At 36.6% G+C, this 72089-nt stretch overlaps 2 protein-coding genes and 1 non-coding gene across 5 annotated transcripts; 1 reads left to right on the top strand and 2 right to left on the bottom strand.

Moving 5' to 3' along the window:
* Nucleotides 1–26215: 26215 nt before the first annotated feature.
* LOC117274309 (small nucleolar RNA R71) lies at nt 26216–26322 on the bottom strand. Its single transcript, XR_004504422.1, has one exon. It is a non-coding gene; the product is annotated as a small nucleolar RNA R71 (small nucleolar RNA).
* Nucleotides 26323–36941: 10619 nt separating this feature from the next.
* LOC104113009 (protein NRT1/ PTR FAMILY 1.2-like) lies at nt 36942–39589 on the bottom strand. 2 transcript variants are annotated; one of them, XM_009623074.4, is made up of 4 exons: nt 39343–39589; nt 39025–39242; nt 38268–38821; nt 36942–38010 (listed from the first exon to the last, which is right to left on the bottom strand). In XM_009623074.4, exons 1-4 carry the CDS (start codon nt 39431–39433, stop codon nt 37161–37163), a joined length of 1713 nt encoding a protein of 570 aa, XP_009621369.1. In that variant the 5' UTR covers nt 39434–39589; the 3' UTR covers nt 36942–37160. The 2 variants fall into 2 exon arrangements, with proteins under 2 accessions (XP_009621369.1, XP_009621370.1); XM_009623075.4 differs by having other exon boundaries at nt 39373–39589.
* Nucleotides 39590–52852: 13263 nt separating this feature from the next.
* Nucleotides 52853–65508, top strand: LOC104113010 (probable 1-deoxy-D-xylulose-5-phosphate synthase, chloroplastic). Of its 2 annotated transcripts, XM_009623076.4 has the most exons (10): nt 52855–53455; nt 54519–54638; nt 54720–54884; nt 55515–55665; nt 56170–56438; nt 57784–58066; nt 59201–59487; nt 64128–64406; nt 64691–64975; nt 65146–65508. In XM_009623076.4, the coding sequence occupies exons 1-10, from the start codon at nt 53312–53314 to the stop codon at nt 65293–65295; spliced, it is 2133 nt and encodes a 710-aa protein (XP_009621371.1). In that variant the 5' UTR covers nt 52855–53311; the 3' UTR covers nt 65296–65508. The 2 variants fall into 2 exon arrangements, with proteins under 2 accessions (XP_009621373.1, XP_009621371.1); XM_009623078.4 differs by lacking the exons at nt 55515–55665; nt 56170–56438 and having other exon boundaries at nt 52853–53455.
* Nucleotides 65509–72089: the final 6581 nt, after the last annotated feature.

Below are 72089 nucleotides of genomic sequence, written 5' to 3'. Positions count from 1 at the left end.
AACAACTTGTTAAAAATTGATTATCGTTGAACACTTCAATTCACCAACTTCATGTTTCACAAATTATAACAATAAAGTAAGCAATAGTAGCAATTATAGAAGAAAATTAGAGAGAGATTGTGATAGATTGATGATTTTGTAAGAAAAAAATAAAAGAATGATGGGGTATTTATAGTTGAAAATAGGAAAAAAAGTATAATTATAAAAAGCTTAGGATTAAAACAAAGTGGGGACAAAGTTGGGGAGGGTTAAATGACTATTTTATAAATAGCCAACGGCTATTTTTGACAGCCCAACGACTATATATTTTTTTTTAAAAATAGCCGTTGGGACCGTTTGGCCCGCTAAAGGACCGATCCGGTCCCGGACTCTGACGGGCTAAATGGTCCCGAGCCTGGCGGGCCCAAATCATAGGACCGGCCCATAAGACCGGCCCAGGCCCACTAAAACCGGGCAAAACGGTCCTGGCTCGTTTGACCCACAATCCCGGACCGATCCCGGGCCTGGACCGGCCCACTTGCCACCCTTACTCTTACTTTTTGAAAACTGAATATTTTTTTCTTAATTCTAGTTTCTCATAAATTTTTAGTATTCTTAATTATAGCACTTTTCATGTACTTCTCAACATGTAAACTTTATTTATAGAAAATGAGAAATCTGACTAGAAAGTTGAATAGTATGACTATCGTACTTTCAACTCTTGCATCTTTTTCTACACAAATGAAATATATAATACGATATGTATTATATATTCCTTTTTCTAGTCAGAATATATAAATTATATTAATTATACATGATTATACATATATTATATACTATCAGTTATTTTTAATTTAATCAATTTGGTAAACAACTATTTAGACTAATTCTTCAATTATTTATAGAAACCCTGATCATGAAGGTTTCAGGAGCTAAGAGTGATGACTTTCACGTGAGAAAGTTGACGGTAACACGTCCTCTTCAGGACCCATTTGGAAATAATTGGAGGTAGTAATTGTTGGTAAACTATGTTCGAAATTTCTGAAAATTTTGTAAAGTAAAAGAGAAACATAAATGAATAGGAAGAACAAAATTAAATCCGAGCCTACTGAATTCACAGTGTATCTTTAAGGAATTTAATTCTCTCTTAGTACCCGAGGTTTAGGATTATTTCCTCTCAGGATAGAACGGATTATCCACACTGGTGTAACGGTACCTCAAACCCCAGTGTTTCAGCGAGCGCAATAAGGCGGAGCAAATCACACATAACACTTATATTTTGTTTTGGAAAAATAATGCAAAGAAAATGGGAGAATTTCAGAATTTTTCCATATATGAAAATGAGGCTAAGCCTCTAAAATTTATAGACAATGAAAGGGTGAGATGAAGAGGTGTAATTCAAAAGGTGCTTCTTCCATTTCCCGATCACGAAACCTAACAATCCCCCACATAAATGGGAATTGCAATATGTTTAAAAAAACATGCAAAAAAACTTGTGTGATAAGTAAGGATTAATTGCATCTGGATAAGTAGATTTCCCTTTGAATTTTCCGTAGTGAACATATGTCGGATATACTCGGTCAATCGGTAGATTTGATATCTTTGAACCGTCGAGCTTTGATCTATACCTAGACAGCCATAAGTCATACAACAACCCTTAACCGTCTTTGGTTCTCATTGTTGTGTTCGTTTCAGCCATGAACATAGCCTGGTTTCATAAGTGCATAGAGAATTGGCCTTATAGAATTCTTTTTGAAGCGGCTAACACTTCACACTTACGTATGTGATTCCTTAACATGTTATCCCGTAGATACACGATTTGATATACCCCGTATCAAACTTAGAAACCATTAAAAACCCTAACATTTTATCCTTGGTACTGAACATTATCTCATCACGAGAATGGGCCAAACTTTTATTTGACAATGTTGAACCGTCACAAATGACTTTGTTTGATCTCCTTGAACCTAGATCTTGGGATCTCCAGTCTTCTAGGTAGAGTTACCGCCACAGTGACTTGTCCTCGGCCATAGTCCCATTTCCCTCAATGACCTTTCAACTACCTCTCTAGTTAGGCCTTTTGTAAGTGGATTGACACATTATCGCTTGACTTTACAAAGTCAATTATGATAATTCCCTTAGAGAGTAGTTTCCTAACAATTTTATGTCTTCGTTGTATATAACAAAATTTTTCGTTATACATAATGCTCTCAGCCCTTCCTATTGCCGCTTGACCATTGGAATGTATGCATATTTGTGCAAATATTTTGGGCTAAGATGGAATTTCTTCAAGAAACTTCGGAGTCATCCAGCTTCTTCACCGGCCTTGTCTAAGGCTATAAACCCAGCCTTCATTGTAGAGCGGCAATGCACGTTTGTTTGGACGATTTCCAGGACACTGCTCCTCCACAGATTGTAAAAATATATCCAATTGTGGATTTAGTTTAGTTTTATCCGGTAATTCCATTTGCATCACTATACCCTTCCATACCCGCAGCATAGTTATGATAGTGCAATGCATAGTTATGGGTATATTTTAAATATCCCAAAACTCATTTTATTGTCCCGACAGTTCAATGCGAACTTCCTTATATCGTAGACTAAGACGTCTCGACATTCCATTGCATATCAAATTATTGACTACACTTAATGTATCAATAATGTATTATAACTACAACAGGAATGATTGGCATCAGTTGTAGCCACAACCTTTTAATATATAACACATTTCGCAATCACTACGTCATTTTCAAGCATTTGTATGCTATTTATTCATATGTCTATATGATATGCAAATTATACCACCTTCATTCATGAAACAAATCCAACTTGCAATGGATTTTGGTCATATTTATCAGTTGGTTCGCCTCATTATGGATCAACGTATTAATACATTCTTTCATGAACGGTCATATTTATACAAAATATACAAACATACTTTTCATAAAAAGTCACAGCCTTCCAGGTGACACCCTTTCATAAAAGAGTAAACATTATAAATGTTCAAGAAAGAATAAATCTTTTCTGGAAAGGCACGTAAACAACTTTCGAATTTGTAGTTTCATCACCAGTCATCATTAAGACTGAACAAGTAATGAATTCACCGACTATCGTATCAATATCCACTAAGGATTGGTGGGGTTCAAAATTTATATCATTTAGACATTGCGTCTAACATTGGCTTTTTGTCATGTATAAGCTAAAAGCCCCCATATTTTAAATATTTGATCAACATATCATCCACATATAATCAAATAATGACTATATGATTTGAAGTATTCTTAACGTAAATATATTTTTTTACACTCATTAATTTTGAAACCATTTGACAATATTATTTGGTCAAATCTCGCATGTCATTGTTTGAGTGCTTATTTTAGTCCGTAAAGTGACTTAACAAGTCGACACACCTTCTTTTCTTTTTCAAGAACTACGAACCCTTCAGGTTGTTCCATATAAATTTCTTCCTCCAAATCCCCATTTAAGAAGGTTGTCTTTACGCCCATTTGATGGATTTCAAGGCCATACACGACGGCTAACACTATTAACACCCGAGTAGATATAATCCTTGTTACCGGCGAGTATGTATCATAAGAATCAAGACCTTCTCGTTATCTATATGGAATGGATTGTGTCTTGATATGAGGAACGCGAATGAGTATTCGGTTAGCTGTAAGCATAGATCCCCCAGAGGTTTTGGGTAAACCAGAACTAATCAACTAGGCATTCATCGTCTCTTTTAACTTCTATTCTTTCTTTCCGCAATTCCATTAGATTGCGGTGGCTAAGGGACGGTCGTTTGGTGAATAATTTCATATTCCAAACATATTTCTTCAAAAGGAGATTCATATTTGACACCCGTATTACGTTGTTCAGCAATCCACAAGAACTATTGTTTGTGTCACGATAGAGCCAAAATTAATAAATGGTAAAGATTTTAATCTTTAAATCAAACTAACATATTCAGAATTAATAAACGGTGAAGTTTTTAATCTTCAAACCGAGTAACATCTGATACAACTAGATCTAATAAACGGTAAAGTATTTAATCTTCAAACCGAATAATATGTGAAACAATCAAATTTAATAAACGGTGAAATTTTAATCTTCAAACCGAATAATAAATTGGAGTAGAAAATCACTAAGATTTTAATCTCCAAAACGAGTATAAAGTTACTTAGACTTTAATTTCCGACAAATGAGTAGAAAGTCACGAAGACTTTAATCTCAACGAACGAGTAAAAATCACGCAGAATTTGATCTCGAAGCAGGAATAGAAAATCACGAAAATTTTATTCTCCATAACGGGTGTAGAAAATCATGAGAATTTTAATTCCCTTTCCAAATAGTTTTTCAACTAAACCATTATAACACTTTAAACACTTTGATCTCTTTCTCTAATCAAACACATATATATTCATCTTTACATATATTATATTCACGATCTCAAGATACTTCAAGTATTACTGTAAGCCTAATTCATGTCTCACAACCTTGAAATATAATTTCATGCATATTAACCAACTATATACCAACAAATCAATTTTATTTGGTAAATAGAATAACAATTTTCCTTCAACAATATGTTATTCTTAATCCCAACATGCAAATAAGATATATTTTAAGATCGTCACATAATAAACATCTACCCTAACATTTACAAAATTAAATTTTATAAATCATATGGGGTAGAAGATTAATTGAAAAAGAGTAGAGTAAACAAAGTAGAACCCGATTTTTATCAATTTATAAATTAATCGTGGTCTGCAAAGAGGAATTCCTCAACTTTACTTTCTACCACCCACATGCGCTTCAGAAAAATTCCAATAGCTTTGAGATTTTGTCTACTTTTAATTTTACCACGGTTGAACACTCTAAATTGACATGAGTGCTCAATGATAATATCTTTCCAACTGTATGCTAAAGAAGTCCTCTAATTGCATTTAGTAGAGGGAACCAAGCCTTTCTTAAAACTTAAAAGTATCACACTGTCTCTTGAAAGTGTCAAGTCCTCTTGTTGGTAAATTGTGTTCGAAACCAGAAAATTTTATAAAGTAAAAGAGAAACAGAAATGCATAAAAAGAACAAAATTAAATCTGAGCCCACTAAATTCACAATGTATCCTTAAGGAACTTAATCCCCTCCTAGTACCCGAGGTTTAAGATTAATTCCTCCCGAGATAGAACGAATTATCCATACTGGTGTAGCGGTACCTCAAACCCCAATGTTTCAGCGAATGCAATAAGGCGGAGCAAATCACACATGACACTTATATTTTGTTTTGGAAAAATAATGCAAAGAAAATGGGAGAATTTCATAATTTTTTCCATATATCAAAATGAGTCTAAGCCTCTAAAATTTATAGACAATGAAATGGTGAGATAAAGAGGTGAAATTCAAAAGGTGCCTCTTCCATTTTCCATTCACACCCATTCATGAAACCTAACAGTAATTAATCAATATATGAGATTTATTGAGGAGAACTTTAGTTTACAATATAATACTTGTATTGGTGGAAAAAAGACATGACACGTGGACTGTCAGCAATCTGACGGGGCATGACACGTGGAGTATTGATGTAATGACAAATGGCATTCTCAATTAGATGAATTAAGAATGCAGGAAAGACATAGGAGAAACACCCACGGGGTTACGTAGAGAAAAGAACCGAACTGACAGCTGTTAAAGAAGAAACAAGAATGAAATGAATAAAGGCTGTAAAAAAGGGAAGGTACACAAACCAGAAATAAATAAGGAAGAGGAATCGATACAGTTACAAGGAATCTTTAGTCATAAATGTATCAGTTAAGGTTACACATGGTAACATACACTCAATACAATTAATACCATATGAGCCCAAATTAAGTATGGGAACCGTTATAATTGTACGCTCCTATATAAGGACAAAAATATAATTTTAAAAGCAGGTTACAATTATTATTGAAATACATATTATAATTCTTTGCTTTTTTCTTCAAGCTCTAAGTCTTAATTTTGGGGAGTGATTATCAGTTTATTTCTTATTTTCCTTTGTCAATCATTTTCATTCTTTGATTTATTCTTCCAAAATTATTGGAAAAGTGAAGTAAATCTTGGTTATCAGTAACCCGATTACTTCTAGATATTGGCTTTGACCGAGAAATCTATTTTTGGTTAAACAAATTAGTTCCGTTGCCACGAATCTGATAATCTGTTCAATTTTCAATCTCTAACAATCAAATATGTCTGTCGTTAACGACAACAATCAGCTAAACCAACAAGGTGCAACTTCACCACACTACATACCAATGGGATCCCCTCAACAGTCATGTGGAAGTTCGCCTGCAAGGTCCACTTCTCATGCTGACGATCAACAAGGAAACGACCAAACTGTGGAGCAAGACGCTCTAAAACTTTAGGTTGCAGAGCATGTGAATAATGCGCTGCAAGCTTTTGTCAGTGGATTACCTAATGAGGTACAAACTCCTCCACCAGTTAACACAATAACTCTGGAGAATCCACGTTCAGGGCTTGATAATTCAGGAAGTGGAGAAAATCCTAATGAATCCCGTGATAGAGGGTCAAGTACTCCAAATAATTCTAATTACAAAGTTTAGTGCTAACTTTGCAGAAACAGTTGAAGGATCAGAACAATCGTATAGAGCAGATACCAGGCGTACCACCCGTAGTCAAAGGGGTAGATATTGACAAGTATTCACAACAACCCTCGAAGCCAAGTGCAACACCTTTACCAATTACTAAAAAGTTTGAAATATCTGATATTCCCAAATACGATAGAACAACTGACCCTCAGGATTATGTAACTGCGTTCACTACGGGCGCGAACGGCAAAGATTTAACCAAACAAGAAATCGAATCGATTTTGGTCAAAATGTTTGGTGAAATACTCACGAAGGTAGTATTAATATGGTATTCTCTTTTACCTAAAAATTCTATTGATTCTTTTGTTGAGCTTGCAGATTCATTTATAAAAGCACATTCGGGAGGTCAAAAAGTTGAGAAGAGGATGGAAGACATCTTTAAGGTTAAGCAGGGGAATACAGAATTTCTCAGAAAATTCGTAGACAGATTCCAACGGGAGAGGATGATGTTACCTCGAGTACCTGATAACTAGGCAGCTATGGCTTTCGCGAGCAAATTGAACGAGAAAAGTTCAGAAGCCACGAGAAGGCTGAAAGAAAGTTTGCGAGAATTTCCAGCAACAACTTGGAGCTATGTGTACAACAGGTACAATACGAAGTTGCGGATAGAAGAAGATACGGTTGCACAGCCAAGGGCCGATGAAAGAGCAGGATCGAGACGTGTAGAATCATAAAAAATATTCGGTAAAAATAGGTACGAGCTGTACATGGAACTTGCTGGGCGAGACTCTCGATATAAATAGGAAAGCGCATGATTCGACTCAAGATCAAGGCAAAAAGACACGAGTTCTTCATCGAGGTTCAGAATGGAACGCGATGCCCGAAGCAATGATTCCAATACGCAAGCGAGGATAGGAGATTACAACTTTAATATGAACACCTCCGAGTTAGTATCTGTTTTAAGAAGTATGTGGGATAAGGTGCGGTGGTCTAAACAAATAAGATCAGATCAAAGCAGAAGAAATCCAGATTTCTGGTGCAAGTTTCATAACGATCATGGCCATAGAACATCATATTGTAGACTTCTGCAAGGAGAAGTCGAGCATCTATTGAAGCAAGGTTATCTTACTGATTTGTTTAGTGAGAAAGGAAGACAATCATATATGAAGAACAGACAAGAGCCCCCAAAACCTCCATCACCAAAAAGAACAGTCAACGTAATAACTGGAGGAGATGAGGTCAATGAAGTAACATATACAGCTGTAAAAAAGATGTCAAAAGTCAATGTTACTCACGAGAAGCGAGTTCGTCAGGTCTTGGATGGTGACAGTATAACATTCAATGATGAGGATGCAAATGGCTTGATAATTCCTCACAACGATGCATTAGTAATATCTTTACTTGTACATGATACTAACATAAAACGAGTTTTAGTTGATCCAAGTAGCTCAGTGAACATCATTTTACTGAGGGTGGTGAATGAAATGCAAGCTAATGATAAGGTGATACCAAGGCGCGGTCCTTGTCCTGATTTGATAATTCAAGCATTATTACAAAAGGGGAAGTAGTACACACCACATTTGCAGAAGGAGTTGTCAAGCATACAAAGTTTCAGGTGATAGGCGCGGACATGGCCTACAATATAATTCTGGGAAGATCGAGGATTCACGATATGGACGTTGTCCCATCCACATTACATCAAGTTATCAACTTTCCTTCATAGTGGGGAATTCGTCAAATCCTTAGAGATCAGCAAGCTTCAAGAAGTATCAACTCAGTAGTGATTGCAAGCACACTAACCAATGATGCAGACGTGAAATAGCAACTACAGAATTCGGTTGAGGACGTTGCTACAAAGACCTCAACTGAAGATACACCAAGATAGACTGATGTTGATTCGAGACCTGATGTTATTCAAGAGCCAGAAGAAAATGAAAATATTAAGACAACTACTGAAGAGCTCAAAGTTGTAATGTTATTTGTACACTGGCCAGACAGAAAAGTTTACATCAGAGAAAATTTAAGCCCAGAAATGAAAGGTAAGTTAATTGAATTTTTACGAGCTAACGCGGATGTTTCTTTGCTTGGTCGCACTCAGATATGATAGGTATACCACCGGAAGTGATGACCCACAAGCTATATGAGGATCCATTATACCCACATGTCAGGCAGAAGAAAAGGAATCAAGGATCCTTCAAAAATCAAGTGGTCCATGATGAGGTACAAAAGCTTTTAAAAATTGGGTCAATACGAGAGGTAAAGTACCTTGATTGGTTAGCTAATACCATGGTAATTCCCAAAAAGAATGGAAAATGGCGAGTTTGTGTAGATTATACTGATTTAAATACGGCGTGTCCTAAAGATTCATTTCTTTTACCGCATATAGATCAACTAATTGATTCTACCGCAGGACATGAACTTTTGAGTTTTTTTAGATGCGTATTCTGGGTATAACAAAATAAAAATGGACCCTCTAGATGAGGAAAAAACTTCGTTTATCACAGACAAGGGACTTAATGTTATAAAGTCATGCCATTTTACTTGAAAAATACTGGAGCCACGTATCAAAGATTGGTGACCACAATGTTTCAAGAACATTTGGTAAAAAATATGGAAGTCTACATAGACGATATTTTAGTCAAGTCAACACAGGAGGGAGATCATTTTCAATACTTGTCTAGACACTTTTGAGATTCTCCGCAAGTATATATGAAGGTAAATCAGGAAAAATGTGCTTTTGGCATGGCTTCAGGTAAGTTTTTAGGTTTTCTTGTTTCTAATAGGGGTATTGAAGTGAATCCTGTGCAGATCAAAGCTATCGAGGAAATACCAGATATACTCTCAATCAAGAAAGAAGTTCAGAGATTAACAGGCAGGATAGCAGCCCTGGGGAGGTTCATATCAAAGTCATCGGAAAAAGGTTTTAAATTATTTTCAGTATTGAAAAGGCGAAATCAGTTTGAATGGACTGATGAGTGCCAACAAGCTCTCAAAGACCTAAAGTTGGTATGAGAAGATAAAGGTAAACAATCCCCAATTTATTATGTTAGTAAATTTTTACTAGATGCTGAGACACGATATTCGCACTTGGAAAGCTTGCTTTAGCATTAATTATGGAATCTAGGAAGTTAAGACCTTATTTTCAATGTCATCCTATTTCTGTTATAACTGCTTTCCCCCTGAGGAACATACTGCATAAACAAGAATTATCAGGTAGATTAGCTAAATGGGCAATAGAACTTAGTGAGTATGATATCATATATCAGCCTAGAACTACAATAAAATCACAGATTTTAGCACAAATTTAGTTCCTAAAGAAGAAAATGAACTACAGGTGTTTACCGGAGCTAATCCTGGGATTTGGATCCTATTTACCGATGGTTTTTCAAACGTTAAAGGACCAGGTTTAGGAATTGTTCTGATTCCACCTTCAGGTGAACTCATAAAACAAGCAATAAAATGTTATCCAATTACTAACAACGAGGCAGAGTATGAAGTTGTGATTGCAGGATTGGAATTGGCATGAGAACTTGGTATAGAACGTGTTATGATCAAAAGTGACTCGCAGTTGGTGGTTAACCAGATACAGGGGACTTACGTGGCAAGAGAAACGCAAATGCAGCAATACCTAGAAAAGGTACGAGAATTGCTTAGACAATTTCAGACATGGAAGGTCGTGCAGATACCCAGGGAAGAGAATGCAGAAGCAGACACGTTAGCGAATCTCGTGTTTGTCATGGATGTAACAAATGCAGAAAATGCTATTGTGATACATTTGTTTAATTCGGCACTCGACCAAGACAAGAGTGAGGTAAATTTTAGTAATCTAACATGGGATTGGAGAAACGAATTTGTGAACTTTTTGCAGTATGATATCTTGCCTGAGGACAAGAAGAAGTCACAATTGCTTCGACAAAAAGCCGCTTGGTAATGTTTAATTCATGGAAATTTATATCAAAAGATGTTTGGCGGACCTTTAGTACGGTGTCTCAGTCCATCACAAACGGAGTATGTGATGAGAGAAGTACATGAGGGGTATTGCGGCAATCACATCGGGGGAAGATCATTGGTGTCACGACCCAAAACCAACCCATCGTGATGGCGCCTATCGTGGTACTAGGTAAACCGACTATTCAGATATTTCCAACACTTTAAATCTTTGAAAGATATTAAAATAGTATATATAAGGAAAATCTCTTAAAGCAGGATAGAAAATCATAACTCAATACATAAATTCTTCCCAAAATCGGGTGTCACTGAGTACATGAGCATCTACGAAATGACAAAGTCTAGTACACTATCTAGAAGTAAAACTGAATGTATAAACTGAAAGATATGGGAAGAGAGTCAAGGTCTGCGAACGCCAAGCAGCTACCTCGATGATCTCCGAAGGTCTGGCCTCTGCGAATCAATAATCACTGTAACCGGAAGCACCCGGATTTGCACATGAGGTGCAAGGTATAGCGTGAGTACAACTAACTCAATAAGTAACAAAATATAACCTTTAGACTGAAAGTAGTGACAAGTCCAATTATTACGGTCCACTTTCAACATTTAATAGTACGAAAAGTTACAGAAAATATGACTATGATATCTTAAATATTTATATTCTACAAGTGAAGGTACAAGAATTTAGATATGCTTTCAACAAGAACTTAGACATGCTTTCAGATTTCACAACAAAACTTAACACATAACAGGGCAGATCCAGCCCACATGTCATAACTGCTAGCATTGCGCCCACTATGGGTGTGCAGACTCTGGAGGGGCCGATCCAGCCATAATAAGCCAAATCCTAGCATGAATCAATAAACATGTGGAGATCCCATACATACCACTCACAATAGGCCCCTAGGCTCACTCAGCCAATAATTTCTCCAGTCTCTCGCGCTCACCAAAATCATGATATTCAACCCACGAATGATGATATGATATAACAAGTAAAGACAATAGAGACTGAGACATTATATGCAAGCAATAACTGTGACTGAGTAAAAATTGACAGATTAGGCAATTAGTTCAACAGTAAAGTACGATCACTGTGGGTCTCAATAGTACCAGCATACAACCTAAACATGATTTCTAGCATGAATTATAGCTCAAGTACCCTAACACATAGAGTACAATAAAGATGTTCAGATAAGACAGCTACACAGTTCCTTGGAATCAACTAAATCACAATTCACATGGTGTACACCTACATGCCCGTCACCTAGCACATGCGTCACCTCACAACATTCACATAATCACAGAATTCAGGGCTTCATACCCTCATAACCAAGTTTAGAAGTATTACTTACCTCAAACTATGCAAATTCCTACTCCGACTAGCCCTTGCCTCGCGAAACGGTCTCCAAATGCCTCGAATCTAGCCACAAATAGTTCGATACAATCAACACGAGCTAAAGGAATCAATTCTATAAGAAAATACTAAGCTCTTAATCAAAAGTCAAAAAGTCCACTCAAAAGTCGGCCCCGGGGCCCACGTCTTAGAATTCAATAAAAGTCACAAAATCCGAAAACCCATTCAACCACGAGTCCACCCATAACAAAATTACTCAAATCCAATACCAAAATCTTGATCAAATCCTCCAAATTCAGTCTAAGAACTTTCCTCCATTTCCCCCCAATTTTCCACCCCAAATCACTAATTAAATGATGAAATCAAAGACATAAACATGAAATTTAACCAAAAATAAGTAAGAATCATTGACCTCCAATAACCCACTTGAAAGTCTCTCTATGAATCACCTCCCACCGAGCTCCCAAAATCAAATTGTGAAAATGAGCTCAAACCCTCGTTTTGAAATTTTTAAGTCTCTACCCATATATCTTTTATCGCGATCGCGGCAAAACCCTCGCGATCGCGAAGCACAACAAATGTTGCCCCACTAAATAACCTTGCGCGAACGTGAAGACCTTCATGTGAACCACTGCTTCCTCATACCCACGCGATTGCGTCCACCCTCACGCAATCGCGAAGCACAAATATGTGTGAACTAGCTGCCTCTTTTCCTCTTCGCGAACGAGGCTATGCCCACGCGTTCGCGATGCTCTGCCTGGCCAACCTACGCGATCGCATACCCAATTTCGCGAACACATAAAGTAAAAGTCAGCACTGCCCCAAATAAACCTACGCGATCACAGACCTATCCACGCGATCGCGGACCTGTCCACACGATCGCGTATAAGGAAACCAAACACAGACACCAGAAAAACTTCAGCCATAATACCAAGTCCAAAATTGATCTGTTAACCATCTGAACTCCACCTGAGGCCCACAGGAACTCAACCAATTATACCAACAAGTCTAAAACATGATATGAACTTAGTCGAGCCTTCAAATCACATCAAACAATGCTAAAACCACGAATCGCGCATCGATTCAAGCCTAATAAACTTTTGAACTTCTAACTTCTACATTCGATGTCGAAACCTATCAAATCACATCCGATTGACCCCAAATTTTGCACACAAGTCACAAATGACACAACAAACCTAATCAAACTCTAGAACCCCAATCCGAGTCCGGTAACCACAAATTCAACTCTCAGTCAAACTTTTAAATTTTCAATTTTCGCCATTTCAAGTCTAATTCAACTACAGACCTCCAAATCACAATCCGGACACACTCATAATTCCAAAATCATCTATCGGAGCTAACGGAACCATCAAAACTCCATTTCTGATCCATTTACACACAAGTCAATATTGATTCAATCATTTTAACTTAAGTGTTTAGCCTTGAGAATAAGTGCTTCAATTCATTTCGAAACCTCTCCAGATCCGAATCAATTACCCCAGCAAGTCACATAATAATAATTAAGCAGGGAATGAATAGTAAATGGGGGAACGGAGCTACAACTCTCAAAACGACCGGTCGGGTCGTTACAATTGGTAAAGACATTAATAAGAGCAGGATATTATTGGCCAAAAATGGAAGAAGAAGCAGAAAACTTTGTAGCCATGTGTGATAAATGTCAATGATATGCCAATAACATGCATCGCCCAGCAGAACTATTGCATTCAGTTATTTCACCATGGCCCTTCATGAAATGGGGCATGGACATTGTGGGGTCATTGCCTCAAGCTAAAGGAAAGGTACGGTTTCTGTTAGTTTTGACAAATTATTTTTCGAAATGGGTAGAAGTAAGTTCTTTCAAACAGGTGCAAGAAAAAGAAGTCAGGATTTTATTTAGCGAAATATTATATATCGATTTGGAGTTCCAAAAAAAATCGTATGTGACAATGACCCGCAGTTCATAGGCACGAAAATCATAGAATTCTTTCAAAGTTGGAAGATTAAACGGATTACATCAGCACCGTACCACCATGTGGCCAACGGACAAGCTGAATCGACATATAAAGTTATTATCAATAACTTGAAGAAGAGATTAGAAGAATCAAAAGGCAAATGGCCAGAAGTATTTTTGGGGGTGTTATGGGCTTATCGAATGACAGGAAAAATAAGTACGGGTGAGACTCTATTTTTGCTTATATGTAGTGCAGAAACTTTGATTCCGGTAGAGATAGGTGAACCAAGTATGACATACACACATTCTACTGAGGAAGCAAATAAGGAGAAGATGCGAGTAAATTTTGATTTATTATAAGAAAGGAGAGAAGCAGTATTAGATCGAATGGCAGCTCAAAAACAGATGATTAAATGATATTACAACAGGAAAGCTAATTTAAGATACTTCAAGATTGGGGAATTCGTCCTCAAATTTCGATCAACAAAAATAGCCAATGTAGGAAAGTTGAGCCCAAATTGGGAAGGCCCATATAGAATTCGAGGCATCTCTAGAAAAGGGGCATACGAGTTGGAAACCATGGATGGCAAGGTGCTACCATCGAACTGAAATGCATTTCATTTGAAGAAGTATTACTTCTAGACGAGGGAAGCACCCACGATCAGGTATCACGCAAGTTCAATTTTATTTTGTTCTTTTGAATTTTACTAACCATTTTAGATAATAGGAAAAAAGTTGGCCCGTACAAAATGATGATATTAGACCCGAAAGACACGCGGAATACTGAGTTGTTCCCGATCTAGGTTGCAACTTTTCTAATGGAAAAAGGTTTATGTAGTCAAACTTTTCTAATGGAAATCCCGTTCGTATTTTCCTTTTCAGGGAATGGACCAAAAGAAATGAGTGATCCAGTGTTCGAGATTTCATACTTCAAAGCTCCAACACTGGGGGAACTATGCATATAGAAGGAAGCAAAGAACCAAAAAGGCATAGTTCAAGCCTGAATCGAAAACCTTGAACATTTTTCAAAGGGGTTCGAACTCGCGAAAAGGATGCAAGATATTCCATATTCCCACGAGTTTTAGGTTATGGCCAAAAATTTAGTTACGGGATAGTAAACCCGAATTTGTATTTAAAAATCTGCTACAATGAAAGCAATTATGAAAGTGATATATGAACAGTTATGAAAATGATGTACGGAATTTATTTGAAAGTTCAAAACATAAAACTTTATCAAATTATTTCTCTTTTCATGTCTACTTCATGTTTTATATATTTGTACCAATATGAAGATGAGACGTCATCTTCATCAGCATCGTTAACATAAAAGGGCTCTCTTTTATAAAAACTCGTGTTTATCAAAGTCACGGACTATTAAGGTATTTTCAAATGCAAGAAAAAGCTCAAATATTAAAAGGGAAAAGAGCATAATATGCGACAAAAGCAACCGGAGCATTCGTATATATTGACTTTAAAGAACAAAGTTAATAACTTATCATCATCAAACCCCAAAAAAGACAGGGGCAACCAAAATAAACTTTCCAAAAAAGTTGTTAAACTAAGGGAAAAACAACATAGGGGAGTTCAAATAAAAGCCAATAAAAGAGTAAGGAAAAGAAGAAAAGCTAAGGTACATCGTCAACAGGTGAAAAAGGATCAACTTGGGAAGAAGAGGCTTGAACATCAGCTCTGCCGAGAACAAGTCCATCTCCATCACCTTTAGAACATTCGTCTTCAGGTGTGGAAAAGCATTGACGTTGCTGAGTTTTATCAATTCCTTCCTTAGCCCTAGTAATCTCAACATTAATGTCAAAACCTTCCTGGTTGGCTTCAATTAAAGTCTAGGCGAGTGTTCAGAAAAGACCAGCTAATATCCAGCTATGACTTATCCTCGAGGGCCTCATAATCCTTCTCCCACTGATCAATCTCAGCTCTCAGCTCTTCTTTTTCTGCTTCTGAGGCTTCATAGGCTGTCTTCAAAGGGGCAAGAGAACTTTCCAAGAGCTGAATTTTGTTTGTAGAGGTATGAAGATCTTCCTGAGCTTGGATGAGTGTCTGAACTAATTCACCCGCGTAAACCACTTTTTGATTAAGGAATTCTTTCAAACCCCTTTATCTCTTCAGTAGCCTTGGAGAGTTATTCAGCCAAAGAGGATTCCGGTCTATCCTTATCCTTCCCGACTTGATTGGAAGTAGCTTTTTCAACAGCTAACTCAGCGGAAACCATTCTTATTTGTTGCTGCAAAGCACTCTTCTCTTCTGTAAGAACTTCCATTTCCAGTTAAAAACCTTCAAATATGTCTTTCCAGTTGTTAGCCTCGGTACTCAATTCAATAATTTGTTGATCAGTCTGGGAAACGCTTTTCATAAGCTATGTGCCAATTAAATTAATCTCCAAAAATGGAAGGGGAGGAAGAGTTATGTATGAGGAAAAAGAAGAAATGAAATGTAATTAAACTTATACCTTCAAAGAAGAATGAACAATGTAATTCATTAAGGTCAGTGAACTATGGCTTTCTAACTTCTTCTTCTCCACGGGGCTTAGCAATGGCTTCAACCACACATTGGCATGACCAGACTTCCTCAATAAGTTCCCGTCCTCAGGGACCTCAATTACAACTCTTTTCATCTCTCTTCTGCTGCTAGAAGGCTCAGCTTCTACATGAGAAGCAGTAACGGGAGCGACAACTGGAGTAAAATCAGGTAAAGACACATGGGGGATTAATGGTAGATGGAACTGGAAGGGAAGCGAGAGGTAATTCTGGAGAAACAGGCCCGAAATCTTCTTCACCCTCGAAGCCTTAGGCGAGCAACCTATTAACAGGACTGGATGGAGGATTATCAGTAGGGCTGGGCAAATGTCGGGTATAACCGATAGCGCGAACCGATAAAATACTATTGGGTTATCAATATCGGGTTATTGGATAATTAGTTCAATAACAGTTTAATATTATGTGACTATTGGGTTATCGGTTCGGATCTCGGTTTGCCCAATTTTATTAACGGTTTAACCGATAGCCCAATAAGCTTTAACAAAATTATAATTTTACCTACTAAGTATATAAAGCCACCTTATGGATCCATTCATTCGGCAGTTACTCTTCATCTTCATACCATAATCTTTAGAGTAAGTTTTAAACTTTTCTGAATTTTTCATCTTAATTCTCCAGTTAAAATTTTCAGTTTTAAACTTTAAAGAATTAATTGTTCAGATTTTTAGTTTTTCTATTTATTTCTTTTGTTGCACTGATTCTTTTGTATTTACAAGATTATGATTTTATTATTTTCCTGTGAATTATGCCCTCTCACAGTGAGGTAGTTAGTAAAATTAGTTTATTGAATGTCTTATTTCTTACTCCTACTAACTTATACCTTTAAAATTTTAGATCATTCATTGGGATTTCCAAATGCAAAGAAAGTTTTCTTTTCTAAAGTCAAAATTTACTCCCTCTTTTCTTAAGAGTAAAAATTCAGTTCCTTTCTCGTATGATCACGATAAGGATCGATAACCAACTAACTGATACCCAATAACTGACATCTTATCGGTTCGGTTATCGGTTTAGCATATTAATAAACAGATAACTAATATGTCAAACCGATAACATTCACAATCGAACCGAACCGACCGATGCCCACCCCTAATTAGCAGTGTCTTCATCAGAAATCACTTAAGGAGCATCTTCTGGTCATCTATTAGTCTGAAAGGAATCAAACTCGATGGAAGTTCATGAGAAGCAGGAGTTTCATCATCAGAAACCACGCGTCTCCTGACGCGCGCTTTCCTCATCAAAGACCTTCTTCTACCTCCTCTTCATCGTCAGAGCCACGAGCTTCATCAGTTTTCCTCTTGGAGGAAGAGGCACTCAAAATCCGTTCCTGGATGAGACTCAGAGAAAGCCTGGTTGATGGAACAGACGCGGGATTAATGCCATGAATAGAAAACCCTAATAAAAAAGGGGGGGATGAAAATTTTTCATATGAACAAGTAAAAGAAGAAGAAGAATTATGAAGGGAAAAACTACCGTGCGTTTTCACTTTCCAACCGAATTTTTGAGAAAGAAACTTCCAAGATCTTTTGTCCATAGGAGCAGCAGTCAATATATTTTCTACCCAAGCACGGAAGTCGGGAATCTCATCAAAGACTTCCATGGTTGCTGAAAAAATGGGTATGTAATTACATGAAGTAATTCAAGACATATAAAAAGAAAAAGAGAAGAAAACTTATGTGCAAAGTTTTACTTTTCTAGAAAAGGCATGTTTTCTTCACCCACTAACTTGCTAGTGGGGGCAGCAACAAAGCAGGCGTACCAGCTACGGTCTCGGTCATCCTCGGGGCTAACTAATACTTTTTTACATCTAGCCACGAGGGAAAAACTCTTTCACGGAACAACTTGGGGTAATAGAGATGAAGTAAGTGTCGAAAGGTAAAAGGAACGGAAACCAAATTTGACAAATAACGAAGGCATGCAACATCCCTACACATGATGGGGCCAATCTGGCCAAGGCACACATTAAAGTAGCGACAAAACTCTATAATCACCGGATCAATAAGAGGCTTAAACTCTAAAGTAAAGGGGTAGGTATAAACAAAAGAAAAAACGGCATGGTAAGAGGTGATTCTTTGGTTGGCACCACGGATTAAAACTGGGAAATCTGGTTTCCAATAACATTCTCGTCGAACTAAGGAAAGAAGATCGGCAGTGATCAAACTTGGGTAAAGCTCAGCAGGGTTAAGGGAAGCTATAGAAGAGACTTGATTTCTCATAATCTCACGATCTGTTACAAAAGAAAACTTTTGAGAAACAATCTCTACAACTGTGGGTTCACGCACAGGTTCATTCAGGTCTCTATTTCTAGAAGAAGATCTAGGGTTTGGAGGAGCCCTAGGTCTAGAAGAAGATGACCTGGAAAAACTACTTTGAAAAGAGGAACCACGATTAGATAATGAACCAAGGCTACGAAGTCTACCACATCTCCAACTTCCGGTGGAAGGAGCAAGTTCGTCAACAATCACAACTTTGCGAGGGTCTGGTATTGACGAAGACATGTTTAACAAAGGAAATATAGAAGAAAGGGTATAGAGATACGAAGAAGGATTAAGGTAATGGATGCTGAAGGAAGAAGGCTTCAAGAAATAAAAAAGAATGAAGTATTTATAAGAAGATACAACCGTCATTAAAAATTGGTCATTATGAAGCGTCATAATGGAACCATCATTTTGTGACTGACGCAGCCGCAGAAAAAAAAACCTAAAAAGCATTGAGAATCTGCAGATCCAATCGTAAGAAACCACGTGGCATGGGCATTAAATGAATGTGACATACGTCGCATCTATTCTGAAGGAGACATAATGATACTCGACAAACAACGATAAGGAATTCCCGCCATAAAAACTTACCATTTCCCGAATATTCAGTTGAGAATATTCAGAAAGTGGGGGGACTATCTGTATTGGTGAAAAAAGACATGACACGTGGATTGTCAGCAAGATGACGGGGGCATGACACGTGGAGCATCGATGTAACGACTGTGAGCACCCAATTTTGACTATATTTGAATTTTTATCACCTTCTACTATGTAAATATTTTCAGAATTTAATATATATTTTTAGCTTTGTTACACTTATATATATATATATATATATATATATATATATATATATATATATATATATATATATATATATATATATATAGAGAGAGAGAGAGAGAGAGAGAAATTATTAATAATTTAAAAGGTCAATTATTACTACTAGTATTATTTTTATTATTATTTTTATCTTTATTTTTTAAATAAAATGAATTAAAAACCGAAAATAAATAAAAATTAAATATTATTATTTTATTTTTTAAAAAAACAAATTTCGGATGGTAATTAAAAATAGGAAAAGTAGAAATATAAAATTGAAAAGTAAAAGTAAAAGTAGGTAGAAATTGTTTAATAAAAAAAAGTAAAAGAAAGTGGGAAATTAAAAATTAAAAGTAAAAGAATGTGAAAATTTAAAAAATAAAAAGTAAAATAAAGTTGGAATTAAAAAATAAAAGTAAGGGTATCTGATTTTTTTTTAAAAAAATGTAAAAGAAAGTGGGAAATAAAAAAAGAAAAGTAAAATAAGTGGGAAATAAAAAAAGAAAAGTAAAAAAGTGGAATTTTAAATATATTAAAAGTAAAAAAAAAGTGATAAATTAAAAAATAAAAGTGGGGAATTATTTTTTTTAAAAAAAGAAAAATGGGAAGTGAAAATTCTTTTTAATTAAAAATAAAACAATAAATTAAAAATCTAAAAATTCCGAAAATATTTTCTATAAATAGAAGAGAAATGTGATGAAAAAAAAGAGGAGGAGAGAAAGGAAAAAATAGGGAGGAAGGAATTGAGAAAATTTTATTTTTCTTCTTCTAGGATAAGGAAATTTCTACTCGTTTCATTCTTTCTTCGGCTTTCTTTCAAAAAATTCAGCAGCTTCACCACCCCAAAACCACCAGCCCTTGACCACTTTTGAGCCATAATTAACCTCCCGCCCCAAAAAAAAAAATAAAGCTCCAAAAATAGCCACTAAATCGTCAATTTTGCAAGGTCGATTGAGGTTGCAAGTTGAGATTTGCCGCTCGAGTTTTCTATGGTCCGAAGGGTCCAGTTGAGAGTTATCCGATCATTGAGTGGTTGTAATTTAAATCCACAATCATCAATACAAAGGTTCACTTCTTTTTCTATTTTGTTTTTCTCATTAATATTTTGGGTCCTCTTTTAATTTAACTTTGAGTATGATATGATCGAGTTCGCATCTGAGTGTGCTAAGATTAATTTGTTCTCATGTTGAGTATTTGTTATGATTAATTTATTGTCCTTTTTAGTAGTTCATATGGTTAATTTTATTGATGAATATGTATTAATTCGTTACTTTTCTTGTTTATTCAATGAAGTAATGGCTTTCCATTTTAGCATGCTTTAGTTTCATTTTGATCTCCTATCTTAGTGACTAAATTGGTCCTGCCTGTATCTATCTCTTCCTGCCATAAATTTAGTCTAGTTTTAAATATTGGTTAGCAGTAAAATTATAAGAGATTAGGTTGAGTCATGATTGGTGTAAGACTTTAATTGGACTTCCCTAACGTATTTATTGGCTAATTATTGCACATGACCAAAAACAAATAAGCATTCACAAGCTAGCCAACTTTTTCCATAATTAATTTACTTCATTTCCTCCATAATAATATACATACCTCATGACCTTATAATAATATCAAAATTAGTAATTGAATAATATTCGAACACCGTAGCTTGATTTAGGCGCGATTAATAATAAATCATCGTGATTATGGGTACGGTTCCTGTGGCATAGTCATGATACGTAAACCTCAATTCAAGTGCGCGTTTCACGCGACTTGACCATAACTTCAAATAATAATAAAAATAAATATTTTATATATCGCGGGTGCATTTCACGTGGCGCGGTTCGCAATGTGTACCAAAACGATAAGTGTGCGACATCGCGACTTGTTCAAATAAATTCCATAAATATTAAAAAGCGATAAAAGAAAAAATGCACAATGGGTTTAAAACATGTAATAAATCAGATAATTACGCCAAGTATTAATTGTTAAGCGACCGTGCTAAAACCACGAAACTCGGGAGTGCCTCACACCTTCTCCCAAGTTAACAGAATTCCTTACCCGATCTTTTGTGTTCGCGGACCAAAAATAAGAATCAAATTTCCTCGATTTGGGATTCTAAAATAAATCGGTGACTTGGGACACCACAAATTATTCTAAGTGGCGACTCTGAATAAATATATAATCTCATTTCGAATAATGTCACTTAAATTGGAAACACTCCCCTATCCCCTCGGGAAAAATGAGGTGTGATAGCTCTGGCGACTCCGCTGGGGAATAAGAACCTAGAATCTCTAGTTCAGGGTTCAGAATTCGAGCTTAGAATAGCTGTTATACTTGAATTTTATTTATTATCTGATTTTTACATGTTTGAACCTAATGTGCTAAATGCCGCTTTTTACCACTTTGATATTGCTTGAACTGTATATAAACTGTTACGAAACCCTCTTCTCTCTGAGTCTTCTAAATCTTTTTGGAAGCGTGCGCTTCGCGTGGCTTTTTTTCTGTTAGAGTTATACCCTAATTTTAGAATGAGGTTCGGACAAGTTGCAAAACCGGTAAAGCTTCTGTATTCCCGGTACGCTGCCCTCCCCCCCTCCTCCCCCCCCGGCTCGAGTTGTCTGCTCGGGTAAGTCAGGTCTAGAACAATACACCTAGGATCTAAACCTAGAATAACATAGCATCATGTCGAATCCCTAGTAGGAACGTTTATTTGCATCACGTGCATTCAACTTTGGGGACTCAACATAGGGGTTGGGTCCGTCTAGGATAGGTGTACCCAATATATTGGACCATCTTGATGCATTTTACGTGCGATTTGTGCATATGTTTGTTTCGGCTTGCATGTTGACCGACTTCTAGAATAGGGAAAGGGAACCAAGAAAAAACAAAGAGTGAGGTAAAAAAAAAAAGAAAAAAAAATTTACCCAGTTTTGAAAATCCAGGTATTTGAAAAGTACTGAAACTCTGTCGAAATTTTGAAAAAAAAAAAAGTCATTTTCAAATTAAGTCGTGTTTTCCTATTGCGCCAAAACCGACAGAACTACGCGGGTTTGAGTCTCACCGGATGTGAGATACGTAGGCAAATCTTATCGGTTCCGGCCCCAATTTTCAAAAATTCAAAAATATTTTCCTTTAATTCCTTCTTTATAAGTTTTTCTTTGACATAAAATCCAAAAATTTTTCTTCTTTTGTAGAAGTTTTTCTTTTGGAAATTATAAAAAAAAAAAGAAGTCAAAATCCAAAAATATTTTTCTTTAATTCATTCTTTAGAAGTTTTTCCTTAGAAAATGCCAAATTAAAAAAAAATTAAAACCAAAAAAAAAAAATTCTTTATAGAAGTCTTTTATTTGAAAAAAGAAACAAATCAATTCAAAATCCAAAAATATTTTTTACCTTTGTTTTAGAAGTCTTTCTCCAAAATATTAAAAAATTAAATCCAAAATAATATTTTCTTTCTTTTCAAAAATTCTAAAAAAAAAAACAAAGAAATTGAAATCAAAAAAAAATCTTTTTTCTTTATAAGTCTTTCGAAAATTAAAATTAAAAGAAAAAATTCAAAATCTAGAAAAAAAGAGTTTGTTTGTTTACTTTATTCCTGATCTTTCCCGAACTACGCGAGATCTGATTCATGCGGCGTCATGATACGTAGGCAATCCCCATCGGATTCGATCATAGCCATAAACAAATTGAGTGAAAAAATAAACCGAAAAAAAAAATTGAGTGAAAAAGAAAGAAAAGTGTGACAAAAAAATAACAGAAAAAAAAGAAATCAAGATATGAAAAATTCAAAAAAAAAAAAAAAAGGAGAGTCTCCCGAGATGGAATCAGTTCACCCATGTTGGTGAATCATTATCGAGCTTATTCTAAAAGCTAGTCAGGCTAGGTCTACTGCAGCCATTAGCCCCGAACAGGCCAAACCCCGAGTCCCCCTTGCACCGAGCTGATGCTAGATATAAATACCACTCCGGAGTAGTGAGACATAATATTGAAGATTGTTGGACTCTCAAAAGAGCAGTGGAAGAAAAGGACCCTAATATGATGAACAATCCTCTGTTTACTCACACCAATGTGCCATTAGTCGGAATGATTTGTGAAGATGAAGAATTTGATCCGGCACGGAAGGCCATTGCATCCATTACCGAGACAGAAGAAAAGCTAAAAAACGGTCGCCAAGCCTCAAAGTTCTCCATCAGACGGGAGTCTTGGTAGCTAGTCTTGCTATCCTTTCTGCATCCGGATTATCTCAGGGTGTGATCCGGATGTTTTACTTTATTTTCTTACTTTTCGATGTAAACCCTTATATCTTCAAAATTCAAAAAAAAAAAGAATTAAAAAAAATCAAATGAAATTAATATTTCATTGTCTAGTAATGTTTAATTTTTTTTTTTTAATCTTGTCACTTTTCTTATTCTCTTTTCAGTTTTTATTCATGCAAATTTTAATAACATGACATGCTTGCGGACTTCATGACTAGATCCTAAAACTCTGTCAGACTTCGAAATAATGAATCAAGAAGCAAAATGCAATGAAAATGAGGTTAAGGAAATAAAACAAAAAATCGAAACAGTATGAGAATAAGCCTATGCCTAGCCCGATTGAAACCTGCAGAAGTTGAAATTCCCTCTCTCCGAGTTATTGTCGAAGCCGAGATTGAGGATAATGATTGGGTCACGAATCGATTGGAACAATTGACACTAATTGATAAAAAATGATTGGCCACAATTTACCACAGGCAGTTGTACCAACAAAAAATAGCCCATGTCTATAACATGAAAGTGAGGCCCATGAAATTTAAAATAGAACAACTTATTGTGAGACGTATCCTCCCACCTTATGAAGAAGCTAAAGGAAAATTGGCTCCAAATTGGAAAGCTCCATACATTGTAACGAGAGTACTGTAAAAGAGAGTGTTGTACCTGGGAAGCAACAAAGGAAATATCCCTGAAACAACTGTCAACGCGGATGTAGTCAAAAGGTATTATGTTTGACCCTCTATGTGGTATTAATGTTCTCTAATTGGGATGAAGAAGGCTTTCATTATCGCTATCCAAACATCATTAACCATTTTGCTAACCATTTTGAGTCGGTTACCTTTCTTTGATTACCCTCTTTGGAACCTGAAGATGTTATTTAAAAAAAAAAAAAAAACAAGAAAGAAAAAAGAGAAGAAAAACAAAACAAAGAAAAAAAAGAGAAAGAAGAAGAAAAAGAAAAGAAAACAAAAATCCAAATAAGTTCATGTTCCTTGAACTACGTTCGATTGATGATTGTTTGTGGATTATAACTCTAGTTTTATGTATTGAATCGTTTTTGGATGAATTAATTATTGCATCTATATTCACTTGTTCATGTAATCGAGAGAGGCATAACTTGTGATATCTTTGCATTATATTGTTGGTTGAGTTTATTAATTCTTCTATGTAATCGGAAGAGGCTAGTTGAATTATTGATTAAACCTAGTTGAGAGAATATTCGAAAGAGGTCTTTCTAAAGACCAATCCACTACGCATTCTTGCATATCTTCACGTGCTTAAATTAGTTCATCTTGTGAGGTTAAGACTTAATCGATAGAGGAGTTTTTGCTGAATGTTGAACTAATAATTGAGTGAATTCGAGAGACTCACTTGAACATTAGAAGTGAACTATCTATAGTTAGATCCCAAACAATTATCTTGCATCTATCCTATCAAAACCCTATCTTCTCCCATTGATAACCTTCTTTGCTTATACCTTATTTTGATTGTCATTAGTCAATAGCTATAGATTGTTAGTTAATTTCAGTTAAACATCTCATAAATCTCAATTGTTGATCATCTTGGATAGCAATCAAGCTAGAAACTACGAAAATACTGTTTAAATCCAATCCCTGTGGATACCATATTATACTATACTATATTTGATTAGCGAGTAGAATTTAAGTGTGTATTTTGCACTCGTCAAATTTTAGCGTCGTTGCTGAGGATTGGCAATCAACAGTGTTTGAAATAGTTTGTAGTGCTAATTAAGGAATTATTTTCTTTTTCTTTTTCTTTTTCTCTTTTTACGGTTGGTGTTCTTTGACTGTGCGCAGGTTACAGGTTTAGATTGGTGCATGACTCGAGCTTCTTCTAAAGAAGTGCTATCATACGAGCTAGAGATAGAAAAAATAACTGCAACAGCTGAGGAAGGAAAGAAATCTCACCGAGACGGTAGAAAAGGTTGGGCAATCCTGAACTAAAGAACTTATGGCTGGAGACGGTGATCATAATGTAGATTTGGCTGCGAGAGAAGCAACCCAACACTGAGAACGAGTTGCAAGGAATGCTGAGGAAGCAGTTATGATAGATGCATAGATTATCTATGAAGAAGAGAAGGGTCAGAGAATTGCTCAAAATCAACCCTTGGCTGCGGACCAGTTCGAAAATATAGCTCCCGGACCTGGGAAACCACTTGGTGATTATGCTAGACCGATCTACAATCAAGGTTTATCAAGTGGTAGACCACCCCCAATGGCAGCAAACAATTTTGAATTGAAGCAAGGGTTGTTTCAAACTCTTCAGAATTCATGTGTCTTCATAGGGAAGCTAAACGAAGATCCAAACACACATCTAATGGGCTTCGAGGAGATTATGAATACCTTTCAATACAACGGTGTGTCACAAGATGCAGTGTATTTAAGGGCATTCCCCTTTTCTCTTAAAGATGATGCAAAGCAGTGGCTTCGAATTTTTCCCACGGGATCAATTAGAACTTTGGAGGAGATGACCAAAAAATTCCTTGATAAATATTTCTCCTCAGCTAAGACGGGCAAGTTTAGAAGAGAAATCCATAACTTCTGCTAGAAAGATACTGAAACTGTTTTTGAAGCATGGGAGATGTTTAAGGAGATTGTTCGAAAATGTCAACATAGTGGAATTGAAATCTGGATGCAACTCCAAGACTTTTGGGATGGATTGACACCAGCCTCGCATAGAACTAGTTGGAGGCATGTTGATGACGAAGACTCCAGAGGAGATAGTTACAATTCTTGATGAGTTATCTGAAGATGCAAATCAGTGGGCCTCTGAGAGTGCTGAAAGAAGAAATTGACTGGTGTTCACCAGGTTAATGCTAACACATCTGTACAGGTACAACTTGATGCTATGGCTAAATAAATATGAAAGGTGACCTTAGCCTCGATATACAATGAGCCTCACGCAGCTTGTGATATATGTGGAAGAGAACACCCTACTCATGAGTGTCAAGCCTCAACTGAGGAAGTTAATGTTATGGGGAACTATAATTTTAATGCAATGGGTCAGAAGCACCCCCAAACTTTCATGGAGTTCATCTGGGGGTACTGCAAATGCGTGGCAACAAAACAACCCCAGTTTTCAGGGACAAGGAGCTCCTGGTTTTATGAATTAGTCGAGGTAGAAGTTTCAGCCTAATCAGCCTGGTCTAGAAGATCTCATGAAGGCTTTCATTGTGAAAACTGATGAAAGATTTGAAATACAAGGGGTAGCAATTCAAAATTTAGAAAAGCAAGTGGGACAGATTGTAACAATATTATCTTAGAGGGTTCCAGACACTCTCCCCGCTAATACTAAAAAGAATCCCAAAGAAACGGTGAATGTTGTGACCTTGAGAAGTGGGCAAGTGTTGAAAGATCCCACCCCAATCCAGAAAGATGTGATACTTAAAAAAGGAAAGTGGGGAGAAATTGGAAGGTGATGATGACAAGAAGAAAAAATGCCTGATGAAAGCTGAGAAAAAGAAGAAGGAAGAAAAATCGAGAAGGGAGGAACATGAGGAGAGAAAGCATATGCCTGCGCTACCTTTCCCTCAAAAGCTATGTAAGAAAAAGTTGGACAAGCAGTGTAACACCCCGTACATTCGGACTAGGTGTGGATATGTTAAATGGGTATTAATTTGATATTTTAGACATATGAAGTCCTAAAGGGATGAGTATGGGTGAAAATAGTTGTTTCAGAATCAAGATGGAGAGTGAGGCGCATAAGATTCGACAAAATCGACTAAGTTTACAAAAGGTCCATCTTCCAGTAAGATTTAGTGATAATGTGTAAGGAATTTGGGAAGAATCAAAGGATATAAGATGTATCCCTTTGAAATAGCTTTCCAATGATATATTGTAGAGCCCGAACGGATCTCTGTGCAAAAGGTTATGTGCGTTTTACAGAGCAGTATGCAATATACGCGCCCGGGTGTACGCCCAAGGGTTCACGTGCACGGCCGCGCACTTGTGGCAGTGCTACTTCCATTTTGCGCGGTCAGGCGCAGCCTTCAGGTGCGTGGGGGCGCACCTGGGGGTCATTTTTAAAGCCCTACTTCGTCCCCCAAAACACAAAAACTTGCTCTAGAAAGGGAAGCTCTCAAGAACCTAACTCCTCAAAGGTCCCTCCACCATCCAAGGTAAGTTCTAATGGTGATTCTAAGTTGATTTCAATTCCCCAACACCTTATTAACATGGGTAAACCCTCCAAATCATTAGATATTCGATTGGGACATCATTATTGAGAGAAGAAACCCTAGAACTCGAATTCAAGAGGATTGAACTTCAAAAAGGTAATGTCTTCACCCTCTAATTGATTATATCATTGGATTAATGATTATAGACTCTATGTTCATGAGATATGAGTTGATGGGTTTGATAGAAAAGCATGAAATATTATAGGTTTGGTTTGTTGATTGTTGATTATTGGTTAAGGGTGTTGTTTATCTTATTGGTGAAGAAGAATGATTTTGATTATAAGAAATTCGAGATTTTAGAATTTATCTAGGAGCAAGAGAATCGCTTGTTGGAAAGGATACGTAGACAGCCTCTCTCTGGGGTTCAGTCACACCAAAATAAAAACCCAAATTCTCCTAAAAGTGAAACTGGGGCAGATATTATAATGGTTTGGCGATGGTTTTGTCTGAAAGGTTCCAAAGTTGTAATTCAATCCAAATCCTTTTTACCCAAATCCTTTTCAAGTCCTTCCGATTAATCGGCAAAGAGATTCAAAATGGGAGGATACAGTTACTCGGATCTGATACAACAAAATGAGAGAAATAAAATGAGAGAGTCTTATTGGTGAAAATCTCACGGGCACCATAAGGCTATGGTAAGCAGTGAAATTCGAAAATAAGAGAGTCTTGTTAGTGAAAACTCACAAAGAGCACTATAAGGCGATGGTGAGAAGAGAAATGAGAGAGGCTAGCTGGTGAAAACCCACAAAGGGCGCCACTGATCGAAAAGAGGATCCTCACAGTCACTGGCATCGATACAGTCCTAGGCAAAGTTTCTCAGTCACAAAGCAAGAGTTGTGATGGATTTCTGAGAGTTGGACGGTTTACACATATCAGGCATCTAGTCCAAGAGGCATGTCATGTTCATTGAAGTCTGTATACACTCCAGATAAATCCTTCTTTCTTTACCCCGAAAGGGATACCTCTTGTCTAAATTCATTTGTCCATTCCATTATTTGCTTTTATTTGAATCCTTTTCGGTTTAACTCTATTCTGAAACTAAGACAAAGAAGGGAAGGCAAGACTGATTTACAGGGTTCTCACTTGATACAAGCCAATATGCAAAAGAAAAGGCACCCAATCTCGGCAAGGGCATCAAGCTGACTCCAACTGGCCATGTTGGCCGATGTTTCGAAATCAAAAACTATTGAAAGAGGAAATTCAAAGTCAAATGCCCACAAGGGCAAAATAAAAGTTGAAAAGGTTAAGTCCCACGTGACTAACCATCATGGCAAAGTCCGGAAAAGCCAGAGGTTCTCCGAGGCTAGAAATGCAATCGATATTCAAGAAACAACCAGTTGCAACTGAAAAGACCGAGACCAATTGACTGAAACAATCAAGGCCACAAAACCAACCACCGTTTCAAACTGACAAATTGTTCTTTATTTGAAAATAATCATAATAATAGGGAAACAGGTGCAATCCAAAAGCAACCTTGCAAGAAGCAGGTGCAACCAAAACGAAATTACGCAAAGGCTAGAAACAGTTTTGCAGCAACTACTGCAAAAGGGAAGTCTTCTCCAAACTCTTTCCCGCATTTTACTCATTATTTTAAAAAAATATATAAAATTAAAAAGAAAGAAAAAAATCATGGTAGTATAGGGTCTCCAATACCTAGTTGTGTTTTTCAACATAGGGTCTCCACTCCCTAGTTGATGATTTTTAGACATAGGGTCTACACTCCCTAGTCGCTTTTCCAACATAGGGTCTCCACTCCCTAGTTGATTTTATTTTAGACATAAGGTATCCACTCCCTAGTCGTTTTCCAACATAGGGTCTCCACTCCCTAGTTGATTTTATTTTAGACATAGGGTCTCCACTCCCTAGTCTCTTTTCCAACATAGGGTCTCCACTCCCTAGTTGATATTTTTAGACATAGGGTCTCCACTCCCTAGTTGATGTTTTTAGACATAGGGTCTCCACTCCCTAGTTGATGATTATCCAACATAGAGTCTCCACTCCCTAGTTGATGTTTTTAGATATAGGGTCTCCACTCCCTAGTCTCTTTTCCAACATAGGGTCTCCACTCCCTAGATGATGATTTTCCAACATAGGATCTCCACTCCCTAGTTGATTTTATTTTTAGACATAGGGTCTCCACTCCCTAGTCTCTTTTCCAACATATGGTCTCCATTACCTAGTTGATGTTTTTAGACATATGGTCTCCATTCCCTAGTCTGCTTTTCTAACATAGGGTCTCCACTCCCTAGTTGATATTTTTAGACATAGGGTCTCCACTCCCTAGTCGCTTTTCCAACATAGGGTCTCCACTCCCTAGTTGATGTTTTTAGACATAGGGTCTTCACTCCCTAGTCGCTTTTCCAATATAGGGTCTCCACTCCCTAGTTGATTTTATTTTTAGACATAGGGTCTCCACTCCCTAGTCGCCTTTTCCAACATAGGATCTCCACTCCCTAGTTGATTTTATTTTAGACATAGGGTCTCCACTCCCTAGTCTCTTTTTCAACATAGGGTATCCACTTCCTAGTTGATTAATATTTTGGACATAGGGTCTATACTCCCTAGTCTCTTTTCCAACATAGGGTCTCCACTCCCTAGTTGATGATTTTCCAACATAGGGTATCCACTCCCTAGTTGATGATATTTTAGACATAGGGTCTCTACTCCCTAGTCTCTTTTCAAACATAGGGTCTCCACTCCCTAGTTGATGATTTTCCAACATAGGGTCCCCACTCCCTAGTTGATGATTTTTAGACATAGGATCTCCACTCCCTAGTTTCTTTTCCAACATAGGGTCTCCACTCCCTAGTTGATATTTTTAGACATAGGGTCTCCACTCCCTAGTCGCTTTTGCAACATAGGGTTTCCACTCCCTAGTTGATGTTATTGTAGACATAGGGTCTCCACTCCCTAGTCGTCTTTTCCAACATAGGGTCTCCACTCCTTAGTTGATTTTATTTTAGACATAGGGTCTCCACTCCCTAGTCTCTTTTTCAACATAGGGTATCCACTTCCTAGTTGATTAATATTTTGGACATAGGGTCTATACTCCCTAGTCTCTTTTCCAACATAGGGTTTCCACTCCCTAGTTGATGATTTTCCAACATAGGGTATCCACTCCCTAGTTGATGATATTTTAGACATAGGGTCTCTACTCCCTAGTCTCTTTTCAAACATAGGGTCTCCACTCCCTAGTTGATGATTTTCCAACATAGGGTCCCCACTCCCTAGTTGATGATTTTTAGACATAGGATCTCCACTCCCTAGTTTCTTTTCCAACATAGGGTCTCTACTCCCTAGTTGATATTTTTAGACATAGGGTCTCCACTCCCTAGTCGCTTTTGCAACATAGGGTTTCCACTCCCTAGTTGATGTTATTGTAGACATAGGGTCTCCACTCCCTAGTCGTCTTTTCCAACATAGGGTCTCCACTCCCTAGTTGATTTTATTTTTGACATAGGGTCTCCACTACCTAGTCGCTTTTTCCAACATAGGGTCTCCACTCCCTAGTTGATTTGATCTTAAATGCAGGGTACACCATTCCCCGATATCTTTGCCAATATAGGGTATCCCATTCCCTGGCCACATTTTCCCAACATAAGGTACACCAATCCTTAGTTGAGACATCCTTTTGACAATAAAAGAACACAATCCAAAAAAAATGACATTTTCAGGGTACACCACTCCCGACCTTTTATTGCTTTCAATAAAGAAGTAGTTTAGAATTTTCTTACAATAACTCACGAAATTTTTCTAGTGCAAACTGGGGCAGAAAAATTTCGTTCGATTGTTTGTTTTGGTGTCTGAGTAGGTTTTACCTCGAGGCACAGGGTTCGAGATGACCAAAAGAAGAAGTCTCAATTCAGAATAAAAGAAAAGAAAAAAATAAGTGAATCTAAAATGTAAAAGCAATTGAAAAGATGTGGAATGCTAAGACATGACTGAAGCCACGAGCATTGGAGTCCCGTTTTGATTAGAAGAAGCTATAGAATAATGAACTAGAACCTACAGCTAGCGAGCATCAAGGTTTAGATCAGAGTCTGCATGAAGAACCAGTCAAGACTCAAGATCAAGTTTCTGAAGACTCATAGATAGGAATCTTGTAACTCATAACTGATAGGCTTGTTTAGTTTCTTTTTTATATTTATTTTGATATAATGGCAGGACCGCGGACCGGATCCTCGACGGAACCTCACTCGACTCCTCAACTCATCATTCCACCATTCTCCTTGAACTACACGCGACCTGATTCTCCTATAACTCGGGATATGGAGGCTGTCCAAAACCAGGACTCGGTTGCACCCTATCTTTTATTTCTTTTCCTTTTGAATAATGATTTGGTCAAAAATTAGTCACGTGGCTCACCAAGTCTTTGCCTGAAAACTCTTCATGTTTCCAAGCAAAGAGGGAAAGCTCTGAGCACCTAATTTTTGACTATATTTAAATTTTTATCACCTTCTACTATGTAAATATTTACAGAATTTAATATATATTTTTAGCTTTGTTACACTTTTATATATATGTGTGTGTGTATATATATATATATATATATATATATATATATATATATATATATATATATATATATAGAAAAATTATTAATAATTTAAAAGGTCAATTATTACTATTAGTATTATTTTTATTATTATTTTTATCTTTATTTTTTAAATAAAATGAATTAAAAAGCGTAAATAAATAAAAATTGATTATTATTATTATTATTATTTTAAAAAAAAAACAAATTTCGGATGGGAATTAAAAAAATAAGAAAAGTAAAAATATAAAATTGAAAAGTAAAAGTAAAAGTAGGTAGAAATTGTTTAATAAAAAAAAGTAAAAGAAAGTGGAAAATTAAAAATTAAAAGTAAAAGAATGTGAAAATTTAAAAAATAAAAAGTAAAATAAATTTGGAATTAAAAAATAAAAGTAAGGGTATCTGATTTTTTTTTTAAAAAGTAAAAGTAAGTGGGAAATAAAAAAGAAAAGTAAAATAAGTGGAAAATAAAAAAAGAATAGTAAAAAAGTGGGATTTTAAATATATTAAAATTAAAAAAAAGTGAGAAATTAAAAAATAAAAGTAAAGGAAAGTGGGGAATTATTTGTTTTAAAAAAATAAGAAAAATGGGAAGTGAAAATTCTTTTTAATTAAAAATAAAAAAATAAATAAAAAATAAAAAATAAAAATCTGAAAATTCCGAAAATATTTTCTATAAATAGAAGAGAAATGTGATGAAAAAAAGAGGAGGAGAGAAAGGAAAAAATAGGGAGGAAGGAATTGAGAAAATTTTATTTTTCTTCTTCTAGGATAAGAAAATTTCTACTCGTTTCATTCTTTCTTCGGCTTTCTTTTAAAATATCCAGCAGGTTCACCACCCCAAAACCACCAGCCCTTGACCACTTTTGAGCCATAATTAACCCCCTTCCCCCTCCCCCCTAAAAAAAGCTCCAAAAATAGCCACCAAATCGTCAATTTTTCAAGGTCGATTGAGGTTGCAAGTTGAGGTTTGACGCTCGAGTTTTCCGTAGTCCGAAGGGTCCAGTTGAGAGCTATCCGATCATTGAGTGGTTGTAGTTTAAATCCACAATCATCAATACAAAGGTTCACTTCTCTTTCTATTTTATTTTTCTCATTATTGTTTTGGGTCACTCTATTTTAATTTAACTTTGAGTATGATATGATCGAGTTCGCATCTGAGTGTGCTAAGATTAATTTGTTCTCATGTTGAGTATTTGTTACGATTAATTTATTGTCCTTTTTAGTAGTTCATATGGTTAATTTTATTGATGAATATGTATTAATTCATTACTTTTCTTGTTTATTCAATGAAGTAATGGCTTTCCATTTTAGCATGATTTAGTTTCATTTTGATCTCTTATCTTAGTGACTAAATTGGTCCTGCCTGTATCTATCTATTCCTGCCATAAATTCAGTTTAGTTTCAAATATTGGTTAGCAGTAAAATTATAAGAGATTAGGTTGAGCCATGATTGGTGTAAGACTTTAATTGGACTTTCCTAACGTATTTATGGGCTAATTATTGCACATGACCAAAAACAAATAAACATTCACAAGCTAGCCAACTTTTTCTATAATTAATTTACTTCATTTCCTCCATAACAATATACATACCTCATGACCTTATAATAATGTCAAAATTAGTAATTGAATAATATTCGAACATCGTAGCTTGATTTAGGCGCAATTAATAATAAATTATCGTGACTATGGGTACGGTTCCTGTGGCATAGTCATGATACATAAACCCCAATTCAAGTGCGCGTTTCACGCGACTTGACCATAACTTCAAATAATAATAAAAATAAACATGTTGTAAATCGCGGGTGCGTTTCACGTGGCGCGGTTCGCAATGCGTACCAAAACGATAAGTGTGCGACATCGCAACTTGTTCAAATAAATTTCATAAATATTAAAAAGCGGTAAAAGACAAAAATACACAATGGGTTTAAAACATGTAATAAATCAGATAATTACGTCAAGTATTAATTGTTAAGCGACCGTGCTAAAATCACGGAACTCGGGAGTGCCTCACACCTTCTCCCAGGTTAACAGAATTCCTTACCCGGTCTTTTGTGTTCGCGGACTAAAAATAAGAGTCAAATTTTCTCGATTTGGGATTCTAAAATAAATCGGTGACTTGGGACACCATAAATTATTCCAAGTGGCGACTCTGAATAAATAAATAATCTCATTTCGAATAATGTCACTTAAATTGGAAAAACTCCCCTATCCCCTATTCCCTCGGGAAAAAGGAGGTGTGACAACGACAAGTGGCATTCTCAATTACATGAATTAAGAATACAGGAAAGACACGGGAGAAATACCCACAGGGTTACGTAGAGAAAAGAACCGGACCTGACAGCTGTTAAAGAAGAAACATGAACGAAATGAATAAAGGCTGTAAAGAAGGGAAGGTACACGAACCAGAAGTAAATAAGGAAGGGGAATCGGTACAGTTACAAATAATCTTTAGTCATAAATGTATTAGTTATAGTTACATATGGTAACGTGCAATCAATACAATTGATATCATTATGGTAACGTGCAATCAATACAATTAATATCATTAGTGAGCCCAAATTAAGTATGAGAACCATTATAATTGTATGCTCCTATATAAGGACATAAATCTCATTTGTAAAAGCAGGTCACAATTATTATTGAAATACATACTACTATTCTTTGCTTTATTCTCCAAGCTCTAAGCCTTAATTTTGGGGAGTGATTATTAGTTTATTTTTTATTTTCCTTTGTCAATCATTTCCATTCTTTGATCTATTCTTCCAAAATTGTTGTAAAAGTGAAGTAAATCTTGGTTATCAGTAACCCAATTTCTTCTAGATATTGGCTTTGACCGAGAAATCTATTTTTGGTTAAACAATACTCTAAGATGAAAGAAGTAGTAAATATTAAACTTTTATAATGCTGTTACCGTTTGTTTTTTGGGTACGTTGGAAAAGACTAAAAGGTATTAAATTCATTCATAAGCGATGCAGCTTAAATTTATCTCTATTCCCTGGATTGCCTCTTCCCATGCTAGCAAATTTTCTTCATGTCTGTAACCTTCATTTGCTAAAAGATCTACACACTGGTTCGCCTCTCTTTAAATGTAGACAATATTCGCCTTGTTGACTTCCATTAGATATCCGCAATCTTCAATTATAGTCCTTCGACGATGAAACTGTATATTGTGTCTTATAGAAATTAAATTTTTTATTTACAATTAAAAGTTCAGCTAAACTTTTTTTGTGTACTAGGAGTATATTGTTTGTGTAGAGATTTAAGTGACAGTAAAAGATATGAAACACATCTGGTTGTATTAGAGAACTCTAAATAAATATAAACCATTGGAATGAAATGGATCTAAATGGAGCGAATTGAATATTGAAGATTCAAATAGCCGACCCTAATTAGCTTGCTTTAACAATTCAGATTGTTAGTGATATTATCCATTTTAGGACTAGCCTGCACAGCTCTAAAATACGTTACTAGAATCTAATGTTTCTTATCTTATAAAACTAATATTTCCCCTATACTTTTGACGATATAGATGTTACATACACCTCTCTTTAATGTTATAGCTGTAGCTGTAAACATGATATGAACTTGTTTCCATCCATAGGATTCCCAATTGAGGAGCTTCGAAGAAATCCAACCTCTTTGGAAAAAAAAAAACGGAAATCCAATCTCCATTCCAAGAATCCTAAGTGAGATCAGTTAGTGTGGAGACTTTACTGTCGTAGTTGATATAACTTAGTGACTTTACTGTTGTAAATTTAGTTGCTAAATAATTTTATGACTTAACTATCAAAATGAATAAAATTCAATGATCATAGGTGAAAATTGAAATCAATTCTTAAATGAAACTTATGCTTCTTTTCAAAGGCCAATATATTACCTGCTGTCACAATTTTGGGGCAAGTGCGCATATAACCATTCTCAGGGATACTATTTACTATTTAGCGATTAGCCTGTACTTATTTTGTCCTGAAATTTAAACTAAAAATCTTAACTTCAGCACAACTCGAGACATTTTTGTCTTGAAAATTTGAACTGAAAAACTGAAATTTAAAATACACTGGCTAATTCCTAAATAACAGCCAATTAAAGTGGCTATCTGATATCATTTCTACCACAATTTCCCACCACGGAAGACGTTTTTACCCCTTAATGAATAAAGGAATGATAGTAAATATTTTTACAAAACCATAGCTCGAGGAATGCAAGAAGACCACAAATTTGTAGGAGTGTTATGAAAGTTTCTATTCTAGGTGTATTTGTTACGAATGAAAACGTTTTCCAAGGAAAATAATTTTTATATTTTCTGGTATTAGGTGATAATACAATTTAAATTAACAAAATCATTTCGGGTTGAGTACCTTTACAGCAAAACTAAAAGAGCATGCACTTTATATATATATTTTATATATACATATATATATATATATATATATATATATATATATATATATATATATATATATATATATATATATATATATATAGACACACAATTGGTTTACAATAACAAATATCATCAGATACATATCAAACTATCAATCTCCCGAAGCATATGTATTATCTTTCTTCAACTTCCTGGAAAGGTGGAAATATAATTTGAAGTATATACGTTTAGGATTCTAATCTTTTTAAACTATTGGGTTCTAAATTAATAATTTGTACATATACAATGAATTTTTTAGGACAAATAAAGTATTTGAATCAAAGTTACTGGATTCAGCCGAACACATAGCCGACAGTGACACTCTAGCTCGGCCCCTGAGGACGATTATATCGACAAATGAGAAGAATATAAAGGAAGTTGAGAATATTGAAGAAAGCAAGTAACCAGTAGTAATAATCTAGATGACCCTTGTTAATATTACTTGACAACCAGCTAATTTCACCTCCATATGAAGTAACACTATCCAAAACATTCACTATAAGACTCCCAAAAAAGCCAGAAACAGCCATCCCAAGTGTGAAAATAGCCACAACAAAACTAGACATGCTTTTAGGAAGCTCAGAATAAAGGAACTCAACCAATCCAATTGCATTGAAAGCATCAGCTAGTCCAAGAAGCACATACTGTGGCACGAACCACATAGCGGACATGTCTACTGATGCAATATTTGGACCATCTTGAGGATATATATCTTTTTGATCAATTGCTATACGCCGCCTTATGCCTTCTGTTATCGCTGAAAGTGCCATCGCTGCAGAAGAGAGTACTAAACCAATTCCCATACGAAGAACGGGGCTTAAGCCTCCTTGCTGTCGTGTATACCTTTCCATTAGTGGCACGAAAGCACGATCATACAATGCAATCCAAAGTATTAGAGTGATTACCATAAAGACAGAAAAAGATCCAGCTGGTATTTCAAAATCAGAGAAGAATATATGTCTATCCATTGTCTGTGTTTGAAGTGTGGAAAATGAGAATTGATTTAAGCTCAACTGAACCATTATGTTGCTGGACCATATAGGAACAACTCTAACAAGAGATTTCAAAGATTCTACTTGTTCTACACTACGGAGTCTCCACGGATTTGAAGCGGATCCATCGCGATTTATGTCTATTTGAGGATCTTCAATTATGCAAGCTTTATCTAAACACCTATAGAAACATCAGTCAAAAAGTTATAGTTTTAGCTAATGTAGCTAATACAATCAAACATCTCTATAACAATAGAGAAATGTTGTTATAGAAAACATATATTATAACATAGTATGAAAATTATTTTTATAAAAAACTTGGCTTTTACAGTAAATGACTATTATATAGCATGCTGTTATAGAAAGGTCTGACTGTAGTTTACTTATAATCTTGAATTAACTAGGACTAAACATAGGCTACCCTTCTAATGATCATACCTGAAGCTGTTTGTTAAGGCCTGAATTTCAGAATCGGGCGAATGATGATAATAGTTTTCACAATTAACAGAGTGAAGATTGACATTTCTTTTTCTAACAGCAGCAACAAGTACTTGAAAGAATCCGGTGAACAAGCTTTCGGTAGCATTTACTTTGATATAAAGAGGAGAACCCAAAAGGAAGGCTGAAACAGAGAAAAGCATAAGGATAACAGGAATTCCAAAACCAACTTGCCAACCAAAAGCATCTTGAATATACACAATTAAGGTTGTCGCAACGAGTGTTGACATTCCAATAGTAGCATAGTACCAGTTGAAATAGCTTTCCATAATCCTATTATTATTGGTGTTTTCTTTGTTGTCCAATTGATCAGCACCAAAGGCGATAGAACAAGGTCTAACGAAACCAGCTCCCACAGCAATAATCCCAAGAGAGAATAATAACACAAAGAATTGTGCTGGTGTTGGTCTGTTGCATTCATTGATTTCAAACTGATCACAAGGTAAAGGCCTCAATTGTGGAATAATGGTGGTTAACCAAAGAATAGCCATTCCCTATGAAAAAATCAGAAATTTGTCTCAGTAAAAGTAGTAAAGCTGAAATCTTCATCACTAGAAATGCAATTGTTCTCCTATGAACAAGCTCCAGCTAATTACTTTTTTGAGATATAAGAGGTTTCCAATCTAATACTATTGTCTTAATTACCTAAGAAGGGAATATACCAAATAAACTTGAAGAGCAAAGTTATGGAACATACAAAAAGGCTGGAGATGGATCCAATAGCAACAACTCTGAAGCGACCGAAGAAAGAATCAGAAACAAAGGCACCCAAAAGAGCCAATCCATGGGAAAGAGCAGACCATATATTCAATATGCTTGTAGCTGTTACAACCTCCAAATTATAACCTTGCATCAAATATATTATCATGTTTGGCTGCAATCCGTAACTTGCCACTCTCTCCAGTGTTTCGTTCACTGTAAAATAATTAGAACCACCCACAAAATGATTCTTGATATAAGAGTTAAAAAGAATTAAGGTTTAAGGAAAAAAAACACAATAAAGATTTTGCATGACCTATGATGAAAGACATGGTTTTGAGCCCACCCTTTGTTTGAGATTTTGGAGAATGATCTATCAACCTCTCTTCTTCTTGGATAATTGCCATTTTCTTTTTTTGTAATTATAATTCCTTTATTATAGTTTCAGTATTTTTCTCCTAGCTTTTCTTATCTACTTTTCACCAAAAGAGTGAAGAAAAAGATATTGCAGTAACACCAGAAATAATATCACGCAGATAGAACTTAGTGCTTTTGAGCTTTTAGTGTCAAATATCTGCTTACTGAAGAGACATGGCATTTTGAGATTAGGGAGAATCACAAATAAAGTAAACACCTTTTCATAATTCTACCAGTGTAATAATTATACAAGTTGTAGTAGTATTCAAGTGATCTTCATCAAACTTTTGACTAAGAAAATTTTATTTTTATTATTCTTTTTCTTTGAAGAAATAGCTACATGAACAAAAAAAAAAAATGAACACTCATAATTTTGAAAATTGAAGCTAATCTGATTGTTTATAATATAAAGAAACCAACAAGTCTGGTCATGTGTTTCCATAATAAACATTATTAAGTTCCTCATTACAAGAAAGTGAGGATTTGGCAATATTTATTTAGTGACCATTTGAAATAGATGGCTTCCTCATAATGGTATTGTAACTGTATTACTTAGTGCTTTTATAGTATATCTTACAATTCCATAGAAGCCTAAGAATCAGTCTGCAAAATCATAGAAAAATAGCCCAAGTTTCAAAAATTAAACATTAGGAACATAAGAATCTAAAATCATATTTATAAACGTGGACGACATATATAAAGTCTCATAAACATAAATATAAAAGTAGAAAAAAATATATGAAAAGAAAAAATAGAAGATAAATTTAGACAATTGAAGAGTTTTGAATAGTAGACAAAGATTTGATACTATTTCGATGAATTTTGTGCCAAGTGTCATCACTATAACATGTCAAGTTTAAATTTTTAAGTCAAAACTTCAATAAAAGTTTCAAAATTATTTTAAAATAGAAGATAGGAAATTAAAATAAAAAAATTAAAACTGTCAATTTAAAAAAACTAATACTTCCTCGGTTCCTCCCACGTTTGTTTGGCGTTATTTTTGATTTATTTACTAAATCTTCCAATGCAAAATATAATAATAATAATAATAATTCGCCCACATTTTTTTGTGCTGCAGTTTGTAATTTATTTATATATTTAATAGCTTTTTAAACTACAACAAGAAAAAGGAAGAAAAAAATAAATCATCCAAAAATTCAACCCTACGAACTAATATCTTCCCAAATGTGGGTTTGGAACAACAATTCTTATCTACCTCCATAATTGATTTTTATCCACGTTTTTCTATGTAAATAATTTTTTTTTCGGTTTTTCTTTCAAGTATCCACATTAAGCCAAATGGCAACCCAATAATATGCCATTTGGCATTGCTCAAAATAATTGGCAATATTAGGATAAAATAAATAAATAATATAATAAAATTAGTTAGTTTAAAATTAGTGTGGTTAATTTTGCTAATATAGTTGTGAAGGGCAGCATTTCTAATTACATTAGACGTGGAAGGTTTTTTAAAATAATTTTTGTTGCAAAGTTACGTGGAAGTTGGATGTAATTGTGTAACTATCAACACGAAAATCTGCAAAATTATTCAAGCAGTAAAATGCCTAAAATATTAATTTACAGTAATATTTAAATTTCAAAAGATAAGTAATTAACCTTATTCCTGGAAAACACTTAATCCCAAAACTCACGTATTAAAAAAAACTACTGCCCTTAACTCAATCATCAACATCTTCTTAATTAAAAACTTATTATTCTCAGAATTTATATCTGATCCAAACTATGCCAATAGATCTCAACATTCTCACAAACGGTGATAACCGGTACGAACAATATACAAATAAAATTGTAACCATAGCAAGGTTTCTTGGTCGGCCAAATATTCTCCATGGGATATATATATCTATCAAAACAGACAATTTTTCAACCTATTAATTATATTATTACTGATCTGTTTTTATATTGTTGCACCAACACTTATCAGTTGACGGGTTTATAATAATATTATCTACTATTTCATGAAAAGACAAAAGATGATAAATATTTTTAAATATTTAAATGCGAACTTTATCCTGAATTTTTTTCAATATCTTCAACAACAACAACAACTGAGTATAATCCCACTAGTGGGGTCTGGGGAGGGTACTGTGTACGCAGACTTTACCCCTACCCTGGGGTAGAGAGGCTGTTTCCGATAGACCTTCGGTTCCCTCCCTCCAAGAACTCCCCACCTTGCTCTTGGAGTGACTCGAACTCACAACCTCTTGGATATCTTCAAGTACTTAAATAATAAAATTATAATTCAAGAAAAAATAGTAGAATTTGGATATACTTAAATGTATAGATATTCAGTGCATTGACATATTTATAAAATTATATCATTTACATGCTTTTTTGTGTATCGTATTTTTCAAGTAATATTTGTATGGAAAGGTAAAAATCTAAAATCTAAAATCACATTTTTAAACGTGGACGACATATATAAAGTCTCATAAATATCATAATTAGAGTACTCACGAGAAAGGAGTTTGTATGGAATGGTAAAAATATTTTTCTACTTATGTGTTATTTAAAGCTTTGAATTTTAAATGAATGGAAGCTTGACATGGCTGAAAAACGGTTTGAAGGTCTGGTGATTGCTTTTTCTCAGGTTGTGGCCTCTTCTTGGTTGAAGGTTTCACATGAGATCTGAAAACGTAATATAGATATAGCTGCCGAAGGTCAGTTTATAGGTGCAGCTTCTTCGATTTCTTAGGTTATGTCAAATAGAGACGAACTCAGGATTTGAAGGTTGCGGGTGTACTTTTAGATTCAATCAAAATCTACTTGTATATAGGGTATTCACTATTAATATATTACTATTTTCTAAGAACACATACATGTATACATATAATTTTTGCTGAACTTTACAAGTGTCGATGACCCCTTTTGGTATAGCATAGGTTCGTCCCTGGTGTCAAAGCTAAGCATGCTGAAACTATAGGTTTGCATTTTGCTCTCTACGGATTGTTTCAATATTTTGATGGCTCAGATACAGTTGAATGTGATGCAAGAAATTATGCTTTCTTGTAATTCCTCAAGTGAAGATTTTACGAAATTTTGAATGTTTTTACAAGATTGTGGGTTTTCATTAAAGAGAGAATTTAGTATTTCGCTGGCTTTGGTTAAGACTCAAAAAACTTAAGTTACTCATTACTTAGCAATGCTAAGAGAGTCTAGAAATTACACTATTTTTTTCTATTGCGAAGTATGCTCCTAGTTCGGTTTAATAAACTTGTTGGTTACTAATTCAATTTAATAAAATTCTTTGCTTAAGTAAAAAAATCTTAAACAGCCACTCAACTTAATGAATTTATCATTATCTTTGTTTTGTAACAATAAAACCACATAACTAAACCCTTTATTATAATACATAATTATCCCCCTTGGATTGTTTCACTTTACCAGTTGTACCCTAATACTTTGCGGGAGTTCTATGACCCCCTATATTTGTTAGAAGTGTAATAAGCACCACCTTTTCAAGTCATCCCCAGTTTCAAAAGAAGAAGTGCAAATCACGCGCCGATCTTTGCGTGCCACGTGTCAAATTCATTTTGTTTTTAATTTTTTCCGTTTACCTTTTTATTTGTCTTTTTAAACTTAGTTTATTCTTTTTCTTTTGCGTTTTCTTTCTCTATCTCTCTTTCTTCACCATTTCTGATCCCTCTTGTACCCATAACCTCCCCCCTCCCTTCCCCGCCTCTCTGCTCTTCGTTGCCGACCACCCTGCATCACCCACCGAAAAACTCTTATATTAAATCAAAAGGTTGCCAGAGATAATAGACACGATAAAATTGTGAGACATTTTAATTAGCATAAAAATAATCTTCTAAATTTGCGGGAAACAGAACAATAAACGACGGAGATAACTTGATAGAAAGATAATGTCGCCGGAATCACCATATTTTTCGGTGAAAGACTTTGTAAAGAAAAGAAAGGAAAGAAAGAAAAAAGAAAAGAAAAATATAGAAGAAGAAAAGAAGTAAAATGAAAAGGAGAAAACATAATTGTAAAATAAAATTTGCTTCTCATCGGAATCATTAACTTATCCGGCGAAATACTACAAGGAAGAAGACATATTTAAAAAGAAAAAAGAAAAGAAAAAAAGGAAAAAGTTAAGGCATTAATAAAGAAAGAATACAAAAAAAGGTAGGAAAAAGTAAAAAGAAAAGAAAATGGAACAAACTAGCTTGGGATGTATGGGTCAAAATCTGCCCTTAGAATATTTAAGACGAGATAATACTAAGGGAAGAATTCTCAAGTCGTCGTTAGTCGAGAAGGCCCAAGAAGCAGCAAAATCCATAGTCGAAGAATCGACGAGAGCCGTAGTCGAGATGTCAACAAGGGTCGAGGTCGAGTATCGTTGATAGAGCTATAACGGCTAGTTTTCAAGATAGGATATTAAAAGAGAATATTCTACTGGATATTCTCTGCACTTGACTATTAAGGTTTCTTAGGAACATGTCACATATATATATATATATATAGAAGAAAGAGACAATGATAGGGGCATATTATATTCATTTGTAAAGAACACACTTTGACTAAAAGATTCTCTCTCTCTTGCTAAGATACAAATACCACATTTTCACTAAGATTCTTGTCTAGACTTTTCTATCAGATCCGAGAATAACTTGAAGGATTCAAGGATTTGTCTGTCATTCATTATTATCAGGAGGAACATCCACATATTTCATCCTTTATTGGGTGAATCATTCCCCTAATTTACTTAAACGTTATTTATTGTTATTTATTATTATTGAACGCTACATTATTACTCTTGCCTTCTAGAACAATTATTATATATTATTGCCAATGCCTGACCGGACCCATCCACATTTATTGCATCTTTGAAAACTCCATCTAGGGATATTATTGCTAACCAAGATTAACTCTTAATTACACAAATTTAATTATTTGAACCAAGATTTATATTTTTTGGTCAAATAATTTGGTACCGTCTGTGAGGATTTCTTAGTTAAACTTTTAGTTTCTTCTAGATCTACAACTAGCACGGGTCACTAACGTAAAAAAAAATGGCAAGACCTCATTTCTTTGTGTACAAAAAATCCAACATGGCAGGTAACCGAGAAGAAAGGATGAGAATAACAAGTGTCCTCCCAACCAACCTTATGAACGTCATCAACGAAAGATGTAAAACGGCAGACAAGGGTGCGATGCCCAGTGCTTCCCATAGACGAGATGGGTCACTGCCCCTTCACTGCAGCATAATAAAATCATGTGGTAAAAGAGCCTCCACAGCTATGGAGGAAGAAACGCCCCCATCTGTGGAAAAACTCCTCGAAGCATGGCTAACTGACACGCTAACAAGCATCCTCAACAAGCCCACTCAGGGCACGACTGCAGAAAATGCAAGGACTTGCACGATACAACAAAAAGACGAGCAATGCAACCAACCCTTTCCTCCAACGGCAGGTATTACTCACAATGTCATTGATAGTGCAGGTGACAATGCCATCACTGTCATTCTGAAAAGGATGGAAGAATGGAGAATGAAAACAAGGCACTCCGAGATCAAATGAAAGAACACCAAGAAAGGGTTGATAAAATACTAGGCGCTCCTAAGCTGTTACCGAAGAGGGACGCCGGCCGGTACATCGAGCAGCCGTACAGTGATGATGCAACCCCACATGCCATACCAAAGACCTTCAAAATGTCGCCCTACCTCAGAATATATGACAGCACAATCGACACTGAAGATCACGTGACTCATTAAGTCACCACCGTAAAAGGCAATGATCTCGCCAAAGAACAAATATCTTCCATTTTGCTGAAGAAGTTTGGTGAAACCCTCACAGGAGGGGCATTAATATGGTATTCGCAGCTACCAGCATGCTCCATAGAGACTTTAGAGGAAATGGCCGACAAGTTCGTAACGGCCCATGCCGAAGCCAAGAAGGCCGAGGAAAGAGTTAAAGACATATTTACTATTACGCAGTCCCTGGGAGAGGGACTAAGGGACTTCCTCGCCCGATTCAACAGAGTGAGGATGACTCTGCCAAACGTATCAGAAGGGATGGCGGTCGCAGCCTTTCAGAACGGGCTGAGTAGAGATGGTTCAAGAGCAACTAGAAAACTGTTGAGTCAGTTGATGAAGTATCCCTCAACCACTTGGGACGAAATCCACAATGCTTACTATGCCGAAGTACGTGCAGATGAGGATGACCTCAACGGACCAACTCACTGACTAACCTTGGTACAATCCGAATCAAGAGAAGATTGAAGAGACAACACCATAAGAGATCACCCAATTCCACGACTAACAGGGAACGACATCAACCATATATCAGAATGGCCATTGCGCCATCCCTCCGCTACGAAGAAGGTCCGTCCAGACCAAGGACATGAACTAATCGGAACGACATGGTATGCCTCCCTTGTTATCTGCTCACAATTTTTGTGTGTCGCCCACAGATATAGTCTACGCTCTGGAAAAACTCGGACCAAAAGTGAAGTGGCCGCCGAAGATGAGATCGTACACGAACACCAGAAAGTCTGATGCCCTATGTGAGTTCCACCAGGAACGAGGAAACAAAACTGAAGATTGCATCGCCCTGAGGTAAGAAGTCATAAATATGTTGCGACAAGGGCACCTCAAAGAGTTACTAAGTGACAGGGGAAGAACCAACTTCGCCAGAGGACGTGAACACCAAGGACCGCCAAAACCACCCTCACCAGCTCGTACCATCAACATGATCATTGGTGGCAGCGATGACGCCTCTATCAACAAAGTGATGTTCACCACTACCCAAAAACTCAAGCGATCTATCACCCGCGAGCGGTATGACGAACTCGAAGAAAGTATCATCTTCGACAAGTCGGATGCCGATGGTTTTACCTTTCCTCATAATGACGCCCTCGTTATTACTTTACGTATTTTAGATAACGATGTTAAACGTATTATTATAGATGACAGGAACGGCGTGTGCATTATCCATCCCCGAGTGCTTACTCAAATGAGACTCGAATATAAGATAGTGTCGCGCTGCATCATGCTAACTAGTTTTAACAATGCAGTTGAGTAGACATCCGGGGAAATTACACTCCCCGTTTTGGCCGGCGACGTAACTCTGGAGATAGCGTTCCACATCACGGACCAGGCCACTACGTACAAAGCCATAGTGGGAAGACCATGGATACATCCCATGAAAGTCGTCCTCTCCAACTTATACCAAGTGATTAAATTCCCGACTCTATGGGGGATTTTTAGCATACGCGAAGAACATTGCACATCACGGGAATGCTACCGCATTACCTTAGATATCACGGCTACCCAATAGAGAAAAGACAAAGATAAAGAGGCTTAGTAATCAACAGGGTCGAGGTCGGAGCAAGATGAGATAGAGGACGTCATCAAGGACCCTGACATGGTCGAAGCCGCTGGGTCGACCATAGAAGACCTCGACCCCGTTCAGTTGGATTTCAATGACCACAACAAGAAGGCCTATATCGGCTACAAGCTTCAGGAACCAGGTAAATTCAGTCAATTCTTAACAACTAACGCAAATTTGTTTGCTTTCAGCCATGCAGATATGTTAGGCATCCCAAAAGAAATCGCTACGTACAAGTTAAACGTCGACCCACTCCACCCCCCAGTGAGGCAAGTCAGGCGTAAATTCAACTCCACAATTAATGACGCAGTGCGTGGGGAGGTGAAAAAGTTGCTGGAAAATGGTTCCATCAGGGAATCGAAGTACCCCAAATGAGTCGCTAACATAGTGATGGTCAAATAGAAGAATGGGAAGTGGCGGATGTGCGTGGATTTCACAAATTTGAATAAAGCATGCCCGAAGGATTCGTTCCTATTGCCACATATCGACCAACTCATCGACGCAACGGCCAAGAACGAGTTACTAAGCTTCTTGGACGCTTACTCAGTCTATAATCAAATCCTTATGGAAGAGGAAGATCAGGAAAAACCCGCGTTCATCACCCACCAAAGGGATGTATTGCTACAGGGTCATGCCTTTTGGACTAAGAACGCAGGAGCTACTTATCAAAGGTTGGTGACAAAGATGTTCAAAAACCAGCTCGGCAAATAAAATGGAGGTATATATAGACGACATGCTGGTCAAGTCCAAAAGGGGAGAAGATCACATCGATCATTTAAAAGAAACTTTCGACATACTCCGACGGTACGGAATGAAGCTGAACCCAAAACAATGTGCATTCGACGTAGCCTCGGGAAAGTTCTTGGGTTTTCTAGTATCACAGCGAGGGATCGAGGTCAACCCCAACCAAATCAAAGCCATCGAGGGGAAATCGAAACTGTTGACCACCAAGAAACAAGTCCAAAGGTCGACCGGTCACATCGTCGCTCTATCGAGGTTCATCTCGCGGTCATCAGATAGGTGCCATAAATTCTTCGGCATACTCAAGAAAGATAGAGACCTTGAATGAACTTCCGAATGCGTCCAGGACCTGCGAGAACTAAAGTCATACCTATCATCTCCGCCTCTACATTCAAAGCCCGAGACGGAGGAGCGTCTCCTCTTCTATTTGGCCGTACCCGAGGTAGTTGTGAGCGCAGTCTTAATTCGAAAAAATAAAGGTACGCAATCTCCCATCTATTACATTAGCAAAACACTTGTCGACGACGAGACGAGGTACCTGCACCTCGAAAAATTGGCTTTGGTTTTAGTCGTAGCTTCACGAAAGCTTAGACTATATTTCCAATATCACCCTATCTCGGTCGTCATGACCTTCCCCCTCAAAAGCATTTTACATAAACCCGCACTATCGGGAAGGCTGGCCAAGTGGGCCATCGAGTTGAGCGAGCACAATATCACTTATCAGCCGCGAACGGCGATAAAGTCACAAGTACTCCCCGACTTCGTAGCCGACTTCAGCGTAAAGACAACGCTTGAAGTCGGAAGGGAAGCCGTCTAAACCTTCCTCCAAACACAAGACCTCTGGGTCCTATACATCGATGGTGCATCCAACGCGTCGGGGTCTGGATTGGGACTCGTACTCGAAGTCCCAACATACGAAGTAATTCGCCAATCCATAAGGTGCCCGGATATAACTAACAATGAGGCCGAGTATGAGGCCGTAATTACAGGTCTAAGGCTAGCACTCAAATATGGATCAAAAAGGTTGAACTTGCGTTGCGATTCCCAGCTCGCAGTCAATCAAGTCACGGGGACTTTCCAAATCAAGGAACAAAGGTTGCAAAAGTACCAGACCAAAATCTGCAAGTTACTGCCAGAGTTCGATAAATATCAGCTAGACCAAATCCCACGGGCACGGAATATCGAAGCAGATGGCCACTCTAAACTAACCGCAGCCACCAAAAGCATCGCAACCGGAGACAAAAACGTGGTCCACCTCCTCAACTCATCATTAGACCAAGTCGAGGTAAGAACCATAAACCTAACTTGGGATTGGCGCAATCGTATTGTCGCATACTTGCAGGATGGCATGCTCTCTAGCGATAAAAAGGAGGCCAAGAAACTAAGAATGCAAGTGGCCAGGTATAATATCCTTCGCAGTGATCTGTACAAGAGGAATTACGGCAGCCCTCTGGTGAAGTGCTTGGGCCCGAACCAAACTCAGCGTGTCCTCGAAGAAGTTCACGAAAGCTATTGTGGGGCTCACTCCGGCAACCGGGCACTGGTCAGATGCCTCATACGGGCAGGATATTACTGGCCAACCATGAAAAGGGATGCCGCACACATTTTAAGGCGATGCGAGCAGTGCCAAAAGTATGCCCCAATGATTCAAGCAGGCAAACATCTCCACTCAGTCATATCCCCTTGGACATTCATCAAATGTGGAATAGATATCGTGGGGCACCTACCAGCGGGGCGAGGTAATGTACGATTCCTTTTGGTTTTAATTGACTATTTCTCTAAATGGGTGGAAGCAGGAGCATTCGCCCAAATACGAGAACAGGAAGTAATCACCTTTATATGGAGAAACACGATCTGTCAATTCGTCCATCCCAAAGAAATCAGTTGTGACAACAGACCCAGTCACAGGAAAGAAAACCGCCGAATTCTTCGAGAAATGGCATATCAAGAGGATACTCTTGACCCCGTACCACCCCGCTGGTAACAGACAAGCAAAATCATCCAACAAGTCAATACTAAACATCATGAAGAAGAAGCTCGAAGACACCAAGGGACTGTGGCTAGAAATACTACCAGAAGTATTGTGGGCCTACCGAACAACTTCAAAAATAAGTACATGAGAGATGCCCTACTCTTTGGTCTACGGGACCGAGGTAGTAATACCAGTCGAGGTAGGAGAACCCAGTCTAAGGTACTCTCATGAGAGCATCACGAGTAACGATAAGAGTAGAAGGCAAGAACTCGACGAAGTTGACGAACGAAGAGATATGGCCTACATAAGAATGGTCGCCCAAAAGCAACAAGTAGAACGCTATTACAACAAGAAAGAAAAGGTCAGGCCGCTCAAAGTCGGGGACTACATACTGAAAGCTAAAACTCAAGCGGAAAAAGATCCCAGGGAAGGTAAGATGGGAACAAATTGGGATGGTCCATATAAAATCACAACCGAAGCAAACAAGGGTTAGTTCTAATTAGAGACAATGGAAGGAAAGCTACTACCAAATAATTGGAATATCAGCCACCTTAAATGCTTCAACTTCTGAGAGAAAAAGCGTCCCTCAAGCCGTTCTCTTTTTTCCCTCACTTGAGTTTTGTCCCATTTGGGTTTTCTCAAGGAGATTTTTAACAAGGCGACGAAGGGAACGTTTCAAGTCGAAGTACACTAAGGTAGGGACATGGTTACTATTTCATTGCTCGACCTCTCACTATTCTCTAGATTAACCAATGAAGGGACTAGATAGACCGGGACTGGGATTGGAATGCCAGCCAATACCCAAAAATCTGTAGATTTCTCCAAGTATGTAACAAAAGCAACAATGTCAAGTCAATAAACTTTACACTTATCAGCATGCCTTCCTCGCATTCAGGTTATGTTCGACCTTGCTCGAACTAACACTTACCGACCCTCGGCCATAATTAAATTCAGGTTATGTTCGACCTTGCTCGAACTAAAACCTACCAGCCCTCGGCCATAATCAAATTCAGGTTATGTCTGACCTTGCTCGAACTAACACTTACCGGCCCTCGGCCATAATTAAATTCAAGTTATGTTCGACCTTGCTCGAACTAACACCTACCGTCCCTCGGCCATAAATAAATTCAGGTTATGTTCGACCTTGCTCGAACTAACACCTACCGGCCCTCAACCATAATTAAATTCAGGTTATGTTTGACCTTACTCGAACTAACACCTACCTGCTCTCGACCATAATTAAATTCAGGTTATGTTCGACCTTGCTCGAACTAACATCTATCGGCTCTCAGCCATAATTAAATTCAAGTTATATTCGATCTTGCTCGAACTAACACCTACCGACCCTCAGTCGCAACTTAAACCAAAGGTTATGTTTGACCTCACTCGAACTAACACCTACCGGCCCTCGGTCACAACTTAAACGAAAGGTTATGTTCGACCTCGCTCGAACTAACACCTACCGGCCCTCGGCCACAACTTAATGAAAGGATGTGTTCGACCCCACTCGAACAAACACCTATTGGCCCTCGGCCAAAATTTAATGAAAGGTTAGGACCAAATAATTCGACGCCCTCGGCCATATCTCAACACGCAAAAAAGGAAAAAAGGAAGCAAACAATGCGTAATCGGCTCCAAGGCCATGGCCAGCAAAAGACAACACCAACAAAAGAAAGAGCAAAGGCAACCAAACAAAAGAAGCAAAAAACATACAAGTACAAAAAATAAACCACAGGAAAGGAAACAGATGCAGAGAACAACTTTGGCATTTCATACTTAAAAACATTTTTACAAAGGCTCGTGAAGACGCCGGCAAAAATACACAAAAGTTTACAAATAAAAAGAAGAAGAAAAACTATTGATCACCACCATCTTGATCTTCTGTGCCTTCACCGCCTTGGCCACCGATTCCCTCGCCATTTTGGTCCCCCTTGCCACCATCGCCTTCGCCCTCCGGATAAGCGGTATACAGCTCATGGGGATGATACACCACTGCCAAGGGGGCATACAGCTCCCCTCACCCGACTCAGAAGGCATGTTAGACATCGTCCTCAGCAAGAGAGAAGGGTTTCGAAAGAAGAAGAAGAATAAAGAACGATATAAGTCTCATAAATAAAAGAAAAGAAGTGCTCTGCAAAGGAAATAAGATAAGCTGGTGCTAGAGGAGAAGAAGGAGTTTGAAAAGTCCAGAATCGAAAAATCTTCCCCTATTTATAAGTTTGGGAGACACCAGAATCGAAACCATGTGGGACATAATTAGCACGAAAATTGAACCGACAGAGCCAATCAAGAGTTCCACCTGAATCGATGCAATGCATCGGGAAACGACGTCATTATGACGCACGATGCCATGACGTCACCTCTTCTCTTGGCCCAGATAACCCCAACTAGCTTCCCCGTCAATTTGATAAATTTAAAATATACGGACCCCAAAAAGCCACATAGTCCTATCTCCACGACCACGACCCCTGCTAACTATGAACGATATTGTTCGCTCATCGACCTCGTATGTGGGCACGACCTTAATATGCGGAGGGGACTAACTGTATGGGTTAAAATATGCCCTTAGAATATTTAAGACGAGATAATACTAAGGAAAAAATTCTCAAGTTGTCGTTAGTCGAGATGGCCAAAGAAGCAGCAAAATTCGTAGTCGAAGAATCGACGAGAGTCGTAGTCGAGATGTCAACAAGGGTCGAGGTCGAGTATCGTTGATAGAGCTGTAACGGCTAGTTTTCAAGATAAGATATTAAAAGAAAATATTCTAGTGGATATTCTCTACACTTGTAATATTAGGGTTTCTTAGGAACATGTCCTACATATATAGAAAAAAGAGACAATGATAGGGCATGTGATATTCATTTGTAAAGAACGCACTTTGACTAAAGGATTTTCTCTCTCTTGCTAAGATATAAACACCACATTTTCACTAAGATTCTTGTCAAGACTTTTCCATTAGATTCGAGAATAACTTGAAGGATTTAAGGATTTGTCTGTCATTTGTCATTGTCAGGAGAAACATCCATATATTCCATCCTTTATTGGGTGAATCATTCCCCTAAATTACTTAAACGACATTTATTGCTATTTATTATTATTGAAAGTTACATTATTGCTCTTGCCTTCTAGAACAATTATTATATATTGTTGTTATTGCCTGACCGGATCCATCCACATTTATTGCATCTTTGAAAACTCTATCTAGGATATTATTGCTCACTAAGATTAATTTTTAATTACATAAATTTAATTATTTGAACCAAAATTTATATTTTTTGGTTAAACAGGAGGTGTGAAAATGGTGGATGGAGTAATAACTAATAAGAAAGAAGTAAACAAGAAAGAGAGAATAAGAGAAAAGAGGAAAAGAAAAACAATGAAATTTTAGGGTTTTCGCGTGCAATCATCAGGTGCAAGTACCACATCCTCAAAAGGTGGTATTAATCTTATTTCAAACAAATGTAGATGGGACTCTCGCAAAGTGCAATCGGTAAAGTGAGATAATATAAGGGCTAATTATGTATTATCCCAATAAAATACGCAGAAAACAAAGGCGATACTTCGACCCATATGCTTATCCTTCACCATCACAAGATTTCAAGAAATGCTCTGCTTATCCAGTTGTCCTATTTTGCGCCATTTTCCGGTTGATTTTTAGCAGTCTGTGAATCTCACACTCCAAAACTCCTCCTTTAACATTCCCCGTCCGTATCTTCCGAGTTTTGCATAAATTTATACTCCAACTGTTGATTTATTCTTCACTTTTCTCAGTGTTTTGCCGAATTGGATTGTTTTTTTTCTTCATGGTAGCTGTTACTGCTCAGTACCCATTTGGTATCTGCCCTCATTTCCATGGAAATTCAAGGCTAATCTCCCCTGAAACGGAGTTCTATTCTGTGAATTTTCCTCCCAGAATTGGATATTCAAGATTGAGTCTTCACTCAAAGGTACTTTTTTTCTCCTTTTTTTTTTCATTTGACATGTGGTGTTGAATTATTCTGGTCATGTACTTTTAGTTAGTTTGGAATTTGATGAATTAATTGACTGGGAAATCCTTCTGTAATAAATATGGAATTTTCTTGATTCTGTTAGCTTTTCGCTGTGAGGTTCAGCTTAACAAGTGTGTTGTTTGTGTGGGAAGAAGAGATCATAGTTGACCCTTTTAAGCCAGGTAAGTTGTGATGTACTTCTAGTTAGCTAAGCATTTGATACACATTATCCATGAGGTAGCAGTTGCAATCAGTTGCTGTTTTTATTGGGATTCCTGGTTGTCATCGCTCGATCACTTCCCTTTCCACTAAGTGATATGATTTCTTAGGGACCTTAGCGTACGATCTGGGGTGTTTCCCTGATCTTGACTTCATCATGAATAGGAGTATCATTCAGCATTTTGATAGAAAATGGTGGTGTAACAAGTTGGTGTTCTTGGTCAGAATTTGGTCTTGGAATGCGAATGCATCTACAGGCCTTTGTTCTTACCTATATTCCTAGTTGTTGGCCCTAGCCTCGGGCTAAACGTACCTTGTCCTGTGATTCAAGAGGGTTATCCTTCTTTGGGTAGCATATTAACATAGTACTAGTTACTTTTGAGAACACTTCTGAAGTAAGCATTATGAGGCTACTATAGTAAATGCAGCTAGTTGTTAGGAGCTGGTAGACCGCCCGCCAATAAGAATGAGGATAAATACTTTGTCTGATGAAGCAATGGATATTGTGGTTGGATGCCAGTGTAGAACAAAGTGGTTGGTGAGAGTAGTCAGGAATCCACACTTGTTGCCCCCATTCAATATAACTCTTGGAGAGCTATTTTATTCTACATTTCATGTATTGCGTTTTCTAGGACTAAATTAGAATCCATCTGTGTCTCTAAGACTCTAACGGTGATGTATACAACACAATAAAACACTCATCTCTCTATGCATATGCAGTTTTAATACTCAACGCCATTGCTTGCATATACCAAAAGCTTTTGAGTAACTGTTGTGTGGTCTTCAACTCTTCTTATTGCAGGATCATGTTGCTGAAGTATATTCTTTACCATTTGACAGTGATTTCTCCGGTGAAAATGAGACAACAGCGATTCTTGATGCAATTGAAAGTCCCATGAACCTTAAGAATTTATCAACCCAGGTCAAATTATTACAAATTGTCCTCATCTGAGCCTTGAAAGTCAAGGAGCCATATTGGCTGACTACGACCAACTTGATGCAGGAACTGAAACAACTGGCTAATGAAGTTCGATCAGAATTATCCTTTATCATTGCAAAAGCTCAAAAACCTTCCAGATCCAGTCTCGCTGTGGTAGAGCTGACTGTTGCTATTCACCATGTATTTCATGCTCCTGTGGACAAAATATTGTGGGATGTAGCTGAACAAGTAAGATCCACTTGGTAATATACCAGAAATGGTAGATCATAATTGTTATAACCCCCAAACACCCCCTCTTTCTGTTGAATATTAATGGTGGAGAACCTTTATTGATTAGGGTTTCAGGTCTATAGTATTATGAGGATTGAACTTAGTTTGATAACATTTTTAATTATAGTATCTGCAATTTCTAAAATAACATGTGAAGCTAGGAAGTTATGCAACTCCAACACTTAGGACTCATATATAAGATGAAATAATCATGGTATAAAATTTGGTATTGCTTTATCCAGCATTTGGTTTGTACTCCGAATCTTGCATAGTTAATCTTGGTAAAATTTAAAACACTGCTTGGTTTATTATTTTATGCCTAATATAGCATGGGATAATAATACTTGGATTAAACGCAAAAAGGACAAAATTACCCTGTCTTTTCCTCAAAACCCATCATCAACATCATATATATCCCATTTTTAGTACAAAGAACAAACACCTAATAATAGCTACATTACACTCCATGTATTATTAATCCCTGCACTACTAATCCCTGTATTACAACCTGCATAAAGAACTGTTTAGGTTCCAATTCGAGAAAGTTTTCTTATGGTAAAAAAGTTTGTATTTTGACATTTTGGGTAGACATATGCACATAAACTTCTCACTGGAAGGAGGCAAATGATGCAAACACTTGGAGAACCAAATGGTCATCCTGTGACACCACCAGATTTTGAGAGCGAATTTGACCCTTTCGCAGCAGGGCATGGATGCAACAGCATATCTGCTGGACTTGGTAGTGTCCATGCTTCTACTTTTCCCTTTCTCAGCTAAGAATATCTTTCCTTTGCTTCTTCAATTATTTCTCGGAAATTCCTGACCACTGAAGGTTACTATAAGAAGTTCTTATTTTAAAATTTAATTCTTGTTACAACTTACTGCATTAAAAGTTGCCCCCATAAATCCATCAAAAATTCAAAAAGTTGTCCAGTTTTTATTCAGAAAAAGATCAATATAGGTGATACCTAGAAGTTGGGAATAGTTTTTAGACTTGTTAGAGAATTCTGATATTATATATATATATATATATATTCAACTCCTTTTCACTTCGACTTTTATTTTATTTTGATAAGACGATGATATGAGTTGTGCTTGAAGAAAGAAGTGAGGATTCATATACCCGAACCCAACTTGTTTGGGAATGAGGCGTAGTAGTTGTTGTTGTTGTCCAGTTTTGATTCGTATGATATTCATCAATCATGTAATATAGATACTTAGACTAGAGTGTCACCTTTAACAGGAATGGCTGTTGCCCGTGATTTTAAGGGGAAGCGTGATCGTATAGTGGCAGTGATCAACAATGAAACAACTATGGCTGGCCAAGTTTATGAGGCAATGAGCAATGCGGGATATTTGGACTCAAATATGATTGTGATATTAAATGATAGTCAGCATTCGTTACACCCAAAGCTTGAGGAGGCCTCTAAGACACCTATTAATGCTTTGTCAAGTACTCTCAGCAAACTTCAGTCAAGTAAATTTTTCCGGAGGTTTAGGGAACTTGCTAAGGTATTTCCCTATTATATTTACAAAAGTAACAAAATGCCCCTACCCACATTAAACAGGAAAAAGTTGGGCCAACTGCAAAATCCTTATTTGATATACATGTTGCACAAGTACTATGCCTTTTTCAAGCACCACAAAGAAGAAATCAGAAAATTAAAACATGCAAAAGCTTTATGTTCGATGAGGACTGAATTTAACTGCCAACCCTAATCAGCAAGCCGAAAAACTTTCTCCTTTCTCTAATAATAAGGTAGCTCCAACCTATGCAAGGGGGTCGTTAGATTGCCGCTTACTAAGTGCTGGTTCTATCCCGGCCAAGCAACCAGGTTCCTTTGAGTAAGAAAAAGGTACTCTTCCCACATTTGGTGACTTCCCTTCTGTGTAGGCTACCTAGCAGAGAAGAGAAAAAGGAAAAGGACAAAAAAGGGGAGAACAAAAGAAAGGAAAAAGCACGGCTTTTCTTCCTCGAACTTAATTTTCATAAAGAGAGCAGATAAACTTAATGTGACTTGCAGGTAAGGGTTTTAGGTTTAGGCCAACATTATACGTCAGTTAACCCACAAAATTAACAGAATTTTTTTCCGGTTTCCACCTTCTGTTTTAGTAGTTCTGCACTTCAGTGAGGTCAATGTTGCAGCTCTATGCTAGTAAATCTGAGAGTTTGTGGTAGTATATTGACTTGCTGATTTTGACAGGATAGTTTATATCGGGAATATTATCTTCATTTTCCCTTTTCCCTTTTCTTTTGTTGTAACTTATTGAAATTTATCTCTTACTTATCAAAAAAACTCAAAAATGGTAATTGGTTTTGAGTTTGTTTTTGACATAAATTGTCTCCACAGGCATGCTGTGAAAGACCTTTCAGGAAGTGTGGTGTTTTTTTGGGCGCTTGTGGCAACTATTTATGTACAGTATATTTATGAGATGATATTGAAGCATATTTTTTTTCTTGATTCTTTATATTGAAACATAATTAATGTTACTTCATTGAGAAAATTTTGTAGGTGTTTATCATGTTGTCCTTGTTGTTCTGTTTAATGCAATTTTACATGGATTCATCAAAATTTGTTTTTGAGTATCCATGTCGAATGGTGCAAGGCGTGTGTATTTCGTGCAGTCTTATCAAAAATTAACTAAAACTTAGCTATGAAACTAGACGTACCCATGCGGTTACTTACACCCATGCCAGATACGTACGTGTAGAAGAGTCTATTGGACATATGTTACAAAAGATTGGTTGCAAGTAGTGATTAATTTTGTTATCTCTGATGAAGTTATAGTGGTAAAATTCTATTCTTGTGGTGTATTTCTACTATGATCATAATCCCGATATCCGCTGCTTTTATAGGGATTAACTAAGAAATTTGGGAAAGGCATGCATGAATGGGCTGCCAAGATTGATGAGTATGCACGTGGTATGATTGGCCCGCCAGGATCAACCCTCTTTGAAGAGCTTGGCCTTTACTATATTGGTCCTGTTGATGGACACAACATTGAAGACCTAGTATGTGTTCTGAATGAAGTGGCATCTTTGGATTCAATGGGTCCTGTTTTAGTTCATGTTATAACCAAGGAAGAGCTAAAAGTAGGAGACAATCAAATGAATGCCGGCGAAAATAAAATAATGGAAGGTCTAATCCTGATCTCCTATCCTTTTCCTTTCTTTGACACTAATGCCGATATAGTGGGAGCAAAGTTGATACAATCTCTTATATTGTTGGAACTTCTGTGTTTTTCTGGATAAATGTTGATCCAAAAGGAGCTTAGCTTTAGACTGAGTTTGCTTCAAGGGGTCTCAGAGCAAGCTCAATCCAGAGTTGGGTGTGCTCTTAACAGGAAGTTCAACATGCTTATTTCACTCTTTATGGCTTTATATGTATATACATATATCATATTCATCAATTATTTTGTATTACATTATTTTAATACTATATAATTTGAAAGACATCTTTCCGTCTAGCTTTGGATCTATAGGTTTTCCAAATAACGGTTGAATAAAATCCTGATTGTCTTCAACGTTTATATCAGTTTCAAAGTAGATTTCTAGTAAAGGTCAGGTAAGATCTCACCCTATCTTCACATCTCAAATCGACCTTTATTTCTATCAAAAGTAATTTGAATTTATGCCTTTCCATATATTTGAAAGTGTATGCAAGTACTGTGAGGTGATGCTATAACACTTAATGGCTGCGGCTACTACCTGCCCTACCTTGACCTCCAATAAATTTTTCCTGAATGAAGTTCATAGAAAAATCAAAATTTGGGCATAAATGATTTGTTGTAATCTAGCACACATGGTGTGGTAGTGGTCATTGAAGTGGGTGCAAACCTTGGAGACTAGGGTTCAAATCTCAGCGCTTGGTAATTTCTTTTCATCTGCCTAAACCTTGGTGGGTAGAGTTACCCGGTACCTGTGATGGTAGGAGGTAGCAGGTAGCCAGTGGAATAGTCGAAGTGCACTCAAAGCTAGCCCCGACACCACCGTCATCACCAAAAAAAGAAAAAAAAGAAAAAAAATTTATTGCAATCTGTTTCTGGCCAGGAAGCAGATCCGACTAGGAAGCTGATAGCTTTCCAATTTAATTTTGAGAAATGTTGAGAATATAGTAGCAAACTTAATCTGAATATCAGCTAAAGTATTATTTTTGATAATCGAGAAATCCACGAGGGTTAGTGGCGCACCGTTGGAAACTCACTGGATGATGACATCTATGTGTTATCACTATAAATGGTACTAATGGTTCAACTTTTTATGGTTAAAGCAGGTGCATCTAGCTCAGATACCATACGTTGTGGCACTCGTACATATAGTGATTGCTTTGTAGAGGCCTTGATATCAGAGGCAGAGAGACACAAAGATATTGTAGCTGTTCATGCAGGCATGGGAATGGAGCCTTCTCTTCACTTGCTGAAGAATGTCTTTGCAGAGAAGTTCTTTGATGTTGGAATGGCCGAACAACATGCTGTGACATTTTCAGCTGGATTGGCATGTGGAGGGCTGAAGCCATTCTGCATTATTCCTTCAGCTTTTCTGCAAAGAGCCTACGACCAGGTCTCTCTCTCCCCCCCCCCCCCCCCCCCTCATTCTCTCTCACTCTCTCTCTTTTTTGACGTGCGTACACACACAAAAAAAAACTAGCACACTCACAGAGGATAAAGAATTAGACAAATGTCTTTGTGAGAAAGCACGAGAAAATTATATTATTGATAGCACTTTTCAATATAATACAAAAAGCCCTAATTATAGCTTTGCTCTGCATAGTACACATTACTCCTATTCGAATGTGGGACTAGACTACTTATATACATAATACATAACTATCTAACACTCTCCCTCAAGCTGATGCATATAAATCATATGTACCAAGCTTGTTACAAATATAGCTAATACGAGGACCAACGAGGGACTTGGTGAAAATATCTGCAAGCTGATTATTCGACTTCACAAAGTTTGTAATGATATCTCTTGAGAGTAGATTATCTTTTCTCTGACGAAGTGACAGTCAATCTCAATGTGTTTAGTTCTCTTATGGAATACCGGATTTGACGCAATATGAAAAGCAGCTTGATTATCACACACCAGTTCTATCTAACTGATTTCTCCAAATTTCATTTCCTTGAGCTGTTGTTTGATCCAAACTAGCTCACATGTTTCCATAGTCATTGCTCGATATTTTGCTTCTGCACTAGACCGAGCAACTACATTTTGCTTCTTGCTCTTCCAAGACACCAAGTTACATCTTACTAAAATACAATATCTAGACGTAGAACGTCTATCAGAAAGTGATCCTGCCCAATCAGCGTCTGTGTATCTAACGATCTGCTCATGACCTCGATCCTCGAACAACAGTTTTTTGCCCAGAGCTGATTTTATATACCGAAGAATTCGGACAACTGCATCCCAATGAAATATCAAGTCTAGTCACTATAAGTTAATTCAACTTGCCAACCAGCCGCCTATATCTTGCAGGATCGCTAAGAAGCTCCCCGTGTCCTAGTAGAATTTTGGCATTTGGATCCATATAAGTGTCAATGTATCTACAACCCATCATTCCTGTCTCCTCAAGAATGTCTAAGACATACTTCCGTTTTGAAATAACAATCTATGTTGCTCGGACTCTCTAAAAGTGATGCCGCACCTGTGTCGGATCCTCAAAAAATGTACTAAATTTGGACGATCCGACACGCACCCAACAATATTTTTGAAGAGTCCGAGTAACATAGATAACAATACATGAGCTAGACTGAGCAACCTCAATACCTAGAAAATACTTCAGTCTGCCCAGATCATTAGTTTGGAAGTGTTGAAAAAGATGTTGCTTCAAACTAGTGATACCATCCTGATCATTGCCGGTAATAACGATATTATCAACATAAACCACTAAATAAATACACAAATTTGAAGTAGAATGTCTATAAAACACAGAGTGATAAGCTTCACTACGAGTCATGCCTAACTCCTGAATAACTGTATTGAATTTACCAAACCAGGCTCGAGGAGGCTGTTTTAAGCCATAGAGTGACCGACGCAATTGACATAGAAGGCCACTAGACCCCCTGAGCAACAAAATCAGGTAGTTGCTCCATATAAACTTCATCCTCATGATCACCGTGAAGAAAATGTCCTTAATGTCCAACTGATAGAGGCCAATGGCGAACAACAACCATGGATAGAAAGAGACGGACTGATGCTATTTTAGCAACATGAGAGAAAGTATCACTGTAATCAAGCCCTAATATCTGAGTGTACTCTTTGGCAACAAGGTGGGCCTTAAGCCGATCAATCTGACCATCCGGACCAACTTTGACTGCATAGACCCAAGGACAACCAACAGTAGATCTGCCTAAAGGAAGAGGAACAAGCTCCCAAATATTACTCGCATGTAAAGCAGACATCTCATCAATCATAGCCTGTCGCCATCCAGGATGAGACAATGCTTCACTTGTAGACTTAGGGATGGAAATAGAGGACAAAAAAGATACAAAAACACAATGGGGTGATGACAGACGATGATAACTCAAACCGACATAATGCGGATTAGGATTTAGTGCGGACCGTATACCTTTCCGAAGTGCAATCGGTGGGCTAGAGGAGACAAGTCCGCAGTAGGAGCAGGGTCAGGTGCAAGACGTGAATCAGTTGGGCGTGATGCTGGGCGCGGACGACGATGATAAGTCAAAAGTGGTATTCTTGTGGCTGGGGATCTAGGAGGAGCAACACTGGATTCCTCAACGGTTGGTATAGGTAAGACTTTTGTGGCTGAGGATGTAGGAGGAGCTATGGTAAACTCCTCAAGAGTTGGTATAGGTAAGACCTCAGATGTATCAAGGTGGTCAGAAGAGGTAAAGTAAGGTCTAGACTCAAAAAATGTGACATTAGTTGACATAAGGTACCTACGAAGATCAAGTGAGTAGCAACGATATCCCTTTTGAACTCGAAGAATACCGTAGGAAAACACACTTGAGAGCACGAGGAGCTAACTTATCTTTCTCGGGAGCGAAGTTATGAACGAAACATATGCTCCCAAAAACACGAGGGGGAGGAGAGTATAAGGATGACTGAGGAAACAATATTGAATGAGGAATCTAATTCTGGATGGAAGATGAAGGCATCTGATTAATCAAATAACAAGCCGTGAGAACTGCATTGGCCCAGAACACGCAACGGAACATGAGACTCAATGAGAAGTGTGCGAGCAATTTCAATCAGGTGCCTATTCTTTCTCTCTGCTATTCCATTCTGCTGAGGGGTATACAGATAAGAAGTTTGATGAATAATTTCCTGAGAAGTCATAAATTGTTAAAATCCTTAGATAAGTATTCTAAGGCATTATCACTGCGAAAGATGCGAATAGAAACACCAAACTGATTTTTTATTTCAGCACAAAAACTTTGGAATATAGAAAACAACTCAGAACGATCTTTCATTAGGAAAATTCAAGTACATCTTGAGTAACCATCAATGAAACTAACAAAATAACGATATCCTAAGGTTGAACTGACTCTACTAGGACTCCATATATCAGAATGAACTAAAGAAAAAACCGACTCCGCACGACTCTCGACACTACGCGGAAAAGTGGCTCGGGTATGTTCCCAAGTTGACATGATTCACAATCTAATATAGACAAACTAGGGTCTAGGCACCATCTTCTGAAGCTTGGATAAAGTCGTATGTCCTAAACATGTGTGAATTAGGTCTGAAGAATCTGTAACTGGACATGCAGTTGAGGGATTGAGTAAGTCAAGGTAGTAAACGCCTTGTGAATCACGCCCTGTGCCAATCGTCCGCCCCGTAGTGCGGTCCTGCATAATAAATGAGTCATCAATAAAATATATACCACAATGGAGGGCACGAGTCAACCGACTAACAGATGCTAGATTAAAAAGACAGCCAGGGACATAAATAAGGGATTAGCTTGGCCAACTCATTTTGCTTTTGTTTTGACTCCATTGGCTAAAGTAACATTGGGAAGAGGCTGTGAATAAACAATATTTGACAAAAGTGACCTATTATCAGAGATATGGTCAGAGGTGTCCGAGTCCATGATCCACGGTCCAAGAGTAGTAGATTGAAAAACACAAGCAAAGGAATTACCAGCACCAGAAGTATTAGTCTGAGCAACAGAGGCTACTTGTGGAGATGTCTGCTTACTTGTTCGATACGGAAGGACTCATTATATTCCCCTTCAGATAAAGAAAACCTTTGGTTACCTGCACTTTTGGTTTGAGCAACATCGGCATTTTTAGGTGGCCGACCAATCAAACAGTAACACACCTCATGAGTATGACCAAGCTTATTACAATAAGAACACTTGGGTCGAGACCTTCCAAAACGACCACCTCCTCGTCTATTCTACATAGTCCGAGATGCCAGATTTTTCATTATCTGGGATGCGAGAACAGAGGAGTCAACTATTTGTGAGGAGATTACTGTGTGACTGGGCGCTACAACAAGGTGAAGTAATCGAGAGAATGGACAGTTGGACTAGCCAAAATCTGGTCACGTACTGAATCAAGGTCATTAAGAAGTCCAGTGAGTGTAAGAACTAGAAACATCTTCTGTCGTTGTTCTTGTTGCTTTTCAACACTAGCAGAAACTGGCATCAACTTCTCAAATACTTCATCAATGTTAAATGATCAATGTTGTATTTAACTTCATCAAATGCTTGTTTGTTTCCGCTTCCCCGCCCACTTTTTCTTTATATGCTATTTCTCCTTTTTTTGTTGTTAATGTTGGTTTTATGACATTGTTTGTCATTTTGATTTGGCTTGACTTCTTTTTGCAGATAAAAATCAGTGTCATCTAAAGTAGGAATGTATTTTAAGTTTGTTTATCAATATACAACGCCGTATTAACTTGTAAATAAATTAAGATTTCCAAAGTCTCAATAAATTGGTCTGCTGATTTTTGGTAAAATTGAGCTTGTTTTTCAATGTACAGCGAATATGTAAATAAATTAAGATTTCCAATGTCCGCAATGAATTGGTCAGCTGGTATCTGGTAAAATTGATTGCTGTTCTGTACTTGTCTGCAGTTTGATAGCTTCCAACTTCAATTTTATACCGGTTCAGTTAATTGACGACTCTTTTATATCTTGTACCGAAGAAATGTTTACAATTTGAGCATCAAAGTGTTCAGATAAACTACAATTTTCTAAAATTTTCTTCATGTTTTACTGGCATCCTTAGGTCATCCATGATGTAGATCGCCAGAAGGTTCCTGTGCGTTTTATTATTACAAGTGCTGGATTAGTAGGATCTGATGGTCCTACACAATGTGGGGCATTTGATATAGCATTTATGTCCTGTTTGCCAAACATGATTGTGATGGCTCCCTCTGATGAAGTTGAGCTTTCTCATATGGTTGCAACTGCCGCCCTTATTGATGACAGGCCAGTTTGCTTCCGCTACCCTCGCGGTGCCCTTTCAGTAATGGACCATTCCTCTGGTAGTGGAATTCCCATTGAGGTAATGTTTCGGCAAAGACATCTAGAAAATTTCTGACTCAGTTCATGACAATAGTAACTCAATAGTTTAGAACGCGTTTGGTTTGAATTGTTATCCATATATTACTTTAAGGTATGTGATATATTTAAGTCCTTTATCCAACAATCACTTGTTTGGATAACGTGATCAGTCTACATAAGACAATCAAACAAGCCCTTTGTATTTGAATTTAATTAGTTAGAGGTTTAGTCCACTTTGCTTGAACATTGCATTTATACGCTTCCTATTTGGTGGTCGAGGAGCAGGTTGGCAAAGGGAGAATACTTACAGAGGGTAAAGATATTGCTTTACTTGGCTATGGTTCCATGGTACAAAATTGTCTTAGAGCTCAATCTCTTCTTTCGAAGCTTGGTGTTGAAGTGACTGTCGCTGATGCAAGATTCTGTAAGCCCCTTGACATAAAGCTTCTCAGACACTTATGCAAGAACCATTCCTTTCTAGTTACGGTGGAGGAAGGCTCTATAGGAGGATTTGCTTCACATGTAGCACAGTTCATCTCACTTGATGGGCAGCTTGATGCAGGAATTAAGGTAAAATTTTATATCGTTTTTGAATCATTTTCTTCGATGGAAAGTTGGAAACATCAGACACATTTCCACAGTGGAAGAAGGATCTGTTTTCCAGTAACTCTTCTGACTCGTGTCTTACTAATATTTCATGGAATGCTAAGAATCCAGCCTAAACTTCTTTCTGTTCTTAGTGGCGGCCAATCACTTTGCCGGACAACTACATTGAGCAAGCATCACCAACAGAGCAGCTTGCTGTTGCAGGGTTGAGCGGAAATCACATAGCTGCAACTGCATTGAGTCTGCTTGGCCGTAATCGTGAAGCTCTTCTCTTGATGTGTTAAATTGTATTCCTTTGTTGTTGTAAAGTGTAAATATCTAAGGCGCTCTCATACCATCTTATGAAGTTTAGAAGGAAAAATACAGAATGTAGAAGGGGAAAAAGAAAAATATAAACAGAACATGAAAAAGTTTTGTGACAAGAAAAAAACAGTCTCTATTTCTGAAAATGGATGCAACAATGTGCCATAGAAAGAAAATGTGACCCCTTTTCCTCCTAGCTCCAACACCCCTCATCTCTTGAAGTTTTATTGACAAATCACTAGCTATTTAAAGAGGTATAATTTGCTGGTATTCCTGTAATGCCAAGTAGAGATGGAAAACAGAAGAAAAGAAAATTGATGAAGCTACTGCCTGTACAAGTGAAGTGATGAAAGCTAATACATGTGAAGAATTTTTGTAACTAAAAATTTCCAAAGTGTCATAATTCTGGTAAATATTAGAGCTGTCAAAATGAGCTTTGCTCATAAGGTTACTACAACCCAAACCTGCTAGCTTTACGGAGACATTTTCCATCGGCGGAGAAAATAAAGGGAAAGTACCCGCTGTGTTCATTTATAAGTAGCTTATTACAAAAATTGGCAAATTCATGAAATATTACTAAAGCCAATTAGCTATTTGTAGCAAAAAAAATATCAAATTTTTGCTTTCTTTTGAGTGGATGTTATTAGAATAAATTGGGTACATCTTGAGTAGTTTGAATCTCAGTTTTGGGATGATTTTGTGTAGTTTTGAGGTAGTTTGAATTGAAAATTCGAAGTAGAAGATGAACATGAAAAAAATGATATGTGTATCATTTGTGTATCACATATGTATCAAATGTGTATCACATGTATACATGTGTGTGTGATACATGTTTGATACATCTGTCGCAGAAGAATTTTTTGAACTCGATTTTAACTATGAATTTTTATACCAAATCAGTCCAAATCACCTCCAATTTTCCTCAAATTTGTATATTGAATCATCTATATATTTTCAATGAATTTCAACCATACGCATTGAAAAGGTCATTTTTGCTTAGATTTTTGGAATCTTGTATTTTTTTTAAAATATTTTATCACCTTGTTTGCTTCCTCATCCATGAAATTTCCTTTCCGTCTTGCATCTAATGTTGTTGAATGTTGATCACACTTAAAAATATGGAAGGAGATCTTTGCGTGTGATTCTCGGAGAGAAAGAACCGCAAGTCTATGATTAATGGCTAGAGTTTGAAAAATTAGGATTTATTTGGGACATTTTTATAAGATACCCGAAAATAAATAACTTCCCTCTCTAATGAACACAAGGCATTTTTCTTAGTAATTACTTTCAATGCTTAATTTTATATTACTTACTCGAATTAACATATAAACATTATAACTAATATTTAATATTCAAAAATTTCATCAAACACTCTGATATGTTGTAATTGTTATTGATCTTTAATATTTCTATTTATCAACCATACCAGAAAATACTTTTAAGAAAAATATTTTCATGAAAAATAACTTTTGTCATTCCAAAGTCCAAACATATCGAATTATCAAAGGTTCTTTTGCCCTTATTGGGCCTCTCTTGCTTTACAATCAACATTTTGTTCTATGAGCTATTTACTCATGCAACTTTATGATCTTTTTGTGTAAACTGCACATTCCATTTTTATGATTTCCTTTTTCCATTTTTCCCTTCTCATGTACTTAGGTGGAGATACTTTTTTCCTGTTAAACTTCTATAAATTAAAAAATTACCCCTAAAGTACATCCAGTACCTATACCCAAAATTTAATTTTTCAAACAGAAGTATCATCCAAATTACCATTCACAGAAAAAAGTGAGATTTCTATGTCTTACAATCTATTTATGTATATATGTAGTTATAAGAGGTAGGAAATAACGAAAGAAGTAGCTCAAATGAGAATTGAGGAAAACAATATGACATAAAAATATACTAGTAGAAAAGTAAACGAACATTACAACATTAACATAAAACAAAAGGACAAGATTCTTATTTTATTCTTTCAATTTATTCAAATGAATTTTGTTGGACAACTCTCTTTATTTGATTGACTCCATGTTTGCATATCTGAGACTGACTACTTCTCCTTGATTACTCACGTCACATGCATAAAAGCAAGGAATAGGCAACAGATTATTATAATTCCATGTCATGGTATGTTTTTCCTTACCTAATAAAGTAAGGCAAAATACATGACTGAAACTTTACGAGCTTATATTTACCCTCATATTCTTGTTTGAAGTAAAATAAATACCACATGAGATTATCAGTCTCACAATGTGAAGTGCATTATACACGCGCCATATCGAAAATTATTTAAATTCTGATTTGTCATTCTTTTCGTTATTTTTGTTTATTCATGATTTTTCATTTTCCTTACATATATTTTTATACACTAATTAATTAATCACTAAAATCAACAAACATGGATGTGGGGAAGAAAGAGAAGGAAAGGGGGGAGCAAAGGCATATTCAGAATTTCAAGAACATGGGTGCACCATGAGCGCCAGAAATTCGAGTTTTCGAGAGGGTGTCTAAGAGATGTATTTTTTATTTAGGAATTTTAAAAATCGAAACAAAGACTAAATAAGAGAAGGAAAAAAATAAAAAGAACATGTATAACCAATATAAAATAGGGAAAAAGAAACAAAAAGTGTATTTAATCAAAAAGGGCGGTAGAGCATGGGGATTTAACCCTATTTATCAATTAAAATATGATTTAAAGAAGAATGAGTATGGGATTGAACCCCTAATAAAAAGGCAGAAGGTGCACCTTCTTACTAATGCACTAAAGTATTCACTTGAATTGGGCTCACCTATATTAATTTAAGTATTTGAGCTAAAATTTACTAGTGTTATATATGATTTAGGGGAAGGAGAATGAGTTCACGTGAACCCGTCCCTTTCCCATGTACATCCGGCCTTGGGGAGGGCGCGGGGCAGAAGAAGGAGAAAGGGCTAGAGGCGTATCTTTTATTTTTATTGGATAACACATTTTATGCGCCTTTATTTGTTTTTCCTGTTTTTTTTGTCACGTCAACATTTGAGGTGGTATTTTGTTCACTTCAAAGTTCAAACAAGAATAGGGGACAAATAAATATCCGTATAGCTATAGTGTGTAACCAAAATTTTGAACAAGTTTAGAGAGGAGCGTATGTATTTTGCCAATAAAGTAATAAAACTAACCTACCACATGAAGGGTCAGAAACAACAAATCACATGCAGTAAGTGTACTTACTTCTTTTTCAAGTTCTAAGGATCAAATCATGACGTTCATGCATGAAGAAGCAAGATTTGGATAACCTTTTTAGTGTATCCTTTTTATTAATTCACTTTACTTTCTGTACCTTATTCACATTATTTCTAAAACTTTTTTTTTTTGCACTTCCCCATATTCTTTTATTGATCTTGAGCCTTGCAATATATCTTTCAAATCCTAATTTTCTGTTCATATGTTTAATTTGTTTTCGGAAAAAACAAAATCACCGGTCAGTATTTTTTACCTTAGACTAGGGCTGAATAATAGTTTTAGTTCACCTCCTCCTTGAAAAACAAATACGACTAAATATTTAGTGAAGGTAAAATAATATTGGAAAGAGCCAATATGTCATATAGTATAACTGATTAAAAATACCGTAACTAAAAAAAAGGTGAAATGAGTATCTGTATGCGTATTTGTGTAATCTCATTAACATCTTTAAAAGCACTTTTTGCACACAATATTAAAAATTGTGAGTTGATCTCTCACCTACACATTTACAACAACAACAATAACCTAGTATAATCCCACTAGTGGGGTCTGGGGAGGATAGTGTGTACGCACACCTTACCCCTGCCCTGGGGTAGAGAGACTGTTTCCGATAGACTCTCGATCCCCTCCCTCCAAGAACTCCCCACCTTTCTCTTGGCGTGACTCGAATTCACAACCTCTTGATTGGAAGTGGAGGATGCTCACCACTAGAGCAACCCACGCGTGAATGTTTGAATATAGTAAAACACGCGTGAGTTTAAAAGAGATGTAGGAGAATGTTTGGTCTGTGAGAGACACAAAGATGGTTCATGTGATCGAACATTTCCTTGTCCAAGCTATATTCTTTCTGTATTTGTTTTTAGTTCATTTACTATGAAATAAAAATAAAGTTTAAATAGGTCGTGTTTTTACCATGACTAACAATTTTCTTGTCTTCTGCTCCTTGGAGTTAGCTCTTCTTTCTCAGCCTTTCATGAATATAATTTACACTACAATTAATATTGGGAGAGATTTAATTTTCAGCGAATTCTTTTCCTAATCTACGGCTTAAATAGTAATTTTAGACTAGTAAATGTTTACCCGTATTCGGTGTTCATAATTTAACCAAGCACCTAGATAAAAATAAAAAGCTAGTGATACTACTTAATTATGCATTATGAAATGATAAATGTGTGCATTTTATATTCGCTGTTTAGTGTAAACACCGAGTGCAAATAATATTTTAATATTTTAGCCTTGGGGCTTAACTACCTATTTTATCGCTACCATGTTAATTACTTGTTTCAAATACAAAACGAGAGACTAATAACTGGTATGGGAGGTGTACGTCACTAGTTGTGGTTATTTTAATACTACTAGTACTATCATTAGTAAAGAGACAATGACAAACAATCTCTTTGAAAGGAATTTTGAATTTTTTTCCTTTGGAGGAAACTAATAAATTCATTTGGTAATATCTCAATGAAAGAAGTTAAATCCACATTGTATGTCCGAATGAGTACAACTTCTTGATTTCATCCTAGTTCATGAACGTCTCCTCTTATGCAAACATACATCATTATATCTCAATGAAACTAAGCTATTTACATTTTAATTATTTCCCATTCCGAGGAAAACATTGAATGTTCATGCATGAACCTCTTTATAAAGTCCTCAAATTAGATAAAGTACCAAAAGCAACAATCACGAAATCTAAATTAATTATAGGAGTATCGATCATTATTAAATGTAGTAACTGTTAGGTGCTTAGATAAGGGAACTAGCTAGTTAGCTGATTTTTACCACAAGGCAAGTATTATTATTCTTCATCTATGGTTGTTTGGTGCAGCCAAAAAGGAAAGTAAATAAACACCTAAATATTCTTTCTTTCTTTCCTGTTTGGTAGAGATTGAAAATGTTATAATCAAACAAACATCTCTTCTTATAACTTCCTTTCTTTTATCACGAAAGTTCCATAACTCCCGCGATTCACAAAAACATCAAAACATAGAATATTGTTTTTCTCGAAGTGATCAAGAGGCGTTATTTCTCAAGATCAACTTAAAATGCAACCGGATGCTTCTTGATAATCAAATACTTTAAAAAGAATATTCGCTACTTTCATGGAGATCAAATACATCAACGGAGATCCGCATCATTCTATGTTCGAGAAATACGTTGATCCAGTCCCAAATCACGGAGAATAATCTAGAGAAAGAATCAAGAAAACGAACAAAATTGTATCCAAAAAGATTCATAAATAAAATTACTTTAACTCAAAAAATAAAACACTCCCTTCCTTTTGATTTTCGAGTTTAATTAATATCTATCATCGTTATAAAAGAATTTTGAATATATTATCAGGTCACTTTACCTGTTGTAGTAGATTGTATGTAAATAAATTATAAATCTCACTTTTTAATGGCGAGTTGCGTCCAGTATGTAGATATCTTTTGAGTAACATAATAGTATAAGAAATGTTGTGTATGTAAGTTAACTTCCTAATAGGTTAATGCCCCTTAGCCTTTACTCCTATTTACTTTCTCACACCAACCTTCCAAAACAAACTGATAATCTCCATTCGATCTTCTCTGCCTAGGCGAACCATTATTTTGGTTATCTTGTTAGGTCTATTGCCTAGGTTGACTTCAATAATATGACCCTAAATTGGCGGACGAGGCGAACTCTCCATAATTAGTTGTAGTCAGTTGTTGTGCTGAATCATAGTGCCCCTCGATTCGATAATGTTAGCTACTAGTAATATCTGGGCTGTCCCTTATTATCGCTCTTTAGTTAGCGTGTCTGACATATATGTACAAGGTCATAGCCCCTTCTTATTATAAGGACTAATTCAAACACGAAATTCCATAACAGAACATATATACTATATATTCATTGGTTTACGACTCACAACCTATACTATTCAAAGGATTACTATTCAAAGGATGCACATTAATTGAAAGGTATCCTGTCATTATGGAAAGGGCAAATGTCCAAATATGCTCATGTACTATGCGAAATTGAGCACATTTGCCATTCGTTAATACTTTAGCTCAAATATGCCATTACCGTCACATAATTGGTCCATATATGCCCTTATAGTTACACAGTTGGCCCATATATGTCATTTTCGAGACAGAATTCACCCAAACTAATCAGCTCTTTCGTTAATTGTATTAAAGTGTATTACAAACACTATTTTCTTTTTATTAGTATTTTTTTCCTTTACCTTTCTCTTTTCTTTCTTCTTCTTTTTTTTTTTTCCTTTTTCTTTCTCCCTTATCTGTTTCCTTCATTAGTGATGTCTTCTCTATTTTCGTCACCAATTTCACTTGACAAAACTCATGAATTCTAATTATTAAGAAAAATCTCCCGCAAGGTAATCAAGTTTCAATTTCACTGGCCCTCTAAATAAACGAAATTAAATTGTTCCAAAAATTATGGTTTAAACTTTAAAATAATAAAAACATCTCAACCTTTAGCAATACTCAAAAGATCAGAATATTTAAATTATTTTCAGAAAATAATTTAATGATTAAAAGCCTAGAGTTCAAGTTGTAGTGTTATAAATTT

This window comes from Nicotiana tomentosiformis, chromosome 8 (genome assembly GCF_000390325.3).
Source record: "Nicotiana tomentosiformis chromosome 8, ASM39032v3, whole genome shotgun sequence".
Taxonomy (NCBI): domain Eukaryota; kingdom Viridiplantae; phylum Streptophyta; class Magnoliopsida; order Solanales; family Solanaceae; genus Nicotiana; species Nicotiana tomentosiformis.
This window is presented reverse-complemented; position numbering and strand designations above follow the sequence as displayed.

Coding starts and splice junctions, on each gene's coding strand:
- LOC104113010 (XM_009623076.4), top strand. CDS start 53,312: ATGGTAGCTGTTACTGCTCAGTACCCATTTGGTATCTGCCCTCATTTC. Junction 55,666..56,169: donor CAGCATATCTGCTGGACTTG/GTAGTGTCCATG, acceptor CACCTTTAACAG/GAATGGCTGTTGCCCGTGAT. Junction 59,488..64,127: donor TGCAAAGAGCCTACGACCAG/GTCTCTCTCTCC, acceptor TGGCATCCTTAG/GTCATCCATGATGTAGATCG.
- LOC104113009 (XM_009623074.4), bottom strand. CDS start 39,433: ATGGCAATTATCCAAGAAGAAGAGAGGTTGATAGATCATTCTCCAAAA. Junction 39,243..39,342: donor AACCATGTCTTTCATCATAG/GTCATGCAAAAT, acceptor ATTATTTTACAG/TGAACGAAACACTGGAGAGA. Junction 38,011..38,267: donor GCCTTAACAAACAGCTTCAG/GTATGATCATTA, acceptor ATGTTTCTATAG/GTGTTTAGATAAAGCTTGCA.